Source organism: Callorhinus ursinus, unplaced genomic scaffold (genome assembly GCF_003265705.2).
Source record: "Callorhinus ursinus isolate GAN/ISIS: 27379988/994484 unplaced genomic scaffold, GSC_fseal_2.0 scaffold52, whole genome shotgun sequence".
Lineage (NCBI taxonomy): Eukaryota > Metazoa > Chordata > Mammalia > Carnivora > Otariidae > Callorhinus > Callorhinus ursinus.
In genome coordinates, this window is record NW_027397114.1 from 7963603 (window position 1) to 8035223 (window position 71621).

The 71621-nt window shown below is 41.6% G+C and overlaps 3 protein-coding genes and 2 pseudogenes across 7 annotated transcripts in view; 2 read left to right on the forward strand and 3 right to left on the reverse strand.

Moving 5' to 3' along the window:
* LASP1 (LIM and SH3 protein 1) overlaps positions 1–1911 on the forward strand; it is a 39839-nt gene extending 37928 nt beyond the window's left edge. Inside the window, exon 7 of the mRNA XM_025859290.2 lies at positions 1–1911. This exon is cut by the window's left edge and continues 982 nt beyond it. The gene's annotated coding sequence lies outside the window, so the exon portion shown is untranslated.
* A 10835-nt stretch (positions 1912–12746) lies between these two features.
* Positions 12747–32749, reverse strand: FBXO47 (F-box protein 47). 5 transcript variants are annotated; one of them, XM_025859383.2, is made up of 11 exons: positions 32568–32749; positions 29915–30123; positions 29313–29483; positions 26555–26631; positions 24317–24394; positions 23359–23467; positions 19161–19337; positions 17888–18034; positions 17085–17227; positions 13983–14142; positions 12747–13311 (listed from the first exon to the last, which is right to left on the reverse strand). In XM_025859383.2, exons 2-11 carry the CDS (start codon positions 30096–30098, stop codon positions 13199–13201), a joined length of 1359 nt encoding a protein of 452 aa, XP_025715168.1. In that variant the 5' UTR covers positions 30099–30123; positions 32568–32749; the 3' UTR covers positions 12747–13198. The 5 variants fall into 5 exon arrangements, with proteins under 5 accessions (XP_025715168.1, XP_073739949.1, XP_073739950.1 ...); XM_073883848.1 differs by lacking the exon at positions 32568–32749 and adding an exon at positions 32202–32236; XM_073883849.1 differs by lacking the exon at positions 32568–32749 and adding an exon at positions 30654–30676.
* A 2006-nt stretch (positions 32750–34755) lies between these two features.
* Positions 34756–35284, forward strand: LOC112814100 (small ribosomal subunit protein uS13-like). The gene has a single exon (XM_073883852.1). The coding sequence runs from the start codon at positions 34765–34767 to the stop codon at positions 35221–35223; it is 459 nt and encodes a 152-aa protein (XP_073739953.1). The 5' UTR covers positions 34756–34764; the 3' UTR covers positions 35224–35284.
* Positions 35285–38366: 3082 nt separating this feature from the next.
* On the reverse strand, positions 38367–38833 carry LOC112814101 (elongin-C pseudogene; annotated as a pseudogene).
* An 11596-nt stretch (positions 38834–50429) lies between these two features.
* On the reverse strand, positions 50430–50774 carry LOC112813943 (large ribosomal subunit protein eL36-like; annotated as a pseudogene).
* Between the last annotated feature and the right edge of the window lie 20847 nt (positions 50775–71621).

A 71621-nucleotide genomic window follows, 5' to 3' on the forward strand; every position in this document is an offset into this window, starting at 1 on the left:
CTGAGCTCTGGGTTAGGTGGGCCACCCCCCCTCCTCCCCATGGGAAGATGTCTCAGGCCTCCCACAGCCGCCCCTCCTCGGCCCACAGCCAAGTGGACTGGAACTGTGCAAAGCCACAGGACCTCTCTGTCTCCAGGACTCCGCATGTGGGGAAGGAGCTTGTCTGTATCTGTGACAGGCTAGTGGCAATGAAGCAGTCAGGGTCCAGGCCTGTGGGAGTCTCTGGGAGGGCCCCAGGGGAGAGACGTCCCTTGTGGTTTCTTTGGTGTGAAAATTCCTCCTTTCCTTCGATTGCCAAACGGCGGAAGCCCACCCACCCCCCCTTCCAGTGTGCCGGGCAGAGGTAAAGGGGGGTGGTTGTAGAGTGGGTGGGGCTGATGTTGGGGCCCACAGCTTGCTGGGGTGAGGGTGGGGGCAGGCTTCGTGGCTCTAGGCCTATTCTTTCCCTCCCAAATCAGTGCCCCGGGCTTCAGAGGAGGGCATCAGACCACCCTGTGTCACCCACACTGGGGGTGCCTCACCGCTCCCCGGCCTCCCCCTCGCTAACCTCAGGCCCCTTGAAGCAGAAGGAGAAGGTCCCAGGGCTTCAAAACTGGAAGCACAGACCCCGGGATGAGGAAGGGAAAGATGGTGCTATCTCCAAGTCCCTTCTCGCTCGTTGGCAGCTGTGACGACCCTTGCTTGGCTTTGTTCATCTCTGGGCTCTCTCAACACCCCTCTGGGCCTCCCCCTCCTGTCTTCACCCCAGGCTCCCCAGCAATCAGGTCCTCACTGCTTGGGGGTTGATGGAATATTTTCCCCAAATCAGAAGGATGGAGAAAGGACTGTTGGCGGGGGCGGGGGAGCCCCCTGCCCGACCCATCTCCCTCCTCTGGCCCCGGCCGAGGTGAAGGCAGGTGGAGGGTCTTTATTGTTGGACGGTTTGGGGGATGAGGGAGGCAGAAAGGAAACAGTTTGGGGAGCTTTGGGGGAGGCAGCAGTCCACTACCTTTCCTCTTGATCTCAAAGCACAGCTTGGATTTGGGGACCAAAGGTCAGAGACGGCTCTTGGGGGAGGATCTGCTGGGAGTGCGGAGCGTGATGGGAGGGAAGCCTAGAGGAGCAGGAGGCGGCCTGTTTTCCCTTCGCTTTGTTCTCTTCGAAAACAAGGCAGGCCAGCCACTGGGACCTTGCTGCCGGCCCCTCTGCTGCTCCCATCCTAAAAACAGGGGACTTTTTCTTATACACCCCCAGAGAGAAGGACTGTCAGTCACACTGGTGCTGAGGGACCCAGGGGCTGCTAGGCATCCTTGCTTCTTTCCAGAACCATCCAACCCTACAAGAGCACAGAACCAAGGGTTGGGCCGAGTCCCTGGCCTTTTCATACAGTTCGCAAAGGTCTTTGGCCAGTCTAATCCCAGGAAAGATGATGCATCAAAGCTAGAATGTGAATATAACTTCAGTGGACCAATAAGAAAATACAAGAAGCCCAGTGGTGAGAAAAGTGAATTCTGTCACACTGCTTCCTATTTTCTTCCTCATGTCCCTCCAGGGAAAATGACCTTACTGCTTCATTTCTGCCTTTTTCCTCCCACATACGCACTTTTGGGCCTTTTTTTTTTTTTTTTAATAGCTGGAAAAAAAAAATACCACCCCACAAACCTGTATTTAAAAAGAAACAAATGACCATGTGAAAATTGCCTCTGTCCAAACATTTCATCCGTGTGTGTGTGTGTGTGTGTGTGTGTGTGTGTGTGAAGCCGTCGGTTCTTTTTATATGGGGTGGTTGTCTTTTCTTGGTCTGTTCTGGTCCCCTCCCTCGTGGGCTTGTGCTTGGGATCAACTCTTTCTGGCCTGTTAATGATTCTCAACATTTGACTTGGACCACAAGTGAATCTTTCTCCTGGTGACTCAATAAAAGTATAATTTTTACCTGTGGACTTGGTTTTCTCCCTGGCTCTGAAGTGCTGTGTGTGCGCGCACCAAGTGTTCGGGGCATCAGCCGGGCACCCTCCCGAACCCAAGAGCCCTGCTGCCCTTCAGGGAGAGAATGACCAGTTTGAAGGCTGTCAGCCTGGAGCAGAAGTTGGCTCTGCAATGGGGACTCGGCACCTCCTTCTCACGGAGAATTCTTCCTGCCACTCTGCACCTGCCCAGCCTGGTGGCACTCCCGGACACGTACCCGAGCTCCTGGATTTCCCTCTTCCTGTCTGATTTCCCTGGTTAACACCTGCCTCCCCGCTAGCCAGGGCCGTCACAGGGCAGGAATGGGTCGAAGTCCTCGAAATCCCAGTGCCTGCCCTGGGCCAGGCCCATCGCTGCTCAGCAAGGATGTGTTGACTGATGCAGGAGACCGGCCCGGGGGCACTTTTAGCCGCCCCCCCTGCTGCTGCCTGGCGCGCAGGAAGAGCGTGGCGCAGTATGAGGAATGAAACGACGGGGTCAGTCTGGGTGGGCTAAGACGGGAGGAAGCCATCCTACCAGCCCAAAGCAGTATGCATCAGCCGAGGACCTACAGCCATGTCTGTCTCATGGATGGGGTTCTGAAACCCGGGGAGGCCGTGATTTGGTGGAAGTTGCACAGCCGGTGTGGCCCGGCCTGAGGGCTTAGGACCCGCAGTGCAACGCTCACAGCCTCACGCCGCGCTGCCTGGCCACGGTGGGCCCTGCGCCCCTGCCCTTTGCACCTCACGTCTTTGTATCCCCCCCACCGGCCTTTTGCTCCAGCTGCCCTGGGTCCGACTTCCCACCAGAAGGCCAGGTGGCCTCCCCTCTTCTGCAGGGTTGGGAAGGGGACAGTGGTAGAGAAGGAGTCTGGAGCCTTCCCTCCCAGGCCCATGTCTCCTGTCCAGCTGCTTTGTGCAGAGGGGCACTTCCCACCGGGGGCTAAGCAGGAAGGCCGTGGCGGAGTTGAAAGGGGCCCTCCCTGAGCCTTGGTCGTGGAGAGAAGGAAAGAGGTGGGTCTGCAGGGCTGGAGCGGTGTAAGGAGGTGTCAGAGGCTCGGGGGGGGGGCGGGGGCGATCGCTGAAGACAGTACCAACACCCGCTCCCTCTCCGAAGGAACAGGCCGCCTGGTATTTTCCCAGCAGAAGGGAATGAGTTGGTAAATCTTGCCTCCTGTTGGCCTGCCCCCTTTTGTCGGCTGAGGGGCAGCCCTCCCTCCCAGGAGGCTTCATTCACCAGAGCGACTGGAGGGGACAGTCGGCTCGGGAGGGAAGCCCTCCCGCTCGCAGAAAGCTCTGGGCTCTAACCTCCTGGGCATGGGCCAATGGGAGCAGTTTCTAGACCCCCTTCTAGAAGGGCCCTCAGTTCCCGCAGCCTAGCATGTGGAAGGGGGTCACCCGTGCCCTCTCCCCCCCGCCACGTCCCCCAGGGCCTTCAAAGGAACTCTTTAGGGTGGAGCCAAGGACACCAGCCCTCAGAGATGTCACAGGGAGTATTTTTAATTTAATAGGGAATGATTAAGACACAAAAAGGCATAAAACAACACAAGACATAACCAAGTACCCACCACCCAGTTAAAAAAAATAAAACATTAATTCTCCTTTGCCCTCAGAAGCCATCTCTTGAATTTGCATATCTAGGCACTCTCCCCTCCCAGCGACAGCCCTGGGAGTTGATAGTGCGCTCTCTGGATAGGACGCTGTCCCCAGCTCTCCGAAGAGGACACACAAGAGAACAAGAATGCGGGTCCTGACCACAAAGAGACAGGGAGTAGCTGGAGGAGAGACCCCTGGCCCTCCCACCGTACACGGAGGGATTTGAGCCGTGCAGGGAGGGCGAGGGGCGTTTCAGGCGCAAAGGGTGGGCCAGTCGGGAGGCGAGAGAAGAATATGGTCTCCAGAGTGTGTAAGCCTAGTTTTCCATCTTGGTCTCCCCCACTTCCAATGAAACATCAGGCAAGTTCCTGACCAGCTCTGAGCCTCATCTGTAAAAGACTTGTAGAGAGGTTGAAATTACAGCCCGTGTGCAGTATCTGGCACAGTACCGGGATCCCACGAGCGTTTGCTCCAACCCCAGAGAGGCCAACTGGGGCTCTCACGAGACGTCTATGTCCCTCCATAATAACTTGACCTTTACAACCTGCCCATGGCCCACCCAACTCCCAACCATTATTTTTATGAGAGAATTTGCTACCGATGTGTTAGAGGACAAAGGCGGTGAGGAGGATTCATTCCTAGGGGATCCGGATAGAGATCAGATCTCCTCCTACGTCCCTATCGTGCAGGCTCCATTTAGATACGAAGGGGTGGGATTGGGTTCCTGGGGAGAAATTGAGCCTCTTCTCTTCTGCCGGGTCTAAATCCTGCAGTGCCTTGGTTACCCGCTCCCGGGCTTTGTGATTGGTTGGCTGGGGTTGGGGGCGGGGAGGTGGAGAAGGCTGCTGATGGAGCTGCAGCATCCCTTAGTCTCGGGCCCTGGGAGGGGGAAGGGAAGAGACGGAGCAGTGGAGGGAAGAGGGAGCCATTTCTCTCCACTGGCTGCAACCTCCGTGCTCACGGCTCACGTTTGCCCGGCATCCAGAGGCTTCCTCGGCCAAGGACTCCATGATGCTGGATATTTTCATCCTGATGTTCTTTGCCATCATAGGCCTGGTCATTCTGTCCTACATTATCTATCTGCTCTAGTGGCCGGCTGCTGCGTCGGGGAGCCCTCAGAACAGCTCAGGATGAAGCGGGCTGGCCGAGCATCCTGCTTTGCTGACGCACCGGTGGATTTTTGCTTCTGGTCATTATTTCGGGTATTGATTCAAAAACAAAATTGAAAGAGATCTTATTATCCTATCCTTTTTTTCCCCCCCCTCAGGTGCATTCATAGAGCCTTTCTCAGACCACTCGGCAAAGAATAAGAAATGCCAACTTCTTTCTTTAAGACCTAATTTAAAATAACGATTTTTTTTTACAACGAAAAATAAAACCCACAATGCAAAGGATTTTTAGATAGAATGGGTTGGGAGTCGTGTGCTTGGGGGGAGGGACTATTATTTCCTAGTATTTTCCTTCAAATTAGGTGCTCAGACTCCAAGTTGTCTTTTTTCTCCCCCCTCTTGGTAATTAAAGGTAAAACACATCTGTATATATCAGCAGAGTGGTTTGCAATTATGCTTCCATAGTTGCATTAATTAATCAGTGGCTCATTTTCACTTGAAGATGAAGTAGCTAATGAAATGTACTGGGGAGTGGGGTCTGGGGGAGACGTCCATCCTTTCCCAGCTGTGGGGTTTGGTGGTGAGGAGAGAGGAACGAACTCATTTGTTGGTCCATAGCCAATACAGGGTTGCTGAAAGCGTCACCGCTATTCCCATCTGAGCCTTGTTTCTCGGTTTCCCACAGCTCCTGGTCTCCAGTCCAACCAGAGGCCTCTTAGCAGCAGCAACCGTCCTGCTGCCCAGCAGACCTCTTCCAGAGCCTTCCGGATATGGTTAACCACTGGCGATCAAGGGGCTTTTTGAGCTCCGAGGCAGAGGCCCTCAGCTGGGACCTCAGGAATTCGTGGGCATGCCTGGCAGATGCCGTGTGCGTTCGAGCTGTATGTAGATAGAGGGTGTTGAGGACACAGAGCTGAAATGTAGACTCATTAAAGTTACCATGGAGAACTGGTCAAATACTCATCTTGACAGCCTTTCTTTAGGTATAAGTGCAACATATGATGCTAAAATATGTTCTTTCCTTTCCCTCTCACACGCAGGGGGTCCCTTGTAAGTTCAAGAGCACATCTATCTTTGTCTACGAAGTGGTCACCTTGTCACTGTCTTACAGACTGCAGTGTGAGCTTGTATGGTGGCCCTTTTGTCTCGCTCTCCAGCCAGAAGGAACTTGTCATTGGAATTTTTAAGATTTATCATATTTTTTCCCACTCCATACCCCACCTTCTCATTTCAAGAGAGAAATGGTTATATGGTCCTCATTCTTTGTGACTGGCTGAATTGTAAATTATTGAAATAGGGTAGTTATACCTCATCTTACTTGTTATTTGGGGGGGAAAATCTCTTACTCCCAAATAAATGTTTTTTATGTTGTCAAGTGTTCCTTGTCTGTAAAAAAAAAAAAAAAAACCAAAAACCTTTCAACATTTTTTTTGGGGGGGGTCCAATTAGGGTTGAGGAAACCATATATTGTGGAATTCAGAGTAGACGTGGGCCCCAAATCTGTGGTAACTGTTCCATTGAAAAGTCCATCATAATTGTTCTACATTTGATTTGCCTTTCTAGCTTAAAAATAAACAATGAGAAAGATTAACTTAATAGTTTTTATTTATATTGTATTCAATTTCCATGTCTTAAAAAGAAGTAAAATTGAGGCACTACAATATATGATCCAGTTAAAATGGAAAACTTGCATGTTAAAATTCTGGCCAAGAAAAAACACTGCTCTAGAAGCATTATCTTGGTAACAAATGAATGACCTTCATAAGTCATTTAACCTTCAGGGCTTCTGTTTATTCTGACAAATGAAAAGGTTGGACTACAAAATAATTACTTGTTTACTATGTTATTATTTATTAAATTTTAACTTAATTTTAATTTTAAAATTCCCCTTTCCATTTTAAAATTCTACAATTCTAGGGGTGCCTGGGTGGCTCAGTTGTTAGGTGTCTGCCTTCAGCTCGGGTTGGAGTCCCAGGGTCCTGGGATCAAGCCTCGCATCGGGCTCTCTGCTCCGCGGGAAGCCTGCTTCTCCCTCTCCCACTCCCCCTGCTTGAGTTCCCTCTCTCGCTGTGTCTCTCTCTGTCAAATAAATAAAATAAAATAATCATTTAAAAAAATTCTACAATTCTAGGATGCATTATCTTTGGAAACCACACCTTTGAGAGAATTCCTATGGAACAAACTTTTAATAGTTCACCTTTTCTGCTCTCTCCACATGACATTTTATAATGAAAACTCAATTGCAAAACTCTTTTTTTTTTTGGCACCACCAACCACACTGTGAGGAGAAAATGACAATATTTATTTACTCCAAATACGTGGCAGTGACAATTTGCCTAAGCTCTTTAGTGGATATTAACACGAGCAGTAAAACGCCTATGTGGTGGTATGTAACAGCAGGAGGCGATCTGACAGATAGCTAATGTAGGAGGCATGGGTCTGAACAGTAATACATTCAGGGATGATCTTCAGTTATCTGGGGAGTCCTCGACATGACATTTCCCACTACAACATTCCTCTGACTCTCTGGCATAACTTCGTGTTTCAAACTAAAATTTTTTCTACTGTAAGGCGAGTGTCAGTGTTTTGGAGGGGTCCAAGGTACACAGTTAATTACAGTAGTATGGATCTTCAAGTTCTAGTCTCTAACCAAGTTCTCTCTGAAGTTCTTTTATGAGGTCAAGGCTCTTTAGGCTGTATACATGCATAGCTGAAACCACTAAACAATTCCGTGAAAACAAGCAGCCCGTTTCAGTTATACCCCATCGATACATATCACTGGTATTGCGTGCAATGGAAGGACACAGAAAGAGTGCCCATATTACTTGTGAAATATTATGGTTTTAAAAAATAAGTGATTACGTTTTGGAAGAAATTTTAGGACTTTGTGGACATGCTATAATATGCCAGCTTCTAATAGAGTTTTATGGCATTCATCATTTCAGTATTTTTTTAATTTCACATTTAAACTATTTGTATACTGGCAGATATTGGCATTTTCATAAGAATAAAACACTGGAAAAAGTTACTTCTGTAATATGAAGTTTTGTATAAATTTTACAAATCTGTCGTAAGGCAACCCTGTCCTATAGAGTGGGTATTGTACTTGGCCCGCACCAACGCAATAAAAACATCTCTAAATAATTGTAGGTTACTTAGAAAAAATTATTGTGGCAATACACTAATTCCCGCTTTCTTGACAAAAAAAAATAGAGATTTGTATGGGAAAGTGATGTATTTTATTTCAGGAGAAAGAGGATATATTTTGGGAAATGGTTAAATAATGGAAAGATAAATGTTACTAAGTTTTGAGCCACCTAAGACTCATTGTTCTGGGTATACAGAATCAAATCCAAACTTGTTGAGTTTGCAACTTGGCATGACATGATTTATTAAATTTCAGAAAATGTGTTTGCTTTTAAAGGGCTTAAATTAGCATTCTTCAGACTTCAAATCCCCTGAAAGTATCATTTTAATTTTAAATTACTCAAAAAAAGGGAATTTCCCTTAATAAAAGACTTAAGCATAGTTGAAGTAGAAAACTGTCTTTGTGGGTGCCTGGGTGGCTCACTTGTTAAGTGTCTGCCTTCGGCTCAGGTGGTGATCCCAGGGTCCTGGGATCGAGCCCCGCATCGGGCTCCCTGCTCCGCAGGAAGCCTGTTTCTCCCTCTCCCACTCCCCCTGCTTGTGTTCCCTCTCTTGCTGTGTGTTTCTCTCTGTCAAATAAATAAAATATTTAAAAAAAAAGAAAATTGTCTTTGTAAATTACATACTTTGGCTTTATCACACTCCAAATATTTGCTAAACCTAGAATGACCTCTTCTAAATTAGTTTTGCTCCCATCAGTTTTAAACAACCAAAGTCATATATAAAAGAGGAAACAGAAAAAGCCATTGACACAACTCCCATTATGAACTCAAATATGCTAAGGCAGATACATTTAGACATATTTAAGAATTTCTTTGTTCTTAGAGAAACAAATCTTGGGGTGCCTGGGTGGCTCAGTTGTTAAGCGTCTGCCTTCGGCTCAGGTCATGGTACCAGGGTTCCTGTGATAGAGCTCAGGACCTGCTCCGTGGGAAGCCTGCTTCTCCCTCTCCCACCCCCCCTGCTTGTGTTCCCTCTCTCGCTCTCTCTCTGAAATAGATAAATAAAATCTTTTAAAAAAAGAAAAACAGATCTTGTGGTCATGGAAAATTGCAGGTAATCCACAATATTTAATTACATATTTTGTTCTTTGAAACTGATGTTAAACTATGATAACTGTAGTATTTGGAACATCAATTGCTTGGGAATTTGGTCTCTGAGTTAAATAGCAGAATAGTATACTGTTCTACTTACAGATTATTGTTCAATTTATGAGCTGTTGCTAGTAAATGAAATTATTTAATTAACATATACTGTAATACTAAGCATAAATATACAAAGATATGAAGCTAATTGCAACATTTTTTTTTTAAGATTTTATTTATCCATTCGACAGAGACAGGAACAGAGAGAGAGGGAACACAAGCAGAGGGAGTGGGAGAGGGAGAAGCAGGCTTCCCGCTGAGCAGGGAGCCCGATGTGGGGCTCAATCCCAGGACCCTGGGATCACAACCCAAGCCAAAGGCATACGCTCAACAACTGAGCCACCTAGGCACCCTAATTGCAACATTATATTAAGATGTTTTGTGTTTTGATCACGGTAGAGCTATAACTAACAGCTTAAATAAAAATAAGTTCCTCCAGGGGCTCCTGGGTGGCTCAGTTGGTTAAGCGACTGCCTTCGGCTCAGGTCATGATCCCGGAGTTCTGGGATCGAGTCCCACATCAGGCTCCCTGCTCAGCAAGAAGCCTGCTTCTCCCTTTGACCCTCCCTCCTCTCATGTACTCTCTCTCATTCTTGCTCTCTCAAATAAATAAATCTTTAAAAAAAAAAAATTCCTCCATAAGAAATAAAGGAATTATACTCAATGACTTGCATAATAACAAACTCTATACAAGTTAGAATGTTTCTAATTTAAACTTTATTAATATTAATAAATAACAAATTAAATAAAATTTAGCAAATATTAATATTTAGGTATCAAAGACATTTTGCCATAAATACAATACTTGAAAAATAATGCATATTTTTCACTTTTGTACATATCTATAAGAAAGCCTTTCGGGGCTAAACTATTTTTTTAAGTCTCTGGTTACTTGAAGAATTTTCCAGAATTATATTTGCTCTCTTGATGAAAAAAAATTGTGTTCTTGGTACTTCAGCACTTTTTATTTTAACCTAGAGAAAACTATCCAATACAGCTGTCTTTCAGGTCATCTTTTCTATCTTAGTGACATTTCAATAAACCAAGGAGCATATGTCCATAACCTGATTTCTTACAGGTTTCACTGCTACCTGCTAGTGGAAGTGAAAAGAAATCTCGAATCATATAATTGAGTACTATTCACTTAAAGACATTGACTCTCAAGTAATAATCACACAAAGAGGTAAAGGTTTGTTTTTTATTAACATAAGATGGTTCTCCCCATTGCATCTTTCCCTGCACACCTCCTGCTTGCTCTAATCTCCACTTTAAGGTGGACGACTATCCTGGCAATAAAATCTTTGTTCTTATCGGAAGAACAGGAAGAATGAACTAAGTCATCAAAGCACTGGAAAAGTGTGAAATAAGGTGTCTACTGTTCATGCTACGGAGAGCAACCTGATAAGCAGCCACTTGAACTTCTGGAATGATTAAACCACTTCCCGAACACAGTAATTTACTGCCTGCATTGTGAATACGATAAAGAAGTTAAGGGACCAGAAGGGCATGAGAAGGAATTATCAAAAAAAATGTTAAGGATAGACGTTCCATGGTTTCTTAAGGTATAGAGTATTTATCACAAGATATAAATTTTAAATCAGTTTCTAAGAAAAGAAGTGTCCTTAGTTTATTGGTATGGTGTGTGTGGGTGTTTAGGAACAATGGTAAGATAAATATAGTGAGGAGTCATGGGGCTTGCTTCCTAGTAGAAGTAAAAATCAGCCTCCAATGAAAGTCAAAGGAGACTGAGGGAATCACTATCAAAAGGAAAAAAAGAGCTAGAAGACCAGGTCAATCTTTAATTTAGAAAAGAGATAGGATAAATTTTATCTGACCTGTTAGCAGCCCACGTTGTTGTTATGACTGTTCTGAAGTTGGTTAGAAGTGGACAATCTCCTAGGAATTTTAGGCTATGCATTTTGCCAATACTCCTTCTTTGGTGGTACTATGAGTGTCTATTCTGTCACTTATTGATGTTATCATTGATACCAGTGATAACAATATGTGCTTTTGCAAGTTAATCTCCCTCTTAGACATTTGATATCACACTTTATTCCTGATGATAAATGCATTTGGCAAAAAACGAAACAAAACAAAAACAAACAAACAAACAAAAAGCAGGCTGCTGAATTGAGGAAATTGCAAGTTTGGTTTCAGTGTTTTTATCTATTGATAACTGAATTAAGAACTTGTCAGTTTACTTTTTATTGGTAGCAAGACGATATCCTTTATCTACTGCACCCAAAGAATGAATTTGATTTTTTTATGTTCCAAATTTTGGGAGAGGGTGAGATAATAATCTCACAATTATCCAGGATAATATAATAATATGTTTAAAAAATTTTATAGCAGCAGTCATGTCTGTTCACGTGTATAAGGAGATTCAAAATCTGGGTCAAAAACATGTTAAGTTAAACCATGCTTCTTTTGTAAACCACTGGGGGGACTTAGATAATTCAGGGAAACTTCACAAAGCCAAATTTCTTTCTCTAAGAGAATGAAACAGTATCTACTGAGTGAAATACTGAAAATATTCAGTTTACATTAAAATTTTAATTTTTCCTCTACTTTTCTTCCCCCTCCCCCAAATAATCAAATGGGTACAACTGTTAACTTGGAATCACCAGTGTTTTGATAAATAAATGGATTAGGCTTTTCAGAGCATGTACAGGAGAAAGAGTGAAAGAGGGAGAAAGAAAGGCTAAAATCAAGGTATTATTTTGTATTCTGGTATCTGCCAATTTTTAATCTTTATAATTTAATTGTGGGTGAATTCTTAAAATGAGAGGAAGAAAATGAAACCAGGAGAAAAGCAAGAACTTTGTTTCTGCATGAATATGCAAATACTAAACTCCAGAGAAAAAAATTCCTGCCCCCGATGAAATTATAGTTGGACGATTCATCAGGGAAAGGTAGTTAATTTCTGACATTTTAAAAACGAAGGTAAGTGCTTTTGCTACTGAAATATAGTAACATTTTGTTATCACAATTTATATTTCTCTCAAAAGTTTCACTCTTCCTGAATCCTATTAAACTCTTGCCAAACACTTGAGAATTTCCCACAAATTACACAATTTACATTCCACTTCTGTGGGTAATTTCTATATTTTCTAGTGCTCCTTTCCTTCCTCAGCTGCAGAGGTGAGTTAAAGTCAAGGGCTTAGGAAAAGAAAGCCAGCCTCTGAGAAGTCCAGTGGGAATGGGTATGTCTTCAGCAGAAATAAAATGATCAAACCCAAGGAGAAGAAAATGGGAGATCCAGGAGGGCCCCAGCATGATTTCAGCCCCATGAGACACTACTGGTTTCTATTTTAATAGTAAAAGCGGTGGGTAAACGTTAGTCAGACTGAAATAGTCCTGGAGCTTCTTTGGAATCCATTTACTGGAGTGAAACCCCACTCTCTCAGGGCGGCCCTCACCATGCATGCTGCTTCCGGGTTCCTTCGAGCCCCGCTCTTTAAGATAGGGAGGAAAGCTTTAGGAAGAAGTGCAAATTATCTGTGAAGATTGTTCTGGCAGCAGAATGGGTACTTTCTTTCATTTTATATTCTCCCTTATTTGCGACATTTTACTCTAATCTCCAGGAAGGAATAAAAGATGACTTAATTGTATTAAGACAACATATACTTTCCTCTATTTATAGACTTTTGTCTTAAAGAAGGAAATGTATGTGTGTTTGTATATAGATAGACAGACATATATGTGTGAATATGTATATACACACACACTTCCTTTGGTTTTTGATCTGTTAGTTCATGTAAAACATCAACAAAATATTAATGTTCTATGCCAAAAAGGTGGTAAAAAATGTGATTTATGTCTACACATTCCAAAGCATCATATTGCAGATCTTTATAAAGCATTCTAGGTTATGTCTGTACAACCTAAGCAAAGTGAACAGATATAAGCGTTTAGTGAATCTGAGTCACCTCTACTTACAAAACAGAATTTTCTCTTGCTTCAAACATCCACACATACAGGTTGGCCGCCGATTCTTGGACACTAATGCTCTATTTAGTTGGGTGTTGGGTTTACCAAAATCTGGAGAAACACAGCTTGTTTTCTGGAGAAATCTCAATACACTCTTGTGTTTGCCTGTAATTTTTATATTAATAATGGTGCAAGCAGTTGCTTCTAAAATTCTGTGCAGCTTTGGAGTTCTTAGGTTACTTAGGTGATAAAAAGTCCCATGGATGCTACTCTTTGAGTGTGGAAAAGTAGCACTCTTCCAATTGTTTGTTCGGTGAGGTATTCTCTAAATGCAAGGCTTTCTGAGTTTTTAGGTAGAGAGAGTATTCATGGTCAAATACAAGACCTCCTTATGGAAGTTTGCCTGAGCGTGCACAAGATGGAACAAATTCAGAAAGCTTCTGTCATCTTCATCACGGTCTCCTGTACGCCACACACAGGAGTGGGCCATAGGGAAAAGAAAGTGCAGGTTAAATTTTTAAATATATGATTTATTTGTTATAAAACATTCCAATTTTCCCTAATAATAGGTAACAGAAGACTAGTTAGTGGTCTTTATTTACTAAGTCAGACATTAACCACCAAAATCAGGGAACTATATAAGAGCACTGAATAAGAAGTCAGAAGAAAAGGACGCTGGTCCATGCTTTACTGCCTCTAACTCTATGATCTTGGGCAAGTCAAGTCATTTCTCTAAGCCTTAGTTTTCTCATCTGTAAAATAGGGTTGATTATCACGTTGGCTACCTAATAAAACTATACAATAATATGTGTTGAAACTAAACAATATAGGGCATTATTATGATGATTAGGATAGTTGGTAAGTGAGCAAGTGAACATTTTGCTGTGCAAAACTAGAACGAGTTCCTTTCAGAGCAGACTCTTCAACTTTAGGTTTTCCATTAAAATCCATACGAGACTTAAAAAGTAGCAAAACCAAGAGCTAAATATATCTCATGGAAAAATAAACAAAAATGTCTGCTTCTTCTATTCTTGATTTAGAAATAAAAGTCTACATGGAATTAGCTCTGTTTTGAGTGGAGGGTGGAATGCATTTTAGTCACACCTGTGCACCGTCTACACACACTCACTCACCGGACATAACTGACTGCAGCATTTCCATTATAACACATGCAAATGCATTCGCCACACTCTGCAGGAAGTTAGTTCTTTCCACGGGAGTGCTAAAGACTTTACACACTTTTTGCATCATTTTAACTGCCCAATCCATGCAGTATAGTTCTTTCTCACACACCTGATTTAGATATAAAAAGAGTAATGGTAAAGCTTCATGTGAAGAAAATTGTAGAATTTGAAAATGGTATTGACAATGATGGTTTATGACTTTACATAATTTATTACACATGACATCATATTGAGTTTATAAGTGGGAAATGCTCTTACATCGAATTCTCCTTTCCTTTCAAATGGTACAATTTTATTGGGAAAAAAGTATGATGTAAATAAAAGCTTTGTCCAAGATTATCATGTCATATTATTCATTAATGTAAGAACTAATATTGCAAATAATTGTTAAACATATCAAAAATAAGACTTCTGCTCATTCATTCATTCAGTTATTATTTATTGAGCAGATGCTAAGAGCTGGAGAAACAATGGTTAAGCCATAAAGACAGGGCCTCTATTTTCCAGGAATCCAATAAGGGTGACAAACAGGCAATTTTAATAGGCAAGAGAACTATGGTCTTATCAACTCTCCACCTTGAGAGTTGTAGGGAATATTTATCTCTCTATTATTTAAAAGATAAAATATTTAGGGACACCTAGGTGGCTCAGTTGGTTGGGCATCTGCCTTTGGCTTAGGTCATGATCCCAGGATCCTGGGATCAAGCCCTGTGTCTGGCTCTCTGCTCAGCGGGGAGTCTGCTCCTCCTTCTCCCTCCACCCCTCCCCCCCCACTTGTGCTCTCTCTCTCTCTCCTCTCTCTCGCTCACTCTCTCAAATAAATAAATAAAATCTTTAAAAAATAAAATAAAGGATAAAATATTTAAAGATTACATGTTAATAGTTAAAGTTGGCCAAAAGGAAAAAGGTTTATTAACTAACATTCTAAATGGCCAATTTAATTCACATAGCCAAATAATATACAGCATGAAAATAAACCCTATAGTAGTGTAACATTTAGTTATAATGTAAACCTGACAGGAAAGATTTGTTGACTATGTATTATGTGTAAGGCATTTTTCCAGGCACTATGAAAGAAATAAGTCACCTAGTCTGGATGTCAAAGAGCTCTCAATCTCTTCTGGGAGACGATTTACCCTACACCTAAAATGGCTTCAGAACACTAGTAGTACACTACTCGTAAACAAAAATGAAGAGAAGACAAATCTGAGGCCACTTAGAGCAAATTAATGATCAGCATTGAGATGTTCATCAGAGGTTTTCTAGGGAAGTCACCCTTAGTGACTTCCTCTTCATTCTACTTGTTATAGTGCTGCCAAAGTACCCTCCAAAAACTTAAAACTTACGTCTCTCACGTTCCTAAAACTTTTCAGCAGCTCCCTGTTAGAGGATGTGTTCAAGCCCCACAGAATGGTTGACAAAGTCCTTCCTTACCTAGCCTCTCCCTTCCTCACCTCCTTCTCTTCTGCACATTTTACTCCGGAAATAATACTGAGCGGCTTACAGTGCTACAAATATAGCCATGCAGTTCCGTCTCTCTCTCTCTGAGGCAATCTACTTAATTACTAAAATAAATATTTACATTAAGAATGTAGTTAATTTGGTAGCTTTCTTCACAGTTTCACATTTTAAGAAGAGCCACAGAGGTTTCATTCATGTTTTAAGCAGTTGGTTTGGTAAAGATTCTTGTCTCTATTCCATTGATCCATATTCCATCAATCATTCCTCACAATAGTCACCTGGAAGACTATTCTAGTGCTTTTGAAGCACTGGTTGGGGTGGCCTCTGTGATGGTAGCCAAATCAATGAGATTTCTATGTAACACGTGCAGGTACACTCTTGAATAATTTGCACACACACATACACACACACACACCCATCTCCCGGCAAACTAAACTCCTATTCATTTTTAAAAACCTATTTCTCCTGGGGCTGGGGAAGCCCTGTCTGTGCTATATTCACACAATATTGGCTCCCCTCTGCTACCCATGTTTGTATATTTTTGTACATATATTTTTGTACTTATCACACTGAATTATTTATGTATACCTTGATAGATCCTAAAAGACCTTAAGCAGCTTTTGGTCAGAAATTTGTTCCATTAATTTCCATAGTCTTAGAATCTCACACAGTGTATGGCCCATAGTAAAACACTCAATTTGTGTTAAATGAATGAATATTAAATATATTTTAATGTTTTTTGGTTTTTGGTTTTTGGTTTTTTTTTTTGAGAGAGAGAGAGAGAGTTGGGGGGGGGCAGGGCAGAAGGAGAGAGAAAATCTGAAGCAGGCTCCACATCCAGTGCAGACCCTGATGCTGGGCTCAATCTCATGTCCCTGAGATCCTGACCTCAGCCGAAATCAAGAGTCGGACACTCATCCGACTGAGCCACCGAAGGGCACCTTTAATGTTTTATTTTTTTCTTTTTTTAAGATTTTATTTATTTATTTGACAGAGAGAGAGTGAGAGCACAAGCTGGGAGACAGAGGGAGAGGGAGAAGCAGTCTCCCCGCTGAGCAGGGAGCCTGATACAGGGCTTGATCCCAAGACCCTGGGATCATGACCTAAGCTGAAGGCAGCTGCTTAACTAACTGAGCCACTCAGGCGCCCCTAATGTTTTATTTTGAAAAACATTTTAACTATACAAAAGTGGAAATAATAGTATAATGAACCTCTAATATCCATTCCCCAGCTTCAGCAATTACCAATCTTGTCTCCTACTACCATTTACTTTCACATCCTCTCCCTGCTGCCCAATGATTATTTTGAAGCAAATCATAAAAGCTGTTTTAATGGAATTAAAAAAAATATAACTCAGCAGAGCTGTATAATGAAAATATGGACATTAAGTGGGGAGAGGTTAATATAAGGAATGATTCCAAATATGATCTTATATATATTTAAAATTTTTTAAATATACATAAAATATATGCTTAAATACTTATTCTTTCAAAATGTTTTGAGCATATTTCAGTTCCTTCAGGGCAGCTCCCCGGTAGGTCAACTATAATGTTAAACAACTTGCTAGAGAAAAACTTGGTTTTTACTTACCAAAGCCAAAAAGACTATCAGCTTTGCCAGTTCAATAGCCCGTCCATTCACAGCTTTACTAGCCATGAAAGTGAAACAGATGTTGTTCCCACTTAGGATTAGGAGACGTGCATTATTCTCTAGAAGCCACTCACGGGGAACCACTTTTATTAGAGGAAGAACAGTTATTTAGTGAGAAATTACATAATAGCTCTAGTAAACATCATTAAGTACATGCAATATTGTATTACCTTATTGGAAATACAACTAGAGCCAAGGGAAAAGCACAGAAAAAGTGCTTTAGTTTTGTAATTATTGCATTCAACCAGAGATAGAGATTATTGCCAAGTTATAGTGGCTTTTACAAATGTCCTAGCAATATAGTCAGAGCATTTCTCCTACACATATATCAAAAGGCAAGGTGGTCTAATTCTGTGTAAGGAAAGAAATCTTATAAACTTTAGAATCTAAAGGATTCTGCAGGAATGGAAAAGACTGTTTTCCGTCTGCGCCAGCAGGAGAGGGCTTTCTTCTTACACAACCTAGGAGGTTGTTTGTGAGAATTTGCAAAATGGAAATAACTGAGCTATTTAAATGTGAAACTTTCAAATAATAATAAATATATATTTATTGGCAATTGGAGAAAAGGAAGTTGATTATATGCATTCTCTTCAAACATATACCAAACTCTTTAAATATTTTAGAACATTTAGTGATTTTGAATAGGCAATTCATTTGTTACCTATAGAATTATCCTTACAATTTTATAACTGTACTCTAAGAATATATTTCTACTACTCTGTGTGGTAAATATGTACTTTTACCTGATAGTTCATCTACAAGACTGATAACATCATCTGCTGTCCACTCTTTGGTGCCTGTGTCATACAGTAATTTAATAGCATCAGCCAAACCTTTCAGACTGGATTCATCTGTAGGTCCTTCTATCATTTTCTGCCAAACCACCTGTCCTGGATAATTGAAACAAAAACTAGGCTATGACAGAATAGTTGGCTTTGTAATAAAGATTTCATGGATTGTTTAAAAAGGAAACTGGATTGCATTATAGAATCCCATTTGCTTATATATGCTACTTTCATAATGAAAAGTCAATTCTGATAACAGTATAAGTGTGACTGTCTCTGACTGATGTGATGAAGTTTAACAACAATTGCTACATGAAGTAAAGAAAAGGTAGTTTTGCCAAGCAGAATAGTGCTTCTAGTTCAAAGATAATGCTATGCCTGTAACAAAAATTATAATAGGGGCGCCTGGGTGGCTCAGTCAGTTAAGTGTATGCCTTTGGGTCAGGTCATGATTGGGCTCTCTCTGCTCAGCGGGGAGCCTGCTTCTCCCTCCCCCACCCCCCCCCGGCTTATGCTTTTCTCTCTCTCTGTCAAATAAATAAATAAAATCTTTTAAAAAATTATAATAGGCAATTGATGTAATCATACTAAAATCAAATGAAATCTACTGATATCCTTCCAAAAAGAGAACATGCTGTATTTGAGTATCTTCCAAATATTAAATATATCAAAACACAGTAATCCAGTCAAGTTTTGAATATTTACCTATGACCAATTCTCTTTGTGAATTACACAAAACAAAATTTGATCCCAGATCGGCTTCCTGCTTCTACTTTAAACTGGTTACCTCCTGATATAGGCAATGTGAACCAAAGAACTGTACGCTAATTTTAACATTAATCTAAGCAAAACTTAATTAGAAAGGCAAAAAAATGCACATAACCATATTATGTACCCAAAATTAAGTAAAACATCAATTTAACTACTACTGTGCTTTACAGACACTATTATTCCCTTCCAGCAGCAAACATAATCTTGAGGTAAGATAATGTTTAGAAATGAAAAGTAGTGATTTTTAGGTATACCAGAGATGATAGGAACATATTTGGTAATGGCCTGCAGTCTTGAAGCTTAAGTTATGCATAAGCTAATGTAGTGTACGTCTATGAAATCATGAAACACAGTTTAATCATTAGGAATGAGGAAACTGAGCAGGTACAAAAAGATATGTTTCCTAAAGTAGAAGTAATTAACATTTTGTAACATACATCTCTAAAAAATGTATGCTCACCATCTTGAGGAGATATTGGTCCAAAGATGATATACAATAATCTTGCCTGATTCACCATTGGCCATGGTTTTAATATACGTGTCAACCAAAAAGCAGAATCACTTTGATGTGTCCAGTGATCAAGCAGGACGTTCCTACAGAACAGTCTGATCCTTAACTCCAGTTTTCGGGCACTTCCTATGAAAACAAAAGAATTGTAAACCATTCTTCCTAGAAAGGCTGATGTGCATATTGGATATGCACACAGTGGATATGGTCAGTGATAGACATCTGTAATATACTTTGTACTGAAAGTATTATTTCATTTTCCTCTGTAAAAATTTTAGATTATCAAGGGACTATTTTTTAAACAATTTTATTGAGATATACTTTACACACCATACAATCCAGTGGTTTAGTATATTCACAGATATGTACAGCCAGCACCAAGTCAATTTAGAACATTTTCATCACCTCAAAAAGAAATCCTGTTCTTTTAGCTATCACCCCCCATCCCTCCATTCTTTACCATCCTTAGACTTAAGCAACCAATACTCTACCTTCTGTCTCTAAAGATTTCCTTTTTCTGGACTTCATGCAAATGAAATCATATAGTATATGGTCTTTTGTGACTGGTTTCTTTCACTTAGCACGTTTTCAAGTTTCATCCATGTTATGGCATCTATCAGTACTTCCTTCATTTTTATGGCCAAATAATATTCCATTGCATAGGGGTGCCCTGGTGGCTCAGTTGGTTAAGCGACTGCCTTCAGCTCAGGTCATGATCCTGGAGTCCAGGGATCGAGTCCTGCATCGGGCTCCCTGCTCAGCGGGGAGTCTGCTTCTCCCGCTGACCCTCCCCCTCTCTGCTCTCTCTTTCTCTCTCTCAAATAAATAAATAAATAAAATTTTAAAAAAATATTCCATTGCATAGATATACCTCATTTTGTTTATCCATTCACCCACTGATAGACATTTGGGTTTTATCCACCTTTTGGCTATTACAAATAATGCTGTTATTAACATTTGTGTACCAGTTTCTGTGTGGACATATGTTTTCATTTCTCTTTCGGATATACCTAGGAGTGGAATTTCTGGGTCATATAGTAACTCTAAGTTTAGTCATTTGAGGAACTGCCAGACTGCTTTCCAAAGTGGCTGCACCATCTTACATCCTGACCAGCAATGTATGAAGGTTCCAATTTCTCCATATTTTCACCAATACTTGTTGTTATCTGACTTTTTGATTTTAGCTGTCCTAGTGGGTATGAAGTAGTACCTTGAGTTTGTCTTTTTTAACAGACTTATTGAAATATATATAATTTACATACCAAAAAATTCACTCATTTAAAGTGTATAATTCAATAGTTTACAATCTATAATATTATTGGGGTGCCTGGCTGGCTCAGTCGGAAGAGCATGTGACTCTTGAAGTTGAAGTCGTGGGTTCATGCCCCATGTCAGGTGTAGAGATTACTTAAATAAACTTAAAAAAATCTATTATATTATTAATTTTTAAAAATTGTGGTAAATATATTTACTTATACATATATAGATATATATAACACAAAGTTTGCCATCTTAATCATTTTTTTAAAGATTTTATTTATTTATTTGAGAGAGAGAGAATGAGAGATAGAGAGCACCAGAGGGAAGAGGGTCAGAGGGAGAAGCAGACTCTCTGCTGAGCAGGGAGCCCGATGCGGGACTCAATCCCGGGACTCCAGGATCATGACCTGAGCCGAAGGCAGTCGCCTAACCAACTGAGCCACCCAGGCGCCCCCCATCTTAATCATTTTTAAAGTGAACAATACAGTAGCATCACTTAATTCACAATGCTGTTCAACCATCACAACTGTTTATTTCCAAAACTCTTTATCACCTCAAACAGAAACTCTATAACCATTAAGCAATAACTCCCCATTTCCCTCTGCCCCCTGTTCCTGATAACCTCAAATCTGTGTTCTGTTTTTATGAATTTGCCTGTCTGAGGTACCTCAGTTAAGTGGAATCACAATATTTGTCCTTTGTTGTCTGACTTACTTCACTTAGCATGTTTTCCAAGTTCATCCATTTTAGCATGCGTCAAAGCTTCATTCCTTTTTACAGCTGAAAAATATTCCATTGTATGAAGAGACCACATTTTGTTTATCCATTCATCTATTCATTGATGAACACCTGGGTTGTTCCCACTTTTTGGCTATTGCGAATAATGCTGCAGTGAACACTGGCATATAAGTATCTTTCCAAGCCCCTCTCTCAACTCCCTTAGGAATAGCTAGGAGTGGAATTGCTCGGTCATATGATAGTTCTATGTTTAGCTTTTTGAGAAATGGTCAAGTTGTTTTCCATAGTGGTGGCAACCATTTTACATTTTTATACCATTTATGTTCTACTTACTTGTAGATAAGACAAGAGTAAACAGAAAGTCCACCAATGATCTTAGACCATAGGAAGTAAGTACCCCTTGATGTAGTAAGCCAAGTAACACAGCATCAGGAAAGCCTTTACAGAGGAAGTCTGGCAAATTGGGTCTTAAAAGATGAAGAGAGATGGTATTTTAGAAAAAAAAAAAAAGAGAGCGTGAATAAAAGATATGAGGTAGAAATGTGTAAGAGATATGTGAGACAGTGAGGGAAGTGATCAAGACTACTCTATGTCAAACTGATACAGAGAACAGTGGGGAATAAATCTGAAAAAGTAGATTGGGATGAGAATGTGAAGGCCAGTATGAACAGTTTGGACTTTATTTTGATGACATTGGGGAGCCAATAAAAGGTTTGGATCCAGGGAGGGACATGATAAATTAATCTTGTTATTGTTTCATTGGGCTTCTAATCTGCCTTTCTGATCCAAAATTTGTTTCATAATGAAATACCTCAAGCTGTCAGAAAAGAAGAGATACTGTAACAAATATTGTGTACCACTTAGCTTTGTCAAAGCTTTACTTTTTGCTATATTTGCTTCAGATTTTTAAAAAAATAAACAAAACATAGGTAGGGTCTATATAGCTTCTTGTATATCACTCCCAATCCTCTTCCCCTTCATCCTTAGAGGTAATCACCATCTTGAATTTGGGTTTTGACCCTCTTGTACTAGTCAGGGTTCTCCAGAAAAATAGAACAAACAGGATGTGTATATATACATGGAGAAAAATTTGTTTTGAGGAATTAGCTCACAAGACTGTGGAGGCTTGGCAATCCAAAATCTGCGGGTATGCTGGCAGACCAGAGACCAGAGAAGAGTTTCAGTTCAAATCCAAAGGCAGTCTGCTGGTAGAATTTTTTCTTGCTTGGGAGATCAGTCTTTATCTGTTAAGGCCTTCAAGTGATTGATGAGACCTACCCATGTTATGGAGGGTAATCTGCTTTACTTAAAGTTTACTGATTTAAATGTTAATCTCATCTAAGACATAACTTCAGAGAAACATCTAGAATAAAGTTTGATCAAATATCTGGGTACTGTGGCCCAGCCAAGTTGACATACAAACTTAACTATCACATCTCCCAACTATATTCTTACATTTTTTACTATATGTATATTAACCATAAAGAATAGATAGAATTATTTTACATGTTTTTAATTGGTATATAAATAGTATCATGTGGAAAATATCCTTTGGTTACCTTTTTCTCAACTTACATTTTGAGATTTATCCATATTAATACATGTGGCTTTAGTTCATTCATTTTAACTACAATGGTTTTAACTGTATGGATACTTAATTCATTTATCCATTCTCCTGATGATGGGCATTTATTTAGATTGTTTGCAGTTTTTCATGGTTGGTTACATGCTGTAATGCTCATTCTTATACAGGTCTCCTTATGAACTGTGGAAGTATCTCAGAGTGAAATTGCTAGATTGTAGGATTCCATAATTTTAAAAATATGAAGTATTTCATATATATATGTGTGTATATATATATATATATATATATAAAGGCTTAAAGAATACTATAATGAACACCTTTGTATCCTCCATCCAGTCTTAATTAATAAAATATTATTAATACAGCTGAGCCCTCTGAATACTTCTTTCTCTAATCACATGCCATGTTTGCCTCACAATCTAATTCAGTGTTTATCATCCCCTTAAATTTCTTTGTCCTTTTACTACATATGGATGTCATAATTTTCTTTTAAATATACTTTTGAACTCTGCTTTTTTTCTATTTTAATATCTGTATAATATTATCTGTGAATTGTAGTTTTTTTACCTGGTTTGCTGCAGACAGCGGTCTGCATCTTGCGGGAGAGATTAGTCAGCTCACATAAGAAGTTATATACACGATGGCACTCGAGTTCATCCCAACCTGCTGTTAAGGTCTGAGAATAATAAAATAAAGGAAACATTACAGATGTTCAGACCATCAAATCAAAATGTAAGTCACTGCTAGCTTGTGAGCATAACTGCTGTAGCACATGATTGAGGTGATGTGCAATTTTTACCCATTATGGAATGTTCAAATTAATAAGAAAATTTACATAAACAAATCCTAGAAATGCTCCAAAATCCAGTTTCTTTTTGGTTGTAAAGGGAATATCCTTTCAAATGGTACCAAATCCTGAGCTCTGACAGTATAGATAAAGTAACAAAGGCCAAAATCCTTAGATATCTGACTCACAGCCATTCTGTGGTTTAGTTTTCAACAGAATCCCTTTGAGTTCCTCTAATTATCATTTATGATATTGCTTACAAATGATAATGATCCCATCTTAATGTGACGATTATGAGCATTTACTAATAACATTTTGATGTGAACGAGCAAAAATTTTTTATTAGGACAAAGTTTCATAATTATCTTTGAGCCAACCAGAGTGTACAGTTAAACATACAGGAAAAGGAAATTCAAATGGTACGCTACTCTAGTTAGATTTTGAAAAGGTTGATTAATCATATAAATTTTTCTTAAAACAGTTGAACTGGATTTTAGTAGTTTAAGAATTAATCTCATTCTCTGTGGAAGGACATAGAAGAAACTGCTAACAACAGTTACTTCTGTTGAAGTCAACTCGGTGGACCAGGGACAGGCCTTGATGGTAGAGTTACTTTTCATTTTATAAAGTTTGTACCTTTTGAATTTTATATAAATATATGTTTATATTACCTGTCCTTCCTCCCCCAAAAGCAAAAATCTATCTTAGAAGAGGGATGGTAGGAAGGCAAAAATGTACCTTTAAAAACATGCCATAACATGGTAATCCTAAACATTGGATAGGAGCTGCACAGCCATTGAATTTAAAACAGGAAACCTGTAAAGAGAACAACTATTAATTTCTCTTTTTCAATGGAACTGTACAATGACTGGACATTGAAATTTAATGGAAATATGCAAGAATTTTTCAGTATTAATTGAAAATAACTAAAATGCGGGGCACCTGGGTGGCTCAGTTGGTTAAGCGACTGCGTTCGGCTCAGGTCATGATCCTGGAGTCCCGGGATCGAGTCCCGCATCGGGCTCCCTGCTCAGCGGGGGGTCTGCTTCTCCCTCTGACCCTCCCCCCTCTCATATGCTCTCTCTCTCTCATTCTCACTCTCTCAAAATAAATAAATAAATCTTTAAAAAAAAGAAAATAAAATGCTAAATAATTAGCATTGTGTTACATAGGTAAGATCACAAAAGAAATATGAGTCTATCTTAAAGGAGTTCATAAATACATGCACGTGAAATTATTTTGATAATTCAGGTTAGAATATACATAAATGTTAAAATGACTAAATATACACTATATCAGATACTGTGAAAACAGAAACAAGACAAATTTGGGAATGATCAAAACAGCTTCTGAAGCATGTGAAAAAAGCAGTCTTGAAGTAGGATTCAAATATAAGGAATGAGAGGTGCCTCTGTGGCTCAGTCATTAAGCATCTGCCTTGGGCTCAGATCATGATCTCAGGGTCCTGGGATCAAGCCCTGCATCAGGCTCCCTGCTCGGCAGGAAGCCTGCTTCTCCCTCTCCCATTCCCCCTGTTTGTGTTCCCTCTTTTGCTGTGCCTCTGTCAAATAAATAAAATCTTTTTTAAAAAAATATATAAGGAGGGCGCCTGGGTGGCTCAGATGGTTAGGCGTCTGCCTTCGGCTCAGGTCATGATCCCAGGGTCCTGGGATCGAGTCCCGCATCGGGCTCCCTGCTCCTTGGGAGCCTGCTTCTCCCTCTGCCTCTCTCTCTCTCTCTGTCTCTCATGAATAAATAAATAAAATCTTTAAAAATATATATATAAGGAATGAAAAAGATAGGAAAGATAGGTGAGGGGAACAATAAGGACAAAATTGTAGAGTGGTAGGAATAAAAAGCTTTATGTGGGAAGAAAGATATGACATGCTTCACTGGGCTCAATGTAGTAGGGAGTAAGGTTGCATTGTCAGGAAGAGCCCTAAATACCAGCTATAGACTTTGGACCTTATCTTGCTGAAATTGAGTAGCTACTGAAAGATTTTTAAGTAAGAAAATTAACTCAATGAAAGGGATGCTTTAGGAAGAATAACCTTGATTCAGCATACAGAATGTCTTGGGAAGTAAAGAAATAGATGGCAGAAAGATCATCTGAGAAGCTGCTATAATAATATAGACCTGAACTCAGTGCAAATACTGACATGAAAAAAAGCTAATGCATCAGAAACAGTTTGCATACTACTGAGTGTAGAACTGAACCATCAGTGTTGGATGTATGTTTGAGTTTGTATAGTGAAACTCAAAACTTATACAGAGATTACGCCTAAACACATGGATACACATTCAAGTCATAAATCATCATAAACATTTTATTTTATTTTTAAAATGTTTTAAAGATTTATTTATTTTAGAGAGAGAGAGAGTGTGCGTGTGTGCGTGTGTGCGTGGGAGGGTAGAGGGAGAGGGAGAGAGAATCTCAAGCAGACTCCCCGTTGAGCGCCAAGCCTGACACAGAGCTCAGTCCCACGACCCTGCGATCATGACCTGAGCTGAAACCAAGAGTCAGACGCTTAACCAACTGAGCCAACCAGACACTCTCAAAAGTTTTGTTATTTTAATATTAAAAATACTTTCCTATGTTTTCATACATTTATAAACAGTAAATTAACATTCAGAAATTATTTCATTTTAATAAAATATCTAAATCACTTTAAAACAGCCTCAGGACTCTCAATGTAGGAAAAAAATACTTTTATACTCTGATAAATCTAATAAACTTGAATGATATTCTTAGGTATACATAAAAATTGTTTTATGATAAGTAAAAGACTACTACATTTTGGTGTTTTATAATCTCTGGGTACTTGGTATAGTATTAGATTATCATCAATCAATTATTAGTACTAATTCATGAAATTCTAATAATTGAAGATGGATCTAAAATGAGTGTAAGATATTAATAAAAAATATCTTTACTAGAAATCAAGACTGTGAACCAACTGAGAAGTGTGATCTTACTTCTGCCAGTATCTTGTGAATGTACTTTAGTCTTTCCCTTGTGGGTAGCAGCAACGTACATCTTTTAAATAGCAGACCTGAGAATGTAAAGAGACACATGAAAAAAATGACAATACAATTAATGGAAGAGTGCCTGTAAAGCACAGCATAACATTTCCTTGAAAGTCAAGTATGGTAAATCACAGTGGACTGTGAGCTGATATGGTTCTGAAGAGGAAGTTTGGGAGCAAGGGTACCAGACACTTACAATATATGGTGTTTACCAAGTAACTGTGATGTCCACTAAGTGGTATAAAATCTTACGAAAATGATGAAATTGATATTATAAGACAGATATTGAAAGTATTTAGATTAAAAAAGATATAACAGACACAAAGATACACTAGTGGAACTGTATCTTTATTCTATAGAAAACAGATTCCAATATTTCTTAAAATTAACATGTTCACAAAGGAACATGCTTTAAGAGTTATTAATGTAAAACATGGAAAGAATGAGAAAAGCGATTTTGTATTCCTTTCTCCATATAAAATTTTTTAAAAATCATAAGTACTTAAAATTTCAGAGGTTAGAAGTTATTTTCACTCATAGAGAGTATCCAGTTTGGATGCAATATCCATTTCTTCCTTCAAAGATATCCTTTTATGGGGCATACATGTTAAGAATGTATAGAATTTTGTGTTCAGATATTTTAAAAAAGAAAAAAAAACCAGTGTGACATATAACTTGAACTACAGTGACAGAAGTGTATGATTTGTTTCCTCTAACTTCATGTGTTCTGTTTTCCTAAAATGGCAATACATTGTTAACATTCCTATAAGGGCAATGTTTCCCTTACACTAAAAATAAGATATATGGTAGGAAAATAAATACCTGAATATCATGAATTTCTCCATTTTTATCTTCTCTGCATTTACTCTTTTTTTTTAACATATATGATAGCTGCTTTATATAATTCTGTAGCATCTATGGGAATCCAATTTATTTTTAGAAGTTGCTATGTTTGGACAACGCATGACCAGAATTGAGTTCGAAATATAAACCCGCCTTATTTTTGTACATAAAAAGACATTTTCAGTGTTTGGTTTTTAAGCTAAGTTCTTTCCCTTTCATGTTTTGGCATCCAGTCCCATGGCAGATCATAGCTGGGGAAGTGTAAGCTATAATTGTATGCTGGTTGCTTTTTCTAATGTAAAACTCCTATTTTTAAGGATTGCAATTTACCATAAAAACCAATACTGGCTGACTTATTTATTTTTTTAACACAGGTGCTCTGCTATACCCTTTAGAGACCAACTTTTAAAATTTCTTCCTACTAAAATAGAGTCAGATGTAATGTTCTTTTCACACTGGCCATCTGCGCTGTCTTGTATGAAGAAGCAAATTAAAATTTTTAATCTTCAGAGCACAGAATTCTGAAAATGTTATTTTAATGTCTGAAAACAGGAACGGATCAGATAGGAATGGCAACATGAGAAAATGGTAAGTACATCAAACATTTACCTAAAGATTCAGTCATAAGCCAGGTGTCTGCACCAAAACTAAATGGAAGGTTGAAATCATTACATGAATAAAACTGTTTTTGAAAGCTGGCTATTAAGATCAATGCATATTTGTATTTTTCACTGAATTATCCATATAATTATCTTAATGCTTTTTTGCTTCTTTGAGCGACTGAGTCTTGGTCAGGGAGAAAAAAAAATTCTTTCAGATCAAAACCAAAAAATAAGCTCTTTTACTGTACCACTTATTCTGCAACTAAGGATGTTTGAAAAAAGATATTTACAATGACATGTAGCAAAAAGTCATTGCTATATTCTGTTACAGGCTTTACTAAGTCTAATCACAAATACTGAAACCAATAACACTGTAATCAGATTACATACCTTTCATTTAATCTTATTAATCTAAATATAATAGTAATTTTATTAATATTATCAAATATACTTTTATGTATTTACATATGGATATAGTCTTATTTTATTATCTTAAAGCTAGGCATCGTTGGGCTACTAAAAGGTAATAATTATTTAACTTAACTATTATGCCTTTATTTAAAAATTGAAAACATCACCTTAATTTTTGGTTTTATTGCCACGCTTTGGTTAATTATAAGGTAGTTTCATAATTAAACTGGTGCCACTAGTCAAGTCAAAATTAGAATTTTATTTCAGCATAAAATTAGAATCTTATTTCAGCACATCAATGAATGGGGTGAAAGACATAGATGATTATAAATCAAGGGAAGAGATTATATGGAATTTCCTTTGATAATTTATTATAGCATAATGATTTATTAGTAAATGTATGGAGTACTTAAGAAAAACACATTGTTTCTGATAAAATAGGTGATCTTCCACAATAATGTGTTTACATTTCTTTTCTATTTTAAGGACTAGATTATGGTTGAAAGAGAAAAGAAGTTTAGAAATAAAACTCATTAGATCCACAGGAAGTAAAAGCATTGAAAATACATCAATTTCACTGGTAAGCCACCTAGACAATAAGCAAAGGTGACATTGTATGCACATGAATCACAAGGACTGATACTTTACATTAAAGTGCATTCTCTCATCTTTAAAGATACGTATAAGGGACTATTATGGGAAAGTCTTCACACTGAAGAATAAAAGCATCATAGAAATAGACACATTTTAAGAAATATCCCATTTCCCACAGGCCTTACAGAATTGTTTAATAAAATCCCCTTAATTAAGTGTAGTTCTTTACTTGTTACAATTCTCATTACATAAATTACCTAGAGATCTGTAATGTTCCAGTATGGCAGAGTCTTGTCTCTTGCTAGGCAGCTCAAGGTTATGAAAATCCTGTAGTAAAAGTCTTTTGCTTCCTGACGAGGTTGAAATATAATTAATAATGTGCTGGCTGACTGTTTTGGACACCATGCTTAGCATGCTGATATCCTTCACTACCAAGAGAAATATATATACATATATATATATAAATAGCTTAATTACAAGAACATCATTATTATTACAATCTATTAACTTATAAGTTAGCTCATTAATAATATACTAAATAATAAAATATATAAATAAGTGGGGGAAAGGGGGAAAATCTTAAAATTGTTTTAAATCTCCTGTTCAATGAATTGGAAATATTTAGGGATGTAACAGTCAAGTTACCATGTTGTTATAATTAGAAGCATGCTTTAAAGAGTTTGAGTGTCATACTTTCTTTATTGTACCTCTTACCTAACAATGATGAAACCTTTAGAAAATAAACATAATGTAAATAACCATTAATATTCTAGCAGAGCCTAAGATGACAAACTAGTTCTTGAGGGGGGAAAAAATATTCAAGTGTTTATATAGCCTACTCATAGTTCCCAGACCTCACCTGACAAATATCTTAAGATTATCTGGAATATTTCCAATGGCAAGGCTTTAAAATTTCCAAGCGTTGATAAGGGCTGAGAATCTGAGTCAAGGGTGTTGGAAAAATAGCTGCTGGATAGACGATTACTACGTCTATATTTCTGGTTGGGAATCAAAGTGAAACTGGTATTTATTCTAGATGCCATCCTTTTCTTATCGCATGAATTTATCCTGGTTAGAAAAATAAAACACAAGAGACAAAGGAGAAAGGAAATTATAGAAACAAAGAGCTGTTTTTTAAAATGAAGAAGTTGATACTTTGATGGGCAATAGCTGTCTATCTATTTACAAAACTTTAAGTGATCTCTACCCCTATCGTGGGGCTCAAACTTATGACCCCAAGATCAAGAGTCACATGCTCTACTGACTCAGTCAACCAGGCACCCCTCTATTTACAAAACTTTTAATATAATGTCCAATTTACGGAGTTCCCACCAATAAGTGTATTTATTCATCTCACATGATATTAAATGTTTAAAAGTCTTTTCCCTCTTAGCCAAATATTCTAGATAAAGAATTTTAGTAGAATAAGAGACATGTATTTGGATGAGATATAGTCTAAGAAAATATGCAAAATCTTTAAAACGTAAAAGATTTGACACAAAAAACCAATATAACAAATTCAAAACATTCAAGATCTGTGATTAGTATGTTGCTTTTATAATCTTTACCTTCTAAAAAAAATCAAAATATCAATGTACCTTTAAAATTTTGTAGTAAAGTTTTTCTATTTCTTTAAAACTGAGTACTGACATTTTCTTTGTTGGAAACGGTAAAAATAGAGATAAGAAATAGAAATTCTAAGTTTAGAGCTTTTAAAATTTATGAGTTCTAAAAGATTAAGAAGATTGCAATGCTATTACCAATTATGTGCTGTGCTGTATAACACAAACAGTAAAGTCTTGTAAAATTAAAAAGACTAGAATAAATAAATGAACAATGATTTTCATCCTAATTCCACTTTTGCTTACTTATAAGTCTTAGGAAGGGCCTACACAACTTGATTTTGAAGTGAACATTTCTTAGACAGAACTTATTAAAATCACTGATAATTTACTTACACCAAAAAATAATTCTTAAAAAAATATTCATAATAGGCAGTGACTTTGTCACTATTGCTCCAATTCAGAAAACATTGTCTTTTGTATATATACAAGTACATGTACATGTACATATACATAACTACAACTCCAATCTAAGGCTCCCTGTTTCTGAAGTAACAACTAAGACATTTCATCAAAGAGTTACAAATATATCTGACCCAAATCCATTTTCTCCATTTGTCACAAACTTGCTAAAATCACATTGTTACTTACTCATCTAAAAGGTTACATATCAACTTAAAAGTAGTTATACATTCAAAAACATGGCCAAGAAATTTAGTTCTTAGTGAAAAACACACTGTGAACCTCCTTTAAAACCATACCATAGCACTTTGCTTTAGCATTCCATGAGCACTTAAATTAGAAGCTATTTAAAAAATAATCAGTAAAATTACACAAGTAACATATTGCATGTCAAAAAGTTTATAAAATACAGCAAAACAAAGACAATTAAATTCACTTATAAACACTTTGGTTTATATCATTTCAGAATCATATATATATATACAACCATATAGAGAATATATATATATACTAACAAAAAAAGATCACTGTTCATACTATTTTGTAATCTGCTTTTTTCAACTGTAATTGTAAGTAAAACTAATTTCTTTCCATGCCAATAGATACTTCTACAAGTATATATATATATTTTTTTAATTTTTTTATTGTTATGTTAATCACCATATATTACAAGTATATCTATTTTAAAGGCTGCATGTAAGTCCACCAAATGGAAGAATGCTGATTTATTTAATCCATGAGGTTGTTTTTAACTTTTCACAGTAGGCACTTTAAAGCATTTTCATTGTAATAAAATTTTAAATCTGGCCTAGGATTTGTCCTGTCTCTGAGGAACGTGTAAAGTGAGACTTGGGTGTGGGCTCTTCACAGACTCACTGACACCTGGGACCCAGGGGACTTCAGTGTTCAACCAATGAGTGTGTATATTTAAACCACCGCGAATTAAAACGCATTGGGCCCATTCTTTTAACACCGAAGTCTCCTCTTATAATTCCTTATTTTTCTCACTCAGACCTGGACGCTTTGGGGGGAATGCAGGCTTTTCTGAAAATCCTGAAGGTGTAATCCCAAACTATTTCGGGTTTTCTCCCACCTTCCCCCAAGAGAACGAGAATCACTGACCAAAATAATAGTAATAAAATGTTTCCATGCCTCCGTTCCACACCACTCGTTACTGACTGTGAAAGGCTTTGAGGGCCTTCTTGGCTGAATTCCGCCCCCCCGGCCCCCCCTTTCAGAGAAAACCGTCCAACAGCAATTCACCGCGATTTCTATTTTGTTTCAACCTAAGAAAACCCTTAGAAGAGACCCACATCTGCTCGGGTATTGGCCCCAAACACCTCCAGAGAAGTAAACCAGGGACACCACAAAGCATAAACTGGCCGATATAAGACTCCAACCACATGGTGATGCATTTTTTACCCCCTTCAGTCCATGAAAAGATGAAACTATCTCAAGAAAGTACTGGGGAAAAAAATCTCTTTTTACCACAGATTTTGACAGTTTTCCGGCTAAGGAATCACAGGCAAATGGGATTTAGTTGTTCTGCCCTACCATCCTCAAATTTCTTAATGTTTAAAAAAGAAAGTATCTCCTCAAGGTTTTCCCGCCGGCTTGAGAGCGGGACCAGCTCCGGTCGGATCCGGAGCTGCGTTAGCGCCTCCCAGGCGCCCCCGTAGCCTCAAGAATATTTTAGAATCCTCCCAGGAGCCCCAGCGGGAAAGAAGCCCCGCCTCCTCGTGAAAAGCAAGACCCCCCCTCCCCCGTTCCCATAGTGCCCTCCTCCCTCATGAATATTTTAGAACCCTCTCAGGAGCCCCCACAGGAAGGAGACTCCGCCTCCTCATGAATAGTAAAATTCTCGGCACCCAATAGTGCCCCCTAGACCCTGAATAATTAACGAGGATGAGGTCCTCGGAGCCCAAACGGAGCCTGAGCTGAAGACAGGAAGGGGTGGAGCCGTTAGAGTCTGGGGGAGGGGAGGGTGCAAAGGAAGAGCCCCAACCTGGCGCGCCAGGGATGTGTTCCAAACCACTTCATTTCCCTTTCAACCTAATTTTGAGCCCATTTTTTGTTCCCCCTGCCCCCACCCCAGAAGGGTAAGTTACAAGAGCTTTCATCAAAACTAATGTTGGAAGAAACCTCCAAACATTCCTTTTTAAAACCTATCTGGGTTCCTAGAATCAGACAAGGATTTGTGCCTCCAGCCTTCCAAGATGGAGCGCAAGACAGAACTTACTAGCTTGGCCCTCTTCCCTCGAAGATGAAGTTCTCATTCATTTATTCATTCATTCACTAGCTATTTATTAAAGCCTGCTCTGGGCCAGTTACTGGAGCAGGCCCTAAGGATACAACAGAGAACAAGACACATATATTTTCCGGCCTTAATGGAGCTTATTAGTCTAATGGGAAAGATAGCATAAACAGTGTTATGGAGGAAATAAGGCAACAGAAAATAAGATGGTATGGGGGGTGCCTACTTTAAAAGGACTGGTCGGGAAGGGCCCTTTAAGGAGGTTACACTTCATTTGAGAACTAGTGGAGGAGAAGGAACCAGTCAGGAAAAGGGCTTGGGGCAAAGGGAACAGCAGGAAAGATTTGGGTACATTGTAGGGATTTGTAAGGCTGCCTGGCTGAGTTTAGTGAGAAAGTAGGAGAGTAGCATCATGGAGACCATGGAGAGGTAGGCACAGATGGGGTACGCAGGACCCTATATAAAGGCCTTAAAAGAGGCTCATTTTAGAACCCCTGTAGGCTCTATATCCTTGAGCTTTCAGGGACCCACTCCACTTTATACCCACATCCTTTATTAAAATAAAATACATAAATGACTACACAACGATTGATTTTACATTTAGGATTAGTTGACATATTGTTATATTATGTAGTCACAAACATTGATTAATTTTGACTTTGTAGTTTTTGGAGCTAGTTCTTTTTTTTCCCTATCTCAAACATTTTTTATAGCTTCATGAAGATCTCAGCCCCTAGGCAGTGGGCCAGGAGTACCTAATGGATATAAAGATTCTGAGTGGTGAGCAGTTTACATTTTATTCAAAGTGTCATGGAAAGTCATGGAGGAGTTTTAAGCAGAGAGTGATATAACCTGATTTATATCACTGAAAGATTTCTCTGGCTTTTATGTGGAGAATAAATGAGGCTGGTAGAAATAGAAGAGGGGAGATCTGTTAGGATGTTGTTGCCTGACTAGAGTAGTGGCCCTGGAGAGATAGGTTTGAGATATATTTTGGGTATAGAAGTAACTGAATTTGCTGATGTATTAGACATTGGTGGGAGAGAAAGGAAGAAGATATGAATGATTCCCAGGCTTCTGATTTTAATGAGTGGGTGGATGTAAATCCCATTTACTAAGATACGCAAGTGGGGAGGAGTGTTTCTAGCAGAAAATGAAGAGTTTAATTTTGCAGATAGTAAATTTGATGTGTCTAGGAAACATCCAAGTAGAGCTATCACGAAAGTAGTTATCTGGAGGTTGGAAGAAAAACTCTGGGCTGGAGATAATACATTTATGGACATTCAAAGATTGGGAAAAGTAAGACAAGTTCTTAGAGGAATTCAAAAAGGAGGCTCTGGCGAGTAAACTGCCGAAAGCCAGGAGAGAATGGAGTCGTGGAGGCTGGAAATGGAGTGCTTCAAGAATGAGGCATGGTCAGGGGCCGCCGCCATGTCTCTAGTGATCCCTGAGAAGTTCCAGCACATTTTGCGAGTACTCAACACCAATATCGATGGGCGGCGGAAAATAGCCTTTGCCATCACTGCAATTAAGGGTGTGGGGCGAAGATATGCTCATGTAGTGTTGAGGAAAGCAGACATCGATCTCACCAAAAGGGCCGGAGAGCTCACTGAGGATGAGGTGGAACGTGTGATCACCATTATGCAGAATCCTCACCAGTATAAGATCCCAGACTGGTTTTTGAACAGACAAAAGGACGTGAAGGATGGAAAGTACAGCCAGGTCCTGGCCAATGGCCTGGACAACAAACTTCGTGAAGACCTGGAGAGACTGAAGAAAATTAGGGCCCACAGAGGGCTGCGCCACTTCTGGGGACTTCGTGTCCGAGGCCAGCACACCAAGACCACAGGGCGCCGTGGCCGCACCGTGGGTGTGTCCAAGAAGAAATAAATTTGTAGGCCTTGTCTGTTAATAAAATAGTTTATACACATAAAAAAAAAAAAAAAAAGAATGAGGCATGGTCAGTAGTGCCGAGTGCTGCTGAGTTCCACAAGGTGTCTGTTAGATGAATACTACCGGTGCCCACTGGATTGGCAATCCACTTGAGGGTAGAAGTACTTTGGGTCCACGTTGTCATTTCCCATCTCAAGAATGTACAGTTACTTTGTCTTGCCAGCCACATCACACTCAAATCTCTGCCATTTCTTCAGTGTTCTCTATCATCTCTTTCCCTCTACTTGTTCATTCATTTGTTATATTTGATCCAAGTCTACTTTCTGCCATGCCCAGTGGTAACTGCAGGGTAAGTACAGTTTCTGCCTTCTAGTAGCTAAGGGTCACAAGCACCTGACCTGGACTAACATGTATTCTGTTCCTTCCCAAGGAGACAGACCTGCTACTCCTTGGGGATGAGGGGTCGGGAGAATGGATGGGGGAGGTATCTCCTTAGCAGATTTACGCCTACCTCCTTGTGTTGAAACTTCCATCAGAAATGATTTACCAGGGCGCCTGGGTGGCTCAGTTTGTTAAGCGACTGCCTTCGGCTCAGGTCATGATCCTGGAGTCCCGGAATTGAGTCCCACATCGGGCTCCCTGCTCAGCGAGGAGCCTGCTTCTCCCTCTGGCCCTCCCCCCTCTCATGTGCTCTCTCTCTCTCTCTCTCATTCTCACTCTCTCAAAATAAATAATCTTTAAAAAAAAAAAATGATTTACCAGGGTGCCTGGCTGGCTCAGTCAGTAGAGCATGCGACCCTTGATCTCAAGGTTGTGAGTTCCAGCCCCACGTTGGGTATAGAGATTACTAAAAGAAAAAATAAATAAACTTAAAGAAAATTATTTCCCTCCTTTCTAAATCTTCCCCCAGGTCCTGCTTTAAGAGTCACACCTTGCATGTAGCTTGTTTCTTCAATAAGTATGCTTTCCCTCCTAAACGACACTGTGAACTCTTTAAGATGCCTTATATCTCTTTTATATCCTTCATATATGGAAGAACAACAGATACAGGGATGGATCTATCATGAGCCAACTGAAATTTAAGCTTCAGGGCCTCCTACTTGGACAGACCCCTTCCAAGGCCCTGCACTTAATTTTGTAGTCATAAAGAGCAGGGGAACATTGAGTACATGTTTGCTGATGGACTCCAAATTAACTAACTTTGAATATTTATTGATTTATTAAGCTTGTTTTATTCATTGGGATTTATATGAAGATTTTAGTTACTGATTATATCATTCCCTTTCCCAAAAGCCTTCAATGGCTCCTTATTGCCTCTAATTAAGTAGAAGCTTCTCAACCTGGCTTTCAAGGCCTGTCTCAATATGGCTGAATTTTATGTCTCCAGGTAACTCCTCAAACTCTCCTTACTTCCCCAACACTGACCCCCTTGCTGTCACCCTGGTGGTGTGGTTCATGCTGATTTCTCTGCTCAGAAATCTTCCTCTTCAAACTCTACCTTTTGACATCCTAACTTTAGACCATTGCTTCTGGAAGAGGAGACCCAGGACCAACAGCCTGACCTGAGAGCTTGTTGGAAATGCAGAATCTCAGACCCTGCTCCAGGCCTCCCAAATCAGAACCAATGCATGTTAAAATGCATTAACAAAATCCACAGTCAAGTTTGAGGTATATGGACTTAGGCCATTTCCCAGGCTACTTCCTCTAAGCATCTTAAACCTTTAAAAATCCCTACAATGAGAAATGTTTTTCCTCTTTTGAAACTTCTTCATTCTGGACTGCTCTAAAGGCGCTTCATTCTGCCTTGACTCATGGTTAATTATTTACAGGTCTTGGTTATCCTGTTCTTCCGTGAGTCTTTGAAAGCACTAGCAATGGAGTCTCAACTTAGAGATGAGTTAGTTCACTTGGTATTTCCTCTCTGCTTCTGCTACAATCCCATACACACACGTACACCCACCCAAACTTAGATGGTGCTGTAGCTGTTTTACTTGATACTCAGAATCTTGCAAGGATCCAAATATAAATTGACTCCCAGATGTGCCACGTGTGGGCAGGGAGATGGGTTGCAATTATTTTTATTTAAGAAAATGAGCATCTGGGCGCCTGGGTGGCTCAGTTGGTTAAGCGACTGCCTTCAGCTCAGGTCATGATCCTGGAGTCCCGGGATCGAGTCCCATATCGGGCTCCCTGCTCGGCAGGGAGTCTGCTTCTCCCTCTGACCCTCTTCCCTCTCGTGCTCTCTATCTCTCATTCTCTCTCTCAAATAAATAAATAAAATCTTTAAAAAAAAAGGAAACGAGCATCTCACTAGTATGTCACAAAAGTCTTGAATATCATTCCCTTTACCTTTGGTTGATACTGTGTGATAAAATTATATCTTCACCCCTGAATTTCAGAGTAGGGGGAAAACTGGCCTAAATTATTCAAAAATAGCTGGTTACCTATAACATTCTATAAAAACTTTGGGGGAGGAAATTCCACAGATTTTTTTAAAGATTTTATTTATTTGACAGAGAGAGACACAGTGAGAGAGGGAACACAAGCAGGGGGAATGGGAGAGGGAGAGGCAGACTTCCTGCCGAGCAGGGAGCCCGATGCGGGGCTCGATCTCAGGACCCTGGAACCATGACCTGAGCCGAAGGCAGACGCTCAATGACTGAGCCACTCAGGCGCCCCTCCACAGATTTTTTTTTTTAAGATTTTATTTAGAGAGAGAGAGAATGAGAGAGAGGGAAAGCACATGAGGGGGGGAGGGTCAGAGGGAGAAGCAGACTCCCTGCTGAGCAGGGAGCCCGATGTGGGACTCGATCCCGGGACTCCAGGATCATGACCTGAGCCGAAGGCAGTCGCTTAACCAACTGAGCCACCCAGGCTCCCCCCTCCACAGATTTTTACAGGTTAAAACAATATGCTGGGTTTCTTCCTAAAAATTTTAATTGAAAATTCCTACAAGAAATCAATGTTCACTGCAGAAAAAAAAATGAAAAAATGTATACAAGTCCCACCTCTTGCCCCACCCCACCACCCACCACCAAAATCAACCTAATCTTTCTACCGGGTGATAACTACTAATGCCACTTTGATACATTTCCTTCCTTTTATTTATTTATTTATTTATTTATTTATTTATTTATTTATTATAATTTATTTTATTTAACAATCTGGGAAGTTCGCAGCCATCAGCAGTTCCAGTGCAGTTTCAGGTGCAATTGGGAATTCAGGAATCTCTGTGGAGCTGTTAGTGTAGCGAACCTTGTAGGTAAAATACATGCATACTTTTGATAGCACATGTGAAGGAATCTCTCTAAAATTGACTTCATTAGTTTCGTTCTCAGCAAACTGACCTGGGCCACTCAACATGGCTTTTATTGTTCCAGATGTTAGTGCATGTTCTCTTTTTACAATAAATTCATGACCATCCGAAGATATCAATTTGACATACATGGCATCAGGGCCTTCACAGCCACCATAGGTTTCCTCTTCTCCATCCATTATGTTCTTATGAAATTCTCCTTTACTTCCACAGGAACTTTAGTAGTTTCTCGTCAGCCCTGCAGCCACCGCAGCCACCGCACCGGGTCCCCGCGCACCGCCACAGCCCCCACTCCAGCGGTACATTTCCTTCCTGATGGGATCTTTCCTGGTCAAAAATATAAATCGGTCTCATTCTTTTTACTAGTTACATAGTATTTCACTATAAGCTATATCATACAAATTTGTTTAATTGATTCTGTATCATTAGATTGTTTTCAATATTTTGCTACTTAAGGCTGCAAGGAGCACTTTGTATATTCATCTTAGGATAAAGTTTTTAAAGTTAATTTCTGGTTGTCAGAGTGATATTACTTAAAATTAGGTTAGGCTGCAAGTGATAGAGAATTCCCAACTACTGTAGCTTAAGCAAGATAAAATGTGTTTTTCTCACATAAACAAGGTCTAGAGATAAGCAATCAGGGCTGGTGTGGCAGCTTCGCAATCATCTGGAATCCAGGCTCTTTCTATCTTCCTGCTTTTCAACCTCCCCCCCACCCCGCCCCCTGTGGCTTCCACCTCATGGCTCAAGATGGAGGCTTGAACTCAAAGCATCATATTCACATTTCAGCCTGCAGGAAGAAAGAAAGGGGAAGAAGAGACTTCTCTCTGATCCTTTATTTTATTATTATTATTTTTAAAAGTTTATTTATTTGAGAGAGAGAGAGAGTACACACAAATGTGGGGAGGAGCAGAGGGAGAGGGAGAGAAGCAGACTCCCCACTGAGCACAGAGCCTGTTGTGGGGCTCAATCCCATGAACCTAAGATCATGACCTGAGCCGAAACCAAGAGTCAGACGCTTAACTGACTGAGCCATCCAGATGCCCCCTCTTTGACCCTTTAAAGACTCTCCTTGACATGGATTTGGTCAGAACTTAGTAACGTGGTCACTCTTTTTTTTTTCCTAAGATTTTATTTATTTATTTGAGAGAGAGAGAAAGAGAGAGAGAGAGCATGAGAGGGAAGAGGGTCAGAGGGAGAGGCAGACTCCCCGCTGAGCAGGGAGCCCAATGTGGGACTCGATCCCGGGACCCCAGGATCATGACCTGGGCTGAAGGCAGTCGCTTAACCAACTGAGCCACCCAGGTGCCCACATGGTCACTCTTAACTAGAAAATATTCCATAGGGCCCTGTGCCCAACTGAAAAATAGGGGATTCTGTTACTATGTAAGAAGGGAGGAACAGGGAGCATCTGGGTGGCTCACTTGGTTGCATGTTGGACTCTTGGTTTCCACTCAGGTCATGATCTCAGGGTCCTGGGCATGGCATCTCCTGGAAATTTTCTCTCTCTTCTCCCTCTGCCTCTGCCCCCCCAAAATCTCTTAAAGGAAAAAAAAAAGAAGGAAAGAGCAGATATCAGGGTGTAACAGCCGTCCCTGTACAAAAGGTTAGCACATTTTCCATTTTTGGTACATTTTGCCTTCTTTTCCATCACTTTATCAACAGTTTTTAATGAGGAAATTAATCTAACAACAGCCTAAACCAATTTCCTGTTGGTTCTTTTTTTTTTTTTAAGATTTTATTTATTTATTTGAGAGAGAGAGCGCACATGAGAGAGGGGAGGGTCAGAGGGAGAAGCAGACTCCCTACTGAGCAGGGAGCCCGATGTGGGACTCCATCCCGGGACTCCAGGATCATGACCTGAGCCGAAGGCAGCCGCCCAACCAACTCGGCCACCCAGGCGCCCTCCTGTTGGTTCTTGATAGAGAAGACACACAATTGGCTTATGTCTTTTATATAATTGAATGCAATTAAAGCCATCTCTAACTTCCCTTCTTTAGACAAAGTAATTTCCTTTCTAGTTGGATTTCCTTAGAGTTTCCAAATCCTATTCCATCCTTCTGAGGTATTTGTTGTGTTCTATCGATGTTGCCTTATTTTGGTCCCTAAGTTTCTTACCTTTTATTCTTACTAAATCATAATTGTCTGAATTGAATTGAAATATAGTGATTTTCCTCCTCTACTTTTGTGCATTTCTTTCCCTTTTTTTTAAAAAAATATTTTATTTATTTATCTGATAGAGAGAGACACAGAGAGAGGGAACACAAGCAGGGGGAGTGGGAGAGGGAGAAGCTCCCGGCGGAGCAGGGAGCCTGATGTGGGGCTCGATCCCAGGACCCTGGGATCATGACCTGAACTGAAGGCAGATGCTTAATGACTGAGCCACCCAGGTGCCCCTTGAGCATTTATTTCTTTACACATCAAGAGTAAAGCCCAATGATGGATATTTTAGCTTCTCTTTTGTCATCCTTTTTTACTAAAAAGATGATATTTTATTTTTATTTTTTATTTTTAAAGACTAGTCAGCTGAATCACAAAAATTGCTAGCAAAAATAATAAGGCAGATTCCAATGATTTGCATAGGGCAGTTGAAAATACATAAATAACAAAAAATACATAATAACAAAAAATAAACCGTATAAACTGAGCGTATGTGGAGCTAGGGGCTGTTACATAGAGTCCTCAGGATGTGACATAGTGATAAAATATCATCCCAAAATAGGCTTTGGCAGGAGAATGGCAAGAAATTCTTCACTTTTCAGACAAGGACACCAAGGTCCAAGGAATTAAACGTCTTTCCCAAAGTTTTCAACTCCAGCATCCTGGCAGGAATCCAGTTTGAGGAATCACGCTTGAGTCCCATCAGAATTTGCCTAGAAAAGTATATGTTAACAAATATGTTAACAAAAATCATATGCATAGTGTAATACTATTTTTGAAAGAAAAATGGGTCTCTAAGTGTATAAAATATTGGAAGGAATGACACCATTAATATGTTGGCATAGTTATTATTTTTGCATGGAAATATGAAGGGAGCTGTAACTAAGTTGTTTTTTTCTTTTCTGCATTTCCAGGTTTTCCAAGCTCTGTGTATGGAGCCAGTGTTATTTGTTTTACCAGAAAAAATATTAATAATACGCACTGTTGCATATTACGGTACCATAAATGGAAGGGTTGGAAAGTAGTTTTGGAAGTTTTAATGAGTATCATTATAAACCAGAAGATGGTAATAAATAAATGTATTCAACTATCTAAGCCTGTTGAGAGTTCTGTCTGGGAAGCCAGGAGGCAGAAGGAACAGAGAGCACAGCCATTAGTGGGTATTACCTCTTTTCCCCCAAATCTTTTCCTGATCTCCTTTCAAAAGAAGCCCTACCCCAAGGTTAATTTTTAGAAGGGAGTAAGATTCTAATTTTATTGCCCTTCAGATTACATCAAGCTCCTGGCAAGTATACAACAAAACCCTGAGATAATGTGGATTCAGATATGAAGGGACCGGCTGTTGGCTCCCACCCTCTGAAGCTGACTCAGCCCCAACTGGCAATATATTTAGTCCTATATTTTATATTTTATGATTGAATTATTCGGACTGCTCTTTTAGCGTTATGATGGGAATTCTGGAAAGTGGTTTTGTTTTAAAATTAAGGCCAATGAGCCACAGCGTGGGAGCAAATACTTGCAAAAGACATAGTTTATAAAGGACTGTTATCCAAAATATACAAAGAACTTCTAAAACTCAACTAAGAAAATGAACAACCTAACTGAACAATGAGCAAAAGACCTGAAGAGATACCTCACAGAAAAAGATACACAAATAGCAATAAGCAGATGAAAACATGCTCCACATCATCATGTTGTCATCAAGGAACTGCAAATTTAAACAACCATCCCAGGACACACCTATTAGAATGGCCCAAATCCCAAACTCTGACAACACCAGATGCTGGTGAGTATGTGGAGCAATAGGAACTGTGATTTATTGCTGGTGGGAATGCAAAATGGTACAGCCATTCTGGAAAGCAGTTTGGTGATCTCTTACAAAACTGAACATATTCTTACCAGATGATCCAGGAATCATGCTCCTTGGTATTTACCCAAAGGAGTTGAAAGCTTATGTCACACAGAAACCTGCACATGAATGTTTATAACAGCTTTATTCATAACTGCCAAAACTTGAAAGCAACCGAGATGTCTTTCAGTAGGTGAACAGGTAAACAAACTGCGGTACATCCAGTCAATGGAATATTATTCAGTGCTAAAAAGAAATGAGCTATCAAACCATGAAAAGACACAGAGAAAACTTAAATGCATATTACCAAGTGAAAGATGTCAGTCTGAAAGGCAGCATATTGTGATTCCAATTACATAACATGTGGAAAAGGCAAAACTATGGAGATAGTAAAAGGACCAGGAATTGCCAAGGACTGGGGAGGAGGGAGGATTGAAGAGGCAGAATGCAGAGGATTTTTAGGGTACTGAAAATATTTTGTATGATACTATAATGGTGGATACATGTCATGATACATTTGTCAAAACCCATAGAATGTACAACACCAAGAGTGAACCCTCATGTGAACTGTGGACTTCGGGTGACAGTGATGTATCTATATAAGTTCATCAGTTTTAACAAGTGTACCACTCTTGTGGAGGATGCTGATGCAGGGGGAGGCTGTGCGTGTGTAAGGGTGGGGCACGGGCATATGGAAAACTTCTATAACTTCCACTCAATTTTGTTGGGAGCCTAAAACTGCTCTAAAAAATAGTCTATTTGTAAAAAAAATTTTAAGGCCATTACTGAGCCTTAATTTTTTTAAGTTTTTTTATTTTAATTCCAGTATAGTGAACATACAACCCAGCCTTTAATTTAGGAATTTTTTTTTTCCAGTTAAAAAAACTAGACTCTAGGGGTGCCTGGGTGGCTCAGTCAGTTAGGCGTCCGCCTTCGGCTTGGGTCATGACCCCGGGGTCCTGGGACCCGGTCCCTGCTTAGTGGGGAGCCTGCTTCTCCCTCTGCCTCTCTCTCTCTCATGAATAAATAAATAAAATCTTTAAAAAAAAGAAAGAAAACTTTAAAAGATACTTTAAGCAAAATATCTTTTTTTCTGTTCTACTAAATACTTTTTATAAGACCTCATGAATGCAACACTAATGGCAATTTTTTGTTTTGTTTTGTTTTTACTAATGGCAAGTATTAAAGCAAATTCCATGTGAGTAGATTTGGCAGGACAGTCATTGCAAAACACTGGACAAGTATAAAAAGTACATCCCTGTGGGAAAACCTGCTAAAAAATTAATTTCCAGATGGTCAAAGTTCAGGCTTGACTCATTTGTACTGTTTTACAAATTGAAAACACTGAAACTGAGAAAACTCAGAAAACTATAATTCTCATTAATTGACTGAAATTATTAAGTAAACAAGCCTCAGGATCAAGGGTACTGGCTGGTCATTGAACAGAGCGCATTTCAAGCAGAAATGGGCGCTGTAATTTTTCCGGCAGGTGGCAGCAGAGAGCCGTAAAAGATCTTAATACGTCGTTCCCCGCCCACCCCCCCACCCCCCCGCCGCCCCGCATGAGGCGTGGAAATCCCAAAGGTAGAGGACTGGAAAGCACGTTAGTTGTCACAAAACACCTTCTTTTCACAGATGAGGAAACCGAGCTCCAAAGAGATTATCTGACCTTCCTAAGGCAAAATTCATTAAAATTCCTTGAAACATGTCAGGCTATGCAGATTTCACTTATAATTACATTCCATGCCATGCAAACACACTTAATTAGATATAATAAAATATTTCACATGGAATATTAAGGTTTGATTAAAAAGCCTTTGCAGTATTTCCAGAATGCTCTCTTTTTTTAAAGTTTATATTTTAATTCCAGTTACTTAACATACAGTGTTATATTAGTTTCAGGTGTACAATATAGTGAGTCAACACTTCCATACATCACCCTGTGCTCATCCCAAGCACACGCCTTAATTTCCATCACCCATTTAACTCCCCCACCTCCCCTCTGGTAACCATCAGATTGTTGTCTATGATTAGAAGTCTTGCTTTGACTCTCATTTTTTTTCCTTTGCTTTTTTGTTTCTTAAATTCTACATATGAGTGAAATAATATGGTATTTGTCTTTCTCTGTCTGACTTATTTTGCTTAGCATTATACTCTCTAGCTCCATCCATGTCGTTGCAAATGGCAAGAGAACTCTATCTCTTTTTGATTAAAATCTTTAAAAAAGCCATGTGAAAGCTTTCTGGTAGAAAGTGCACTGAGAGAGAGAAAGTACAGATTGGGGAAGCAAACTTGAATTTGATTCTTCATCCATCCCATGTCTGCTGTCTCACCTTGAGTAAATAACCAGCTTTGTGTTTACTTATAAAATGGAGTGATAAGATAGGACTGTGTCATAGGACTGTGGAGTGATAATATAGGGTTGTGCCATAGGACTGTGGCAAGATTTAAATGAGATCTCACTTGTAATGTACTTGGCTGATCCATAGCAGACACTCAATGAATGTTACTTGCTTTTTCTGCCCACGCCAGGGTACACAGAAATGGAAAGACTGAGTATGTCATTACTAGGGCTGCCAGATAAAATACAGGACACCCAGTTAAATTTTAATTTCAGATAAACAGTAAACACTTTGTTAAGTGTAAATATGTCCCTAATTTTGTATGCTACATATTCATCCAAAAAAATTACTTTATTTATCTGAAATTAAAATTTAACTGGGTGTTCTGTATTTTTCCTTGCTACATCTGGCAACCCCAAGTTTTAAAGTCTCCTGATTTATTACAAAATGAATAATTTTGTAATTATTCATTTAAAGAAGTGTTATAAAATTTGCACTAAATTTTTAAATACTTACATTTAATAAATTAGAATTCCAAACAAAAACCACTTTGCCATATAACTGCTGGTCCCAAGATAACGAAAGGACTCATAACAACTATTAATTCTCAGGACACCTACAGGAAGAGTGGCCTGGTATGGAGACATACACTTAAAACTGCGTAACAAATGTTTTTATCTCTTTTGTGTGTCTTTGTGACTGTATTGTAATCTCATTTGGAGATGAAGTCAAAGATCTAAGTTTGAGCTCTTTTGTGACTGTGAGGGCTCAGCCAAATGGCTCTCCAGCCCCCCATGATAAGCCCTACTCACTTTCTGATAGAATAGAGATACTTGGTACTTCATCCTAGAAAAATGTTTCCTTTGTCAAATATGACAGGATCTTTTATGTGGTTGTATTTTCCGTATTGTTTCTTTGTTGATGTTGGGAAAAAGAGAAAGCTAATGGGCTGAATGCAGCCAAGGGACATAGTGGCCCAATTTCTACCCTGTAAGGAAATGATGGAGCTGCAGCAGAACTTTAATATAGCCCAAAGGAGGGCACGTTCTCCTTTTAACCACCTGCATAAAGGAGAGTGATCGTTTATTAGGCTCTGAAGTTGTCCGTTCATCACGTCTCAAGATCATGGTGGTCATCCAATGGCTTCACAAAGGTATTAGAGAAGAAGTAGCCTAGACAAGTAGCCCGATGAAGCAGCTGGCCTCAATGTTTGACACATGACAAATTTACCGGTAAAGCTGAACTTTATTTTTTTTAAAGATTTTATTCATTTATTTGACAGAGAGAGAGTGAGGGAGTACAAGCAGGGGGAGCAGCAGGGGGAGAAGGGGAAGCCGACTCTCAGCTGAGCAGGGAGCCTGACTCAGGACTCGATCCCAGGACACTGGGATCCCAGGACCCTGGGATCATGACCCGAGCAGAAGGCAGACACTTAACCAACTGAGCCACCCAAGCGCCCCATAAAGTTGAACTTTAAAGATATACACATATATTAAGGTTTTCTTTAAAAATTACATTTATTAACTATTGAATAAATAAAATGAGTAAAATACATGTAAGGAGTAAAGAATCACAATGTAAGGGACTCTGGTGTCTACCCCCCCCCTCAGTTTTAGAAAAAAAATCAGCATGACCTCTGAAGTTCCCTAGGGTCCCCTTCCTTCCCTCTCCCCTCGGAGGTAACCATTATCCCGAATTTGTGCTTCTATATCTCCTTGTTTTTCATTATTGTTTTAGCACGGGTTTATATGTGCTTAAAATTTTAAGAGAAATATGGCATGCATACAAAATCATGCATGCATGCATACAATCATGCATGGAAACATATGTTTACTTTAACAAACAACAATGGGGCACCTGGGTGTCTCAGTCGTTAAGCGTCTGCCTTTGGCTCAGGTCATGATCTCAGGGTCCTGGGATCGGGCCCCGCATGGGGCTCCCTGCTCAGCGGGAAGCCTGCTTCTCCCTCTCCCCCACCTGTGTTCCCTCTCTTGCTGTGTCTCTCTCTGTCAAATAAATAAAATCTTAAAAAAAAATGAAAGTAAAATTTCTACCAGTAGATGGTATATAGAAATGCACTTGATTTTCATTTATCGGTTTTTGTATCTAACACTTGCTTGCTAAATTCTCTTATTAATTCTTGTAACTATACCTATAGCTTCTTTGAGATTTTCAAGTAAATAATCCTATTATCTATGAATAATGACAGTTTTGTTTCTTTCATTCCAATTTTTTAAAAAGATTTTATTTATTTATTTGACAGAGAGACACAGTGATAGAGAGAACACAAACAGGGGGATTGGGAGAGGGAGAAGGAGGCTTCCCACTGAGCCAGGAGCCTGATGCAGCGCTCGAGCCCAGGACCCTGGGATCATGACCTGAGCTGAAGGCGGAGGCTTAACGACTGAGCCACCCAGGCGCCCCCTCTTTCATTCCAATTTTTATACTTGCTTTTACTCTGCTGGTCTCCAGTACAATATAGAAAATCAGCCATTTTTGTCTTGTTTCCAGCCTTAAAGGAAATTATTTTTATTTATTTATTTTTTATATTTTATTTATTCATTTGAGACACAGAGATACAGAAAGAAAGAGAGAGCATGAGGAGGGGGAGAGGCAGCCAGAGAGGGAGAAGCAGGCTCCCCGCTGAGCCAGGAGCCCGATGTGGGGCTCGACGTGGGGCTCGACGCGGGGCTCGATCCCAGGATCCTGGGATCCTGGGATCATGACCTGAGCTGAAGGCAGACGCTTAACATCTGAGCCACCCAGGTGCCCCAGAAATGATCTTTATATATCACCATTATGCTTGCTAATAGTTTTTCTTTCTTAAAATCATTAATGGATATTCAATTCTGTCAGACTTTTTCCCTTATTCAGTTAATGCGATAAATTTCATTACTTGGTTTTCTTTTTTATAATTTTTCATTATGAATAATTTCCAATGTACATAAAAGTTAAAGAATAGTAAAATGAACACACATATATCTATGACTTAGGTACAAAAGTCGTTAACATTTTATTATTTTTGCCTTATCTATGTATCATATCTATCTATATATACATGTGTATAAATTTAATATATATATATATTTTTCTTAACCATTTGAAGGTAACCTGCAGATATCATTACACGCCACCCATGAAATACTTCAGCATGTAGCTCCTAAGTGTAAGGACATTTTCCTACAAAAACACAATATATTATCACACCTAAAAGAATGAATAATTAGTTGATTTCTTAATATTAAATCTATAAGGCATTTCTGGGATAAATCCAACTTGGTAATAACCTATTACCTTTTTAAATATTGCTGACAAGTTTGTTAATATTTTACTTATCATATTTGCATCTATATTTGTGAGTGAACTTGGTATATAATATTTTTTCTGCATTCTGTCCTTGTACAGTTTTGGAATGTTGCTTTGGCATTGTTCTATGTATATCCATTAAATTAAGCTTGGTGATGGTGCTATTCAAATTTCATAAATACTTACGATTTTTTTTTTTTTTTGCCTGCTTGGTTTATTGGTCACTGAAGAGTGGTATTGCTTACTATCTCCCATTATCATGATAGATTTTCAGCCTCCACTTTTGGTCTGTCAGTTTTTGCAATATATTTTTTATCATTATATGTATAATGATCTAATAATATTTTTACCTAATAACATTTTTTTTTGCTTTCAAGTACATTTTGTCTAATACTTACATAGTTATATCAGCTTTCTTTTACTTAGCATTTGCTTAGTGTGTCTTTCCCATTCTTTTGATTTCAATCTTTCTGTTCTAGGTGAGTTTTTTTAATAAACTGTATAGAGCTGGGTTTTTCTCTACTCTGACAATCTTTTAACTGCAGCATCTATTGCATTGCACATTGCTAATAAATTATTCTTTTCTTCATTTTATTTTTTTTTGTTTTTTTTTTAAAGATTTTATTTATTTATTTGAGAGAGAATGAGAGATAGAGAGCACAAGAGGGAAGAGGGTCAGAGGGAGAAGCAGACTCCCTGCTGAGCAGGGAGCCCGATGCGGGACTCGATCCCGGGACTCCAGGATCATGACCTGAGCCGAAGGCAGTCGCTTAACCAACTGAGCCACCCAGGCGCCCTATTTTATTTTTTTTAAGTTTATTTATTTAAGTAATCTCCACACCCAAAGTGGGCCTTGAACTCACAACCCTGAGATCAAGAGTCACATGCTTTACTGACTGAGCCAGCCAGGTGCCCCTATTTTTCTTTTTTAAATTGTTATTTATAGGGTGCCGGGGTGGCTCAGTCGTTAAGCGTCTGCCTTCGGCTCAGGTCATGATCCCAGGGTCCTGGGATCGAGTCCCACATCGGGCTCCCTGCTCGGCAGGAAGCCTGCTTCTCCCTCTCCCACTCCCCCTGCTTGTGTTCCTGCTCTCGCTATCTCTCTCTCTCTGTCTGTCAAATAAATAAATAAAATCTTTAAAAAAAAAATTGTTGTTTATAGTTGACCCTGGAACAACATGGGTTTGAAGTATGTGATTCCACTTATACATGTTCTTTTTTTTTTTTTTACAGTACAGTCCTGTAAATATATTTTCTCTTCCTTATTATTTTCTTAATAATATTTTCTTTTCTCTAGTTTACTTTATTGTAAGAATAGAGTATATAATACATATAAAATTAAGTGGGTTTTTTTTTTTTTTGAACGACAAAGATTTATTTCTTGGTCACATTATATGTCAAATGCTAGTTGCTCATTTAGTGACTCGGGGACCCAAGGCAGTTGGAGGCTGCATCTCAACATGATTCTATGACCATCACAGCAGAAGTGAGGACTGGATGGTCTCACATTGGAAATTAAATATTCTAGCATAGAAGTGACACAAGTCAAAAAATAAGTATTAATCGACAGTTTATGTTATCATTTAGGTTTCCGGTCAACAGTAGACTATTAGTAGTTGAGTTTTGGGGGAGTCAAAAGTTATACGTGGATTTTTGACTGCATGGGGAGTCAGTGCCCCTAAGTCCCATGTCATTCAAGGGTCAACTGTATTTGTTTCTCCCTTTTGATGCTTATTCCTCTTCTCTTTTAACTTTTTTAAAATTACTTTTTATCATTTCACGTGTCTTCTTTTTTTAAAAAAATATTTTATTTATTTATTTGAGAGAGAGAATGAGATAGAGAGAGCATGAGAGGGGCAAGGGTCAGAGGGAGAAGCAGACTCCCTGCTCATCAGGGAGCCCGATGCGGGACTCAATCCTGGGACTCCAGGATCGTGACCTGAGCTGAAGGCAGTCACTTGACCAACTGAGCCACCCAGGCACCCTCATGTGTCTTCTTCTATTAGTGTGGAAGCTAAGTATACTATTCTCAGACTTTAAGCCTTTCATCTAAAAATGTGTCTTGCCTACTTAACTCATCCAAAATAGATCTTCATTCTTTTGCCTTCTTCCAAACACTGTAAGGACGTTAAAACACTATAATTCCCATCACCCATCTTCTGACTTAAGTGTTATTGGGCTGTGTGTTTGAGTTCTTTCTTGCTAGTTTGTTTTTTCTGTAAAGCTTCTATTACTCACAGCGGGGAGGGGGCTTGGTCCCCTCGGCAGCTGCTTTCTTCACGGTGGCCAGGACACTGCTCAGTTCTCTTGTTTCCTCTTGGCACAGATAGGTGTCTCTACTGTTTTCTTGATGAACTTGAAGGCCTGCCTGTCCTTGGAGACCTTGAGCAGCTCCCTGGTGTGGAGTTCATGTACCATTTAGAGCAACATTGCACACCTCTTGGATGATGTCCCACAGGAACGTGGTGTGCCTGATGAGGCACCGGAGGCCATAGCTGTGCGTTGGCTTGCTCACGTTCTTGGTCGCCTCGTGCCCCTGGTTGAGATCCATGGCCATGGGATAGCACAGAACCATGGCCGGACCTATACTGCAACCCCGGGGGGCCAGATAGCCTTCTGTTAGTTTTTCAATGCCATGGGAATTTATTGTAGTTTTAAGCAGTAAATAGTCGATCAGTAAAATAGATAGTCCATATTTGACTCATTATTTTACCACTTTTGTCTCTTTTCACTCCTTCCTTTATCTCATTCCTTCCATCTGAGATTACTTTTCTTCCACTTGAAATACATACTTTGAGGGGCGCCTGGGTGGCTCATTTGGTTGGGCGTCTGACTCTTGATTTTGGCTCAGGTCATGATCTCAGGGTGGTGAGATTGAGCCCCGCCTTGGGGTCCATGCTGAGCGTGGAGCCTGCTTAGGATTCTCTCTCCTTCTCCCTCTGCCCCACCCACCAGATTGCATGCACCTGCTCACATACTTTGTCTTTCTCAAAAAACTCCCAAAAAACAAAAAACATACTTTGAAATTTACTTAGGTGATGCTCTTTAGTAGCAAATGTTTTTAGTTTTTATTTGTTTGAAATTCCTTCTTTTCACCTTTGTTCTTTTTTTTTTCTTTTTAACTAGGGTCCACACCCAACATGGGGCTTAAAATCACAACCCCAGAGATTAAGAGTTCTGTGCTTTATTGACTGAGCCAGCCCAGTACCCTTCACCTTTGTTCTTTATAGATTTTCAGTAGGTATAGAATTCTAGGTTGATTGCAATTTCTTCTCAGCACAGTGAATTCCATTATCTTTTTACTTTTATTTTTGCTCTTAAGATATCAGCTATCAGTCTAATTGCTGCAGCTTTGAAGTTATCTGACTTTTCTCTCTGCATTTACAATCTAGAGTCTGTCTTTGGTGTTCTGCAATTTTATTATGATGTGTTGGAATGCAATTTCCTTTTATTTCTAGTAGGGATTCACTGGGATTCTTGAATCTGAGTATCCTTCCATTTCCCATTTTTTTGGTCTCACTGTGCTCAGCCTGAAACATTTCTTCAGATGTCTTCTAGCTCATGAATTCCCTTTCACTGTGTCTGTCTGCTATTAAATCTGTCCAGTGAGTTTTATGTTTTAATTATTATATTTCTCATTTCCAGAATATTTTTTAAAGGTTATATTTATTTGAGAGAGAGAGACTGAGCCACCCAAGCACCCTTCATTTCCAGAATTTTATTTACTTTTTGCAAACTGCTTGATCATTTTTGCAGTCTCTTTTACTCCTATGAATCCCTTTTTTTATTTCTTAAAAGCTCTAAAATAGTTATTTTATATCAAGTTTCTAAGAATTCCTATATCTAAAGTCTGGTACATCTGAATCTGCAGTCTGTGTTTCAGCTTCTCTTGCTCGTGGTGCCTTGTTTCCTTGGGTTTTATGATTTTCACTGTGAGCTTACATTTCTTAAAATTTTACCTGGGAATTTTTGGGGGGACCCTGAGATAAAGGTGGGTTCATCTAGAGAGGATTTGCATTTGCTTCTTCCAGCACTTCAGGCACTTAGGACCCCTTTCCGTTAAATTTTCTGCTGAAGGCTTTTCAGATCAAACAACTAATACACATATGGGCTGTAAACTTGTGCGGGGCCTAGCTTTGGGTACATATTCTCAAGAGTTAGTTTTACTTTCATGTGGTACCAATAACCAAGATAGCCCATTTTGGTTGCAAACCCTCCAGGTGGAAGCATTAGATTTCCAGATCTGCCTTCATTTACAATAGGGTAAACTTCGCGATAAACCCATGGTAAGTTGAAAATATTGTTAAGTCGAAAATGCATGTAATACACCTAACCTGTGGAGCATCATAGCTTAGCCTAGCCTACCTTAAGTGTACACAGAATACTTACATTAGCCTGCAACTGGGCAAAACACAGAGCCTATTATTTTATAATAAAGTGTTGAATATCTCATGTGATTAACTGAATACTGTACTGAAAGTGTAAAATGGTGGTATGGGTACAGAATGGTTGTAAGTGTATCGATTGTTTACGTTCCTGATTGCCCTGCCCAGCTTCATGGGAAAGCGTCATACTGCATATTGCTGGCCCAGGAAAAGACCAAAATGCAGAATGTGAAGTATGGTTTCTATGGAATGTGTATCAATAATATTCTTAAAGTTCCTCTAGAAAATCCTCAGGCTTTTATGTGTCAACCCTTTTCCCATCTCTTTATATCATTTTTTCCCTCTCAGCATCCTGTCCTTTGAGTATGACACCTACTCACTGAATTTTAGCATGTGAACCTGATAGCTTGGGCTGATGAAGAATTATGTAACGTTTAGACAGAGAAAAAGATTTCAAGGGCAACTGAAGTCTGCAATGTTCATGCAGTTTTGGATTTGTTTTGTTTTGCTTTTTTCCTCTTGTTTTCTTTTATGGTTTAAAATTCAATTTTGAAACACTCCTAAGCAGCCCGGCTATTTATTTCCCTTGTTAACATTTCTGGTAAAGAGAACAGTTTAATGTTTATCAAAGGAATATTTTTAAGGACAGCACGATCACATTGGATGGTCTCCATTTTTAGCATGTCTGGTTTCGAAGCACGTCACTGAAACATTCTGAACATCTGATTCTCCGCATTTCATCAAATAACATGCTTTATTTTCTATGAATGTCCTGATTATTGCAGCCGGAGTCAAGAAAACACGGCAAAGAGGAGACAAGGTGGCGTAACCCTCTCTTTCCACTTCTCAGCTCGAAAGGGCTTTTTTTTTTTTTTCTCACTTTCCTTCTGTTTCCTAAAAGCTTCTCTGACCAACCCAGAGGGAGTCATCTCCTCCCGCCCTGAAAAGGAATGAAGATGGTATTCTAGTCCTCCGTGCATCTTCTCAGGTGACCCATTGTATCTCAGCATCTTCTGGAACATCCCTTTCTCTTTTTTTTTCTGTCTTACCTCTCTGGCCTCTCCTTCTGACCACCTTCTCAGGGGCCCCTTCTCATCCACCTACTCCTTAAATGCCAATGCTTCTGAAGGCTGTGTGAGAGACCATTTTCTCTCCCCCAGCCACATACTCACCCCCATCCGTGGTTCCAACCACTGCCTTATGTTGAAATGCACAAAGATAGATCTTCAGGTCAGCCTCCCCCGGAGCCCCAGATCCCATATCCAACTACCTGCCGAGTACCTCCACCCAGATATCCATGGGTTTTTCAACCCAATATGTCCTGAACTCAACACCCCACCTCCAACCAATATCTGCTTCTCTTTCTGCTTCTGTTCAAGCCAGAAGCTGGGTGTCATCCTAGACCCTTCCATTTCCATATTTCCTTCTCTCCTTCCTCCTCTAAGGCTGGCCAGTTTTTTCATCACATACATAGGAATATTCGTCCTCTAGTCCATTACAAAGGCCACAGCCCCATCCAGGCTGGCTTCATCCTTTCTGGCCTAGGCCACTACATTTGCATATTAACTGGTGTCCCTGCTTCCCATAATGTCTTGCTCTAACCCATCCTGGGGTGGCTCCAGGGGTCCTCCAGAGTCAGTGTGCTAGAACACAAATCTCATATCGTTCCCTTGCTTAAAACCCTTTGCTGGTGCTCTCACCTTAAGGATATGACTAGAGATCCTCAGGGTAGCATGCCATGCTCCCCCACCCTGGACTTGGCACATGCCTCTCCTGTACCTTGCCACACCTACCCTGTGTCCCTGCACAGTGAATTGCTCTTAGCTTCCAAAGGCTCCAGGCTCTTGCACGCCAATCTCCTTTGCTAGGCATGTCTTTCCCCCTGTCAGCCTCCTTGTCCACCAGCTCATTCCTGTTTATCCTTCCGCACTCAGCTCAACATCACTAATTCGGGAAAGCCTCCCTTGGGTCGTACCCCTCTCCCTTCCTCGGTCTGAGCACAGTTCTGTCTTGGAGCACATTGGTCAGTAGCATGGAGGCCAGTCTCCTGGGTTGTGAGCTCCTCGGGGGGCAGGAATCATTTCTGTTCTCTTTGGGAATCTTTGGCACCGAGCACAGTGCTGCCAGAGCAGACATTTGATCAATAAATGTCTCATGATGGACTTTCTGATCCTGGGTTCTTCTGTTTATTAGATGTGTGATCTTGGGTGAGTCATTTAACCTCCTTATATTTTAGTAGAGATAATAATATGCCCCTCACAAGGATTAAACGAGAGAAAGCACATTAAAATGCTCTGTAGATTGCATTTCACTGCTTTTCAATGTAAGGACTTATTGTTATCACTTATGTGCTGCTTTGATTGGTCGGCTTTTCCAAAATATATACTCTCTTGACCCCCCCCCCTCGGGTTTTGCTCTGCTCCCGCAAACGCCCTCGGTCACCCTCCTGTGCACCTCCCGGCTCTTCTCTCTCCCGCCTGCAAGTCTGTTCTCCTCTTACGGTTTCCCAAAGCCCCTCTTCCTCCAGCCCTGCTCCCTCCCCGCCGTGCTCCTGCTGCCTTTCTTCTCCCCCGAGGCTGCCAGGGCCCTTCAAAGAGCGCTTTCGCGGCCGCCTCCGGGCTCTCGCCGCCCACTCCCTTCTCACCAGGCGCCATCTGGATCCCGCCGGAGCATCGCCGTCGCTGCGCCCTCGGAGGGCTCCGGTGACCTCCTGCTGCCAAATCCCGCGCGCTCGCTTTCAGACCTCGTCCCACCGGACCCGTGAAGCATCTGGTCCTGCTGGTCACCTCCCCCTTGAAACCGCCCCCTCGGCGGCGCCAGGCGGCATCTTCCCGGTTTCCCTCTTGGGTCTCCAACAGCTGCTGTTCCCTTCCCGTGGTGCTGGCGTTCCTCGAGCCTCTGCCCCCGGGGCCTCTGGTCTTCTCCCTTCCCTGCCCCGCGATCTCACCCACTCCCACGGTTACCGCTGGATCCTCTCCGCGGATGCCTCGGCAGCCCCTACTTTTCGCACCCAGCTTCTTCCCGAGCTTCCGGACGGCTTCTGGGGGCGCACCTGAAACTCAAAGTGTCCAAAATGAAAATCATCCTTTTACTGCCTTTTCCCGCCGACCTGCTTCTCCTCCTGGTTGTCTTATTTCTGTTAATGGCCCCATCATTCTCCAGGTCGTCCTAGGTTCCTCGGTTTTTGCTTTCCTCCCACTCGCCAGGCCCCAGATGCTCTTACTGACCGATCTGTGGCTACCCCCCCCCAACACACACACACTTCCCACTTCTAACTCCTCCACCGCTGCAGAAAGGCCTCCATCACCTCTCCCCAAGCCCTCTTCATAGCATATCACAGGTTTGGCTTTATTTCTTCCTTCCTTCCCCCTCTCCCTCCCTATTTCTTTCTTTCAGCAGATATTTATTGAGCACCTACTATGTGCCAGGCACTAATATTTAATGAGCACCTACTATGTGCCAGGCCCTGGGAAAACAAAGAATGCGGTGCAGGCCCACTCCCCAAGATACTGAGAGCCAGTTGAAGGCTTACATTCCAGCCAGGGGCCATGGTAAGTGAGCAGAAGAGTGTACACCCTGGGCCTTCTAGCTGATCTCCTGGCCTGTTTTTACCCTCCATCCGAGTCCATGATACTTGCTGTGCCAGAGGAACATTCCTAAGGTCTGGTGATAATTCTTCCAGGTCCCTTCATTCGCTCTCCATTATCTCTGTTCCTCTATGGCATGCATTTATGGATTTTCATCAAGCGCCCAGCCTGTTCCTCCAGATGTGCCCCCACGGTCTGTCTTCCCCCGTAGCCCATCCTCTAAGTGGGGCTCTCTGAAAGCACTCTGTTCCTGCCTCTGTGCCTTTCTGCTTATAGTTCCATTCCCCCAACACCTCTACCCGTAAAATTCCTAACCGTGGGTCTATTTTCAGCCCTGACTCCAGGAGGCATAACTCTTTCCTCCGATGGTCTTCAGACCCCTTTGTCATCCACACAGTGTGCAGAAAACCAGTGATTCGGTGAGCAAACCTTGTGCTGGAGACGCAGAGAGCTACAGCATCACCCAGCCTTCTGGGGTCAGCAACTGGAGATGGAGAGCCGTCACCAGCAGGCAACCAGGCTTCCACAGTAAGGGGGGGACAGCCCAGAGTAGTTAGGGGGCAGCTCCAATTCAAGAAGGAAGAATGTAGATGGACCAGAGCCAGGGACCCTTGGCTAGGACTAGCACCACTCTCGTGGTGAGGAGAAGCTGAGAATAGACCCAGTGTGTGGCCTCTCTAGTCTGTTGTACGTGGCAACGTACACCTCACAGAGTCCTGGGGAACATTCTACATCTCATGTGCCACCAATGGTTCCCTGAGTTCTCCAGGTCACCCATTACTGCTATCACCTTTCAACTCCCACGACGTGTTATTTTTACATCTGCTGTGGCAGTTGGTGTGTTCTGCCTTGGAGATCTGCTTATTAGTGTACTTTGTCTTATCCACCCTACTAGACTTCTCAGGACAGGGACCACAAGCCCTGTGGCATGAGAAAAGGAGGTTAATAAAGTATCTGCAGAGTTCAATACAGAGCCATTTCTTCCTCTTCGTACTTCTGGGGTGACTCACGAGGTGATTTACACACGCACGTGCACACATACTTTCTCAAGAAATACTGCTGATTGTTGAATCCAACTCTTGAAGGGATTATATATAGTCCCTTTCATAATATCTCAGCTTAAAATGAGATTCCAAACCACATGGAAATTGGAACCACAAAAATCAAAGCAAAATTAAAAAAAAAATCAAGGATTAGGTTCCTGACACATAAGAACTCCTAGGTCAGCGTCTGACACATAGTAGATGTGTTGAATAGATGTTAATGGTGTTTTACTTGCACTGGACAGCCAACACAATAATGTGTTCTGGAAGAGACTGGTTAGGTGCCATTTTCTTTAGCTAGATGTTGCTAGGGGTAACCGGCAGGAAAAGTCTGGCCATGTGGCCAGGTGAGCAGGTCCTCCTGGTGTTGGGCTGCCAGATGCGCATTCTTAGACTTAGCAGATAGTGACTGTAGTCTCCCCAAATTATGACGGAATGCCACAGGCAGCCAGGGAAAGCTTCACTTCCCCCTGGGGGCGATGGAAATCTTGCAGTTTTTCTGGGCATTTCTGTGATAATCTCTCACTCAGGGTCAATATTTTGAGGGAGTCAACAGCACAGATTTGGAGGATCTTTCTCTTTTAGAGATACAAACTGAACTATTAATGGATAAAATGACATGAGGTCTAATGTTTGCTTCAAGATAACCCAATAGGGGCACCTGGGTGGCTCAGTCGTTAAGCGTCTGCCTTCGGCTCAGGTCAGGATCCCAGCGTCCTGGGATCAAGCCCCGCATCCTGTTCCCTGCTCAGCGGGAAGCCTGCTTCTCCCTCTCCCACTCCCCCTGCTTGTGTTCCCTCGAGGTGTCTCTCTCTGTCAAATAAATAAATAAAATCTTTAAAAAATAATAACCCAGTAAAGGAGGATGGGTGAGCACAGAGCAGGAACAGGAGCCCTGTGCTGATGATTGTTATGACCTGGTGTCAGGTATGCGGCTGTTCACGGCACTGGTTCGTGATGCCTTTTTTGTATGTTGGAAATGTTCCATAATAAAAACTGGGTTTTGTTGTTTAAAGCACAGATTTTATAGCATGGCAGACCTGGGAGACCTGGGTTCAAATCCACTCTCTGCTATTTTTTGGCTAGGTAATCTGGTCATTTAATTCTTCTCAGCCCACTTTCCATGTTTCTAAAAGGTGATTAAGGATAAATCCTGGTTCACAAACGTGTTGCAAGTGTACAAAGCCCTTGGGGTGAAGCCCCAGGACGTGGCTGGCGATCAGTAATGCCACTAGGGGTTTGCGTGAGCCTAACTGTGCTGGTGACACCAACTTTCAGAGCTGATCGTGGCTGCTGGTGGATGGCGGGCCTGCCGTCTTGACCGCACGGGGCCTGCCACAGCTTCGCTACTCGACCTGGGGATCTGGGGGTCAAATGATAGGCTTCAGACCCTTTACAAATCAAACTCCTAAAGGGCATTTCTTTTATTATGTTTTGATAGTGAAAGTGGCAAGGAGAGGAGGGAAGAGGCCATGGTAAGGTCCCGTGATGCCAATTCCCTTGGCGGTAAATGTTCTGAGTTCATGACTCTGTTGTCACTGGGAGGGGGGCAGATCGGGAAAGCAGGCCCCTGACGTACAATGTCAAGGGAGCGGGGGGGTCCCTTTAGCAGATTGCTCCTCTTGTTTCCTGTCCTCGGCTTTCAGCCATGAGCAGGCAGCCAGCAAAGCACCCCGAGTCTTCGGGCTTGGAGTATCTGTCTCCCTGGACACATTTCAGTCTCGGGCTGGCGAAGTGGCCCCGTTGGTTTTTGCAAAGGAGCATGTAGTGGAATAAAGAGAGTGAGGTCACAAGGAATTCATTAGCCTCCCAGATTCTTCCTCTTCTTCTCTCTCTGCCTCTCCCCTTCCCCGACCCCCAGTCCCTAACCCCCAGCAATGTCTTTTTTTCCCCTTAGATTCGCTGAGCAAATCTGTCAAAGCCGGGCCAGAAGCTTGCCTTTTCTAAAGACACAGCGTTCAGCCCTCACCAGATGGGAACCTGTCAGCACAGTGAGCAGATGATTATCCTTTCAGCGGTGGGAGGCCTTCCCATGAATGGAAATTCAGACATTTTTGCAGCTGTGGCCCCGTAGCCAATCAGGGAGGCCATCCGTGCACATCAAGCAAGTGAGATTTACCTGGGTCAGTCTGCGGGATGGGCTGGGCAGTGGAGGAGGTGGGAGTGGCGTGGAGGGCAGATTAGGGCTCCCTTCCCCATGAAGCAGTGACGACCCTGCTGGACCCACATCTGAGATCTCTCCCTAGAGGCCAGTGCAAGCCAGCCCGTCCTTTTGGCCTAAACTCAACTTGGCTGCCTCCTCTTGGAGTATCCGGAACTCAAGGACAGAATTTAGGATGGACTGATTTCTCCTCATTTAGTGGAGGAAAATCCTAATAAGCAGGTGGCCAACGATGGGGCAAGCTGCCAAGAAAGGCAATGAACTCCCCATTACCAGAGGTATTCAAGCAGATGCTAGCTGTCTGCCTTCCAGGAATACTGCAGAGAGATGGCCTGACATGGATGGGAGTTCAGCTCTTACACCCTCTGTCAAAGGTTCAAAATAGCCAAAGTAAAAACAATGAAGCACTGAAGCAGTAAATAGGAAAAATTTATCGTGCGCACACCAAAAAGGCAGTTTGCAAACTGGAAGCACTCGAACCAAAACATGGAACGAGGCTCAGGAGTATATTGCTATAAAGCAGGTTATTATAGTGACAAAGCTGTGACTGTTTATTCTTCACACCAATTGGTTACAATACTACAATTTTCAGTGGTTCCCTCATATCAATCTGGGAAACAGTTCAAGTTTTGCTTATCATTTCCAGAGGCACAAGCAAGGAATAATCCGGGTCAAGTTAGCCTTGCATAATGAGCTAAATTAAGCTTTGTCTGCATGACTAAGCTGGTTCTGTCTGCTCAGGGAACCTTCCAGACTGGTCTCTGTCTACCCTTGATTTTAACAGGTCCCAAAGCCTTCTTACCTCTGTAGGTTCTCGTGGGGACAAGAACATGAATTTGGAGTTATCATAGGTCCAGAGTTCAAGTCCTGGCTCCACAGTTAGTTGAATGGATATGGGCAAGTCACTCAATGCCTTCATTTAAAATAAATTATATAGGTATATTTTATTTTTCTGATAATGGATGATCATTGTTAAAAAAACAATGTATTATGGACACTTTCCATCACAATACACACGTTTTTTTAAAAAAAAATATTTTATTTATTTATTTTTTAGATTTTATTTATTTATTTGACAGAGAGAGACACAGCGAGAGAGGGAACACAAGCAGGGGGAGTGGGAGAGGGAGAAGCAGGCTTCGCGCTGAGCAGGGAGCCCGATGCGGGGCTCGATCCCAGAAGCCCGGGATCATGACCTGAGCCGAAGGCAGACGCTTGACAACTGAGCCACCCAGGCGCCCAAAAAAGATTTTATTTATTTATTTGAGAGACAGAGAGCTTGAGCAGGGGGAGGAGCAGAAGGAGAGGGAGAAGCAGGCTCTCGGCTGAGCAGGAAGCCCGATGTGGGGCTCAATCCTAGGACCACGAGATCATGACCGGAGCTGAAGTAAGAAGCTTAACCAACTGAGCCTCCCAGGCGCCCCCACAATATATGTAGTTTTTTTTTTTAAAGATTTTATTTATTTGAGAGAGAGAGCATGAGAACAGGGTGAGGGGCAGAGGGAGAAGCAGACTCCCTGCTGAGCAGGGAGCCCGATGCAGGGCTCAATCCCGGGACCCTGGGACCATGACCTGAGCTGAAGGCAGTCGCTTAACCGACTGAGCCACACAGGCGCCCAATATATGTAGTTTTAACTTACCCTTTTTAATAGCTATATGATTAACTCCTTTAAATCATAGCTTCTTAATCTGTAAAATGGAATAATAATGCAATCATGGAAATGATTCAAAGATCAAATAAGGGAATGGACATAAAGTGCTTAGCACTAGTTTGGCATCTAAAACACATCGATGACAGATTATTTGAAACCAGAGCTGTCCAGCAGAAATATAATGTTAGTCTCATAGGTAATGTAAAGTTTTCTAGTAGCCACATTACGAGACTGAAATTAATTTTAATGATTTATCTAACCCAACACATCCAAAATACTATGATTTCAACATGTCATCAATATCAAAATTATTTTTTTTAAAGATTTTATTTATTTATTAGAGAGCAAGCGAGAGAGAAACAGCATGAGAGGGGAGAGGGTCAGAGGGAGAAGCAGGCTCCCCACTGAGCTGGGAGCCCGACGTGGGACTCCAACCCAGGACTCCGGGATCATGACCTGAGCCGAAGGCAGTCGCTTAACCAACTGAGCCACCCAGGCGCCCTCAAAATTATTAATGAGATATGTTTACAATCTTTTCTCTGGTATTAAATTTTTAAAATCCAGAGTGTAGGGCGCCTGGGTGGCTCAGTTGGTTAAGCGACTGCCTTCGGCTCAGGTCATGATCCTGGAGTCTCGGGATCGAGTCCCGCATCGGGCTCCCTGCTCAGCAGGGAGTCTGCCTCTCCCTCTGACCCTCCCCCCATCTCATGTGCTTTCTCTCTCATTCTCTCTGTCTCTCAAATAAATAAATAAAATCTGTAAAAAATAAATAAATAAATAAATAAATAAAATAAATAAAATCCAGAGTGTATGTTACACTTACAAGCACCTCCCAGTTGGGACCAGCTCTGTTTTAAGTGCTCAGACCGAAGAGTGCAGCTCAGAATCCTCCACCTCGGCTCTCCTTTGAGCTACCGTAACTCTGAGAGTTTAGTCTGCTTACCAGTTTAGGCCGTAAATGTCAATTAGACTCTCTCGTCCTCTGTTTCATGCGATCTCGACTTTCTCACAGACTCTGCCTTAAGTACCATAAATGCAACTAGCTCTGATTTTCTGTATTTCCACAGCTCTTGCTTGGCAGGGCTCAGGGAAAGGTGCCCAAGAAGCGTGTTTGGATTGACAGCCTTGGGAATCCAACCATGAGTAAAAGTCATGGGCTTCCTTCTTATCTTCTAGTTGAAATGCCTGTGAGATGCTTAGTCCCGCAGGACCACAAAAGACGCTCCATCAACTCAGCTGTCCTTGCCATATTATGGGTAGTGGGTGAAGTGGGAGTGCTAATGCAGTGTTCTGGTCAGAGGCAGTGGGGCCTGGGAAAACCATTCGGCGCTCGGAGTTTATCCTTTATCCTTACAGTGAGATGCTAGTTTCCGATGAGAGAGCAGAAGGCAAGCTGAGGACAAAGCACAAGCTGAAATCCCACAACCTCCCCCAACCTCCCATTCCTGGGTGGGATATGTGTGATATTCCTCCAGGAAACCTCCAACTCTCTTAATGTTAATGTGTGGCTAGAGGAAAAAACAAACTTAGTCTGATAATAGCCAGGCCTCCAGGATCCTGAGGGTCTTCTTTAGCAGATGAAAGTCCTTTTGAGGGGTGGCTCAGTCGGTGTCTGCTTTTGGCAGCTCAGGTCATAATCCTAGGAGTCCCGGGATGCTCAGTGGGGAGCCTGCTTCTCCCTCTGCCCCTCCCCCCACTCTTGTGCTCTCTCTCACTCTCTCTCTCTCTCAAATAAATATATAAAATCTTAAAAAAAAGAAAACAAAAACCTGGGAATGCAAGCTGGGGCAGCCACTCTGGAAAACAGTATGGAGGTTCCTCAAAAAGTTGAAAATAGAGCTACCCTATGATCTAGGGATCCGAAGGGGCACCTGTACCCCAACGTATATAGCAGCAATGTCCACAATAGCCAAACTATGGAAAGAGCCCAGAGGTCCATCAACAGATGAATGGGTAAAGAAGATGCGGTCTATATATGTGTGTACACACACGCACACACACACAGGAATATTATGCAGCCATCAAAAAAGAATCTTGCCATTTGCAACAGTGTGGATGGAACTAGAGTGTATTATGCTAAGCGAAATAAGTCAGTCAGAGAAAGACAATTATCATATGATCTCACTGATATGTGGAATTTGAGAAACAAGGCAGAGGATCATAGGGGAAGGGAGGAAAAAATGAAACAAGACGAAACCAGAGAGGGAGACAAACCATAAGAGATTCTTTTTTTTTTTTTAAGATTTTATTTATTTATTTGACAGAGAGAGACACGGCGAGAGAGGGAACACAAGCAGGGGGAGTGGGAGAGGGAGAAGCAGGGAGCTTCTCCTGCAGAGCAGGGAGCCCGATGTGGGGCTCGCTCCCAGGACCCTGGGATCATGACCCGAGCCGAAGGCAGACGCTTAACGACTGAGCCACCCAGGCGCCCCAACCATAAGAGATTCTTAATTTCAGGAAACAAACTGAGGGTTCCTGGAGCAGAAGGGGTGGGAGGGATGGGGTGGCTGGGTGATGAACACTGGGGAGGGGATGTGTTGTGGTGAGCGCTGTGTATTGTGTAGGACTGATGACTCACAGACCTGTACCCCTGAAACAAATAATACATTATATGTTAATAATAAAAAAAAGAAAAAAACAAAAACCAAACAACAACAAAATCTAGCACATTGAAAGTTAAAAAAAAAAAAAAGTCCTTTTGGACTTTTGGACTTCCTTTGGACCTCTCTTTTTCCTTACCTCTCCCAACCCCAGAGTATATATATAATCAGCCATTCCTCACAGCCCTGGTGCAGCTTCTCTTCCTGCCCAATGGGTCTTGTCCCCGTGCTTTCATAAAATCTCCTTTTTGCACCAAAGATGTCTCAAGGATTCTTTCTTGGCCGTGGGCTCCAGACCTCACCTACCTTCGGAACCTACATCGGGTTCCAGCCTGGCAACTTGGAAGCACTATGAAACTCAAATATCACTGAGATACTGAGACAATGGTTTTGCAAAACTAAGATCAATCAGTAAAGAAGCACGGTTACACTTGTACTGACCTCAACATCCTGCTGGGGCTGGGGCTGGGGCTGGGGCTGAGGGGAAGACAGCCAGCAGCGTGTCCTGTGTCCCGAAGGTCCCCAACCTGTGTGAGCCCCACTGGCCCTGCCTTTGGGGCTTGGAAGTGTGAAAGTGTTTTGGGAGCTGTAAAGCCCTCCACGAGGGATCTTTTTATTCTGAGTGAGTGTGGGGGCAGGAGAGGGGTCCCGTGCGAGCTGAAGGGATGGGGTGCTTTGTTTCACGGGGGTGTAGGAAGTACGAGTGGCCGGGAAACCCGTGCCCATTCAGGTGCCTGTAATTGCTACTTGTCAAATCTATGCGGTTGCCTGAATAGAAGGAACTCAGACGGAAGGAACAGAAACCACCCCTGTGGTGGATATTTCTTTAACCATCAGACCCCAGTAGCAGAAGGTCAGGGGTGGGGAGGGGGGCGGGGAGCCTGGAGAAGGGCCCATGGGCTGGGCGCTGCTCCTCTGAAGTCTCAAAGGCAGTTCCTTCCTCAAAAGGCCTTTTTGGTAAATCATCCCTAACAAAGGAAGGGAGAAGTTCCTTTGTAGCCTTTCAGTGCTTGATTCTCATCCGCCCTGGGCCGTGGTCCCACCCCACCCACTCCCCTAGAGTGTTTATATTGCAGAAAGTGATTTTCCCCAGAAACTGAGAATCTGAATTACGAAGACCAGGCCAGGAAGGAATTCGTTCCAGAAGTGCTCCCAAAGCCTCTGGCACTTTGCTTTGCATTTCTTCATTTTGTGTCCTTTCCTTGTGCCGGGGGCTGACTGTGAGTCATCTATTTGGGTGCCGAGCACTGCAAGTTAATTTGTGCTTTTTTGCCAAATAACCAGAAACCGGCAGACCCAGCCCTGGGGCCTGCAATGAGTGAGAAATGCTTCAGTGTCTAAAGATCCATTGTCCTCCTTCTGGAAGCTGCCGGAACATCAACCTTCTCCCCTAAAGGAGAGGAAGCCGGCCAAGGGAGAAATGAGGATTCTAAATTTGGGTCTTCTGGTTATTCTGTGGGCCTTGAGATTAGAGGTCCCCTCTTTAGCCAGGCTTGGAGGTTATCCTACCCTCCCAGGGGCCTGTTAGCCTGTAGCCCACCTGAACGCGAGGCCTGCAAGGGAGCCACAACTGGACTTTTCTTGGCTTTATGTGCCTTTGAAAAAAAAAATGAAGGCTTTTCACCTTTTTTCTTTCCATCAAAATATCTGTGAGGGTTTCTCAGGTGAGGAAAAGAAGAGTTTCTGTTTGGGTTGAGAAGCATGTCTCTCTGGATCCCTGGGTGGCTCAGTCAGTTGGGTGTCTGCCTTCGGCCCGGACCATGGTCCCAGGGTCCTGAGATCGAGTACCGTGTCGGGATCCCTGCTCAGCAGGAAGCCTGCTTCTCCCTCTGCCTGCAGTTGCCCCTGCTTGTGCGCGCTCTCTCTCTCTCTCTCTGACGAATAAATAAATAAAATCTTAAAAAAAAAAGAAAGAAGCATGTCTCTCTTACGTTCACCCTTTCTACAAATAGGCAAAATGCCTATTGAATGCCAGACCTCAATGTAGGTGCTTTATTAGTTTAATCTGTTTTTTTTTAATTCCAATACAATATAGTGATTCAACAATTCTATACATTACGATAAGTGTACTCTTTTTTTTTTTTAAGATTTTATTTATTTATTTATTTGACAGAGAGAGACACAGCAAGAGAGGGAACACAAGCAGGGGGAGTGGGAGAGGGAGAAGCAGGCTTCCCGCCTAGCAGGGAGCCCGATGCGGGGCTCGATCCCAGGACCCCGGGATCATGACCTGAGCCGCAGGCAGACGCTTAACAACTGAGACACCCAGGCGCCCCATAAGATAAGTGTACTCTTAATCCCCATCACCTATTTCACCCATCGCCCTCCGATAACCATCAGTTTGTTCTCTATTGTTGAGTCTGTTTTTTGGTTTGTCTCTTTTTTTCTTTGTTCGTTAGTTTCGTTCCTTAAATTCCACATGTGAGTGAAATCACATGTTATTTGTCTTTCTCTGGCTTATTTCACTTAGCATTATACCCTCTAGATCCATCCATATAGTTGCAAATGGCAAGATTTCATTCTTTTTTATGGCTGAGTAATATTCCATTTTATATATACACTATATCTTCTTTTTTTTTAAATTTATTTATTTGACAGAGAGAGACAGCGAGAGCAGGAACACAAGCAGGGGGAGTGGGAGAGGGAGAAGCAGGCTTCCCGCGGAGCAGGGAGCCCGACGTGGGGCTGGATCCCAGGACCCCGGGATCATGACCTGAGCTGAAGGCAGACGCTCAACAACTGAGCCACCCAGGTGCCCAATATATACCACATCTTCTTTATCCACTCATCTATCGATGAATATTTGGGTTGCTTCCATAGTTTGGCTATTGTAAATAAAGCCGCAATAAACATAGGGGGTACATATCTTTTGGAATTCGTGTTTTCATATTTTTTGGGTAAATACCTGGTAGTGGAATTGCTGAATCCTAGGGTAGTTCTATTTTTAATTTTTTGAGGAACCTCCATACTGTTTTCCATACTGACTGCACCAGTTTGCATTCTCACCAATAGTGCACCAGGGTTCCTTTTTCTCTACATCCTTGCCAACACTTGTTGTTTCTTGTGTTTTTGATTTTAGACATTTGACAGGTGTGAGGTATGCTGCATTGTGATTTTGATTCACGTTTCCCTGATGACAAGTGATGTTGAGCACCTTTTCATGTATCTGTTGGCCAGCTGTATGTCTCCTTTAGAGAAATGTCTCTTCATGTCTTCTGCCTATTTTTTAATTGGATTATTTGTGGGGTTTTTTTGGTGTTGAGCTGTCTAAGTTCTTTATATATTTTGGATACTAACCCTTTGTCCGATATGTCATTTGCAGATATCTTCTCCCATTCAGTGTCTTTTTGTTGTGTTGATTGTTTCCTTTGCTCTGCAGAAGCTTTTTTATTTTTGCTTTTGTTTCCCTTTCCTTAGGAGACATCTAGAAAAATATTGCTATGGCCAATGTCAGAGACATTATTGCCTATGCCCTCTTCAAGGATTTTTATGCTTTCAGGCCTCACAATTAGGTTTTTAATCCATTTTGGGTTTAATTTTTGTGTGTGTGTATGGTGTAAGAAAGGGGTCCAGTTTCATTCTTCTGCCTGTAGCCGTCCGGTTTTCCCAATACCATTTGTGGAAGAGACTGTCTTTTTCCCATTGCATAGTCTTGCCTCCTTTGTTGAAGATTAATTGACCGTATAATCTTGGGTTTATTTCTGGGCTCTCCGTTCTGTTTCACTCATCTATGTGTCCGTTTTTGTGCCAGGACCATGCTGTTTTGATTGCTGCAACTTTGTAGTAGATCTTGATATCTGGGATTGTGATACCTCCAGTTTTATTTAGTGTAATCTGTTTTTAATTTAGGTTTAAAGGGAACTAGAAAAATAAACTCAGTGCCTCAGCTGATTTCTTACAAAACAGTCAGCCTTGGGTATTGAAACCTTCCAAAATTAATCACCGAGGGAAGTTTTCAGCGGTTGATTTCTGTAGGGTGAATTCTGCAATGTCCCTTTCTCATATTCCTTTTTTGCCCCCTAAAGAACATGAAAATAAGTTAGTGTTTTGAAGATAAATATAGAAAGCTAAGAACGAAGAGCGATGAGAAGTTTCAGTGCCTGTTTTGGCCAGAGTCACGAGAGCCAGCCTGTTGCAAGGATGTCTGTCAACGTCTATCCCCAGCCTGGGGTAAGTGGGAGGCCTTCCGAGAGGAAGATGAGGCCTGCTGGAACAGGTCACCCAGCAGAGCACCACCATACCCAAACATAAAGGCAACAGAAAGTGCCCGAAAATCCCCCCCACCCCTCCCCGGCCACCGCCCTCTACCGGGGATAATAAGTCCTGCTGCGGTTAGTAATTAACAAATAAAATTCAACAAGTAAAAGAAGAGCCAAGGTCTTCAGTGTTATGTTTGTCTCCAAATTCTGGAATGCTTAACCCTCACAAAGCCTGATGAGCCAGGTGCTACTATTTTCTTTCTCCCCACCCCCCCCTTTTTTCTTAAGATTTATTTATTTATTTGAGGGAGAGAGAGCACCCATGTGCAAGTGGGGGAAGGGGCAGAGGGAGAGGGAGAGAGACTCTCAAGCAGACTCCTGCTGAGCAGGGAGCCCGACGTGGGGCTGGATCCCAGGACCCTGAGATCATGACCTGAGCTGAAATCAGGAGTCGGACGCTTAACCAACTGAGCCACCCAGGTGCTGCCAGGTGCTACTCTTTTCACCACTTGCATTTAACTAATGCTGTAAGCGAGCAAGGACATGGAGTCATTGTGTAGGGTCACAGAGGTGGCATGTGGCATCACCAGCATTCAACTCAGGCTCGGTGGCATGAGAGCCCTTGTGCTCACCCACCACAGGTGCTAGCTCTGAGAACCAGCAGCCTGGGCTCTCCGGCTTTCTGTGTGGTTGTGGGCAAGTCGGTCCCGGCCTTCACGGCCTTTGGGGGTCTCGGTGTTTCCCTCTGTAAAACGAAGGGATTGGGGAAGTGAACAAAGCCATTCTTGTGGCCTGGGCTCTTACAGAGAAGAAAACATCAGGCACCAGTCTCTAAGATGTGTGGCTCAGAGGATGGGAGGAACACCCCCAGAGGGTTCATTTCTAGAGGGCTAACACCTAGGGAACTGGGGGTCGGTCACTCCATCTGTGGGCCCTCCAAGATTTAAAGCTTCCACTTGAAACTGAGGCAGATGTTGCCTCTTCCAAGCCAATTCCACTCCCTGGCTGGGCAGTGAAACTTCCATGGAGGACGGGATCCCCAGGGCCTCTGATAGAGGGCGGGTCCAGATGTGGAGGGTAGGAGAGCGGGCAAGCCCTGGCCGCAGGATCCAAAGCTGAGGAATCCCACCAAAGGCCAACTGATTTCTAATTACCTTTGCCAAGTTTTAGTCACGTGGCCTAAGTGACCTAGCTGGTGACCTTGAGCAGATCCCCTCATAGGCTTTGTACCTCAGTGGCTGCCTTGTAAGGTAGAGCTAACAACAGATCTGCCTCATAGGTGAGGATCCAAATAAATCTCGTAACACCCTGCCTGGAACATAGTCAGCACTTAGTAAACGTGAGCTGCTAGCCGCCCCCCCTCGTCACCTCAGAGGACAAAAGTAAATAGATCAGGGCTTCTGTAAGAAAGTTTCGCCAATGTCCAGTTTTGTTAGTTTTGGTTCCTCCTTTACCATGAAGAGGGCTGAGTGCTGGTATCTCTGGAGGCAGAAGGAAGAGCTAAGTCAGCTGGGGAGATTTTGCTCAGTCCATAGAGGCCCTGGGGGGAGAAGAGAGGGGTATGGGCAGCTCTAGAGAGGGGACAGGGTGGGCCCTGGGGCAGGCTGCCCTTTAGGCCTTGAGGAGAGGCTCTTGAAATGACTTACTGTTCCTTGGGAGAGGGGAGTCCAGGCAAAGGGCTCCCCATTAGGCGCTTGATGGACCACATCTGAATTTGTGGAGAGCCGCCTATCTGTGAATTCAAAATGGGATCTAAACCGAGGGGACTGTGGGGTGGGTCAGTGGAAAAGAGATGGGACTTCTTACTTCAGGAGGATTTTCAGCCTTTCCTCAGCTGGACACGGGGAGTCTTATACTATACCTTTTGGACCCTGGATCTGATCCCATGGTGGTGAGCCAATTTCTGGAGAAAAAAAACTGTGAAAAGGACGGACCGAAGCTGGAAGGGAAGGTTGGATTGTATGACCGGGAGTGTACGCTGAAATATTATTGGCCTGCCTTCAGATATTTCCTTTTCGGTGCTTTTAACTTTGTGGAAAACTGTGGGCATGGTTTAGCTATCTCCAGGGACCAAATGTAAAAATGTCTTGTGAACATCAGAAACCTCGCCCCCAAAGCCGTTCTCTTTGGTTTCAGCAGTTCAAGTGAGGATTCCCCCAACCCACTTCCTTTCTCTCCAGCCCCATCGTGGAAAATGAAGTCATCGGTGGTCCTCCATTCAAGAAGAAAACCAGCGCAGAGGCTGCCTTGGGTTCTGTAAAGCCTTGTGGAGAGCGCTTCCAAATCTTCGTGTGAGGGGGTCTCCGAGTGGGGGAGGGGGGAGCCAGAGGAGGGGAGGCAGGAACAACGAAGACATTTTCACCAAGCTCTTGGGATCGTGGAAATAAATGCCTGATACGCTCACAGTTTCAGGGATCCAAGACCGAGGATCTGAGGTCATTGTTATGCCTGTTTTTGAGGCTCTCTCCAGGCCCGGGAGGACTCTGTATACCCCACAGCCAGCTTCCATACTTAACCGTGAGGTTCTGGTGCTGCCCGGTGGTCCCCAGGGAACAACCTCAGCTGGGAATCCAGAGCCCTAGTTTTGGGGATTGTCTCGGCGACTTACTAGCCATGTGACCTTGGGCCAGTCACTTAACGGTGCCTGGCACATGGTAGGTGCTGCATGAGTATGGATCAAATTAATAAATAAACAAGTAAACCACCTGTTTGAACCTCAGTTTCCTTATCTGGGAAATGGGGGAATAATGCCTCCCCAATAGGCTGTGATCATGTAGGTAAAATTGCTTCCTAGAAGTGCTTCCCAAACTTCCTTGGGCTTCACATGAGTCACCTGGGGAGCTACTCAAGCACAGATGCTGACTCAGCAGGTCTGGGTTGGGTGGGCCTGACTTCTGCATTTCCAGCTAATCCTTCGGGGATGCCTATCCATACCACACTTTGAGTAGCTAGGTCCAAGACCCTAAAGTCCTTGAAATTATTAACCTTATCTTTTTAGCCCATGGAGTCTGGACAGTTGATCCAACTAACCAGTTGACCCAAGGTGCCCATCCTGGAGGGGTTTCCTGGGACATAGGACTCTCGGTGTTGGAACCAAGAAAGTTCCAGGCAGACTAGAACAAGTTGGTAACCTTATCAGGATAATGGAAAGAAAAGGGGTGCTTAGGTCTGAGCTGCTGTGTGAACTAGGGCAAGAAAAAAACTCAGGAGAGGCTGTTTGCTAAGGAGAGGAGCATCTTCCTACCCAGAGAAGTTACGTGACTTGGTCCACATCACACAGCTTCTCAGGAACAAGGCTGGGGCTACAGCTCCCACCTTCTGACCAGCTACGTAGCTCGGCGCTTTCTCCACCAGTCCTTGCTGCCTTCTCCAACACATTCCTCCCTATTCAGCGAACACAGCACGTTTATTTATAAATCGGCTTGTTTGGAGCCTGAAATTGGGCGCAGCTGATTTTGGCTGTGAAGAGTTCAAATTTTTCCTCTCTTTGTTTTGGTTTGCTTCACCGTGTTTTGTGAACGAAAAACGCAAAGTAATAAAAGCACAATGAGGCCGCTAAAGTGGTTTGACTGGGAAGCCTCCAGAAATGTGGCAGCCTCATCATATGCAGATGGATTTTGTGTCTGTAGATGGTAGATTGGAAGCCCACGAGGTTTACTTCCAGGGATTTACAAACCCCAAATAAATAAAGAGCTGGGATCTCTTTCCAGGCTGTTTCTCCTGGAGGTAGGATGGAAGGTTGGGGGAAGCAGCCCTGCTGGGCAGGTTGCTGGAGGCTTCTCTTAGGCTCCTTAG

Bases quoted from the DNA above. Each gene is read 5' to 3' on its own strand.
- LOC112814100 (XM_073883852.1), top strand. From the start codon at position 34,765: ATGTCTCTAGTGATCCCTGAGAAGTTCCAGCACATTTTGCGAGTACTC.
- FBXO47 (XM_025859383.2), bottom strand. From the start codon at position 30,098: ATGGCATCTAGAATAAATACCAGTTTCACTTTGATTCCCAACCAGAAA. The intron at 23,468-24,316 runs GTACATTTTTGC...TATTATTCTCAG, and splicing joins GTTATGGCATGTTTTTAAAG to ACCTTAACAGCAGGTTGGGA. The intron at 14,143-17,084 runs GTAAGTAAAAAC...TATCTAAATCAG, and splicing joins TGATAGTCTTTTTGGCTTTG to GTGTGTGAGAAAGAACTATA.